Genomic DNA, 72,089 nt, shown 5'->3' with positions numbered 1-72,089 from the left:
AGATGGTAAAGGAGATCTGCACTTAAGTGGTAAAGAAAATTATAATATGTTGAATTTTACAGAGAAATAATTAAGAAGGTGGATTAAAAATATTTGCTCGCCACATTGAGTAAAATATTCTAAAGAAATATGAGGGTGTAAAATTAATACTTTGGTTTGAATATAATCACATGGGATCTTAGCCAAGCAGGATGTTGTTCTCATAAATTCTTTTTTCTCATTTCTACTTGCTCTGGAAATAAAATCTAAATATAATGTAATATTCGTTTATTCCTATTTCTTCTTTTGTGTTAAACAGTCCTTTCCTATTCCTTATTCCATCCTAGCATTTATCTTCCCTTTACCTTCATACCCATTATGGATACACTGTGAAGAAACTGGCTAAAAATGCAGTGTGTGGGGGTTTGGTCAGATAATATGAATAATTTCTTTCCAGGTAAATCTGTCCAGCATTCAGAGAATTAGGTGGAAATCCTGAAAACTCATCTCTAAGCATCTCTTTTTTCAGAGATGATCTAAAATGTTGTCCTTTCAATGGCAAAACTTCCTGTTGTCTCTGTAACAAATGAACCCTCTATCCTTCAAAACTTTTTTTTTCATTGACTAAAGAGTGAGCTGAGTAGAGGCCCTGCTTTATCTACTGCTGCATCCTTGCAATTTAAAACAGTACAAACAGCAAGCAAATTCAATAAACATTTGTTGAATGAGTCAACAAATTTTTAGGATGATGTTGCTAAGTTAAGTCTACCTTAAATGTCTCAGACCCAATGGGATGCTCATCCTCCACTGTCCTTGACCCTGACATGTTGACAGCCGCCCCCAACACACATACACATACATAGTTTACATATGTAAACTAAATATACCAATTCTACTGATTCCCCAGCAACTCTTTTTGCTAATATATTTGTTTTAGTTATCTGTCTAAATTTGGGTTTTGGATGACCAATTCTCTTTCTCATAAGTTTCCCCCTTGTAAATATGTATACATTTTAGATATTTTATCCATTCAACAAGGCATTCTTGAGTCCTGGCCATGCACCAGAAATTGTGCTTGTTCAGTAGACACAAATTTAAATAAATCACAATGGTTTTCCAACAGATAGATGTTCTTAGAGATGATGTGATGAGAGACATTTAAAGAAATAATGACAATTCAGTGTGTCACATTCTATAATAAAGGGATGTCAAAATGTGTATTTAATGAACATTGGTTATTAAAAATTGATAGTTTTAATTATGATGCTCACCACTGCTAGTGTTTAATAAACATTTATCAGTCAAACAAATATTAATAGAGCATTTATTTTAAAATTTATGGAGCAAAGTATAATAAAACAACTCAAATTCCAAAATGAATCATTCACTTAGAAATATGTTCTTAGGTGGCATTTAATTTATATTCTAAGTGAAAAAATATAACATTTAAAAATTTGAACAAAAAATTTCAAAACTATCAAGTTTTGGAGTTTTTATATGTACATTATTTTATTTCTTTCTAGTTCTTAATTATAAAAGAGATTTATTTTGATAACCATCTATAAAACAAAAAACAAAATAAGGCAAAGTTTAACAAGTAAGTTAATAATGAGTTTATGATGAGATCTGAATTAATTAAAATCGATTTCTTTAGTTTTCTAGATTGGTAGGAACAATCATTATTGCTACATATTTAATGGAGATGACAGATTAAAAGTTTTCCTTCTCTACATATCGGTATCATTGACTACATTAAAATCGCAAAGTTAGAGGGCAATAATCACCAAATGGAAAGTTATAGAAAATTATGAGGAAAGAAAATTTTGACTGTTAAAAACAAGTTTTGTTACTTATATTATAAAAATGTCTAATACTGTTAGTCACTGTCATTATGACTGAATACTAGTCATTGGGAAAATTTGTACAAACTGCTCAACAAGCACTACGATTAAGTCACAGAAAATGTACAATACCAAATTGTATTTCAAATGTGTCTGGTACCTTTCAAGTGAATAGATTATATACCACGCCTTGGGGCTAAATAAACTAAATACCAGAGGTCTTCAATATATTCTCAGATGCTTTGACATGTGGCTGTTACATCATCTGCCTTCAAGGTGGAAGTGAGAGGCTTAGGAAGAGCTTTGAATCATGTAATTATAGGAGTCATGTGCCACTTTGCAGGTCAGAAAAGCAATGTGAAGTGTCTCCTGCTGTCCTGTAGATCAGAGGTTATTTGATGCTTTCATAATTTTAGCTTTAAAAAAGTGCCTGCCATTAGAATCCAGAGTTTATACTTTTCAATCCACTGACAACCAATGGGCTAAAATATGGGAGGACATTTATCAAATTTAGCATGATCCCAGAGTGACCCCTTTTAAGGAAGCTTTCTTCAAGGCATTTATAACAAAGGTCATTATCAAATTACCTATGACTCAGGGTATTATATCAATATTGAACTTCTGGAAAATTCTGAAGACTTGGGGGCAGAGGTTGTGTCCTCCATGTGCTCATTAAACAAAGGTACAGTAACCCCTCTCCAACTACCCCTTTATCTGGCACTCAACTGCACCATTTTCTCTCGCCTCTCCTTCAGTGAGCTGCAACAAATGCCATTGTGCTGGCAGGACCAGTGAGCCAAAAATGAACTCTCTGACCATGGAAAAATAGAAAAACAAAAAGGTCCATTGGCTTGCCTATATCCAAATATTTTTCTCCAGTGGTTAAATTCTAAAATTGCATGGGTGTCTGCATCTCACCTGAGGTTTTTCCCCTGTAGGGTTGCAAAGCAGAAGTCATCAACTTCCTCCTCCTCCAAACTAAACACACACACACACACACACACACACACACACACACACAACTCCTGTCACTTCTCTCTTCTTAAGTGATCTTTCCCTTTCTCCCATTCAGTTTTATTCCATTGGCTCTTCCTATGGAGAGGAGAAATTCTCTGATAAACTAACTCAGAAAAAAGAGATCTTAACAATGCTTAAAGCTATTCATATTTGCATTTTAAAAGAGTATCTAAAAATATTTAAACATTTTTTTCACAAAGGTTAGCAAAGAATATGAATGACTATCTCATGCATTGAGAATTTATTCAAAAAATTTTATTGAATGCACATTCTGTCCAAATATTGAAAGACACTGAGAATACAGCAGTGAGCTAAAAAGACACACTCTTTGCCCCCACAAAGCTTATAGTCTAAAATGGGTTATAGGGGCGCCTGTGTGGCTCATTCGGCTGAGCGTCCGACTTCGGCTCAGGTCATGATCTCACAATCTGTGAGTTCAAGCCCCGCGTCCGGCTCTGTGCTGACAGCTCAGAGCCTGCAGCCTGCTTCAGATTCTGTGTCTCCCCCTCTCTCTGCCCCTCCCCTGCTCATGCTCTGTCTCTCTCTGTCTCAAAAATGAATAAAAACATTTTAAAAAATGGGTTATAGAAATTTATCACAAAACCACCCACTACAAATGAAACAAGAGCTACAATAGACAGTGTTTATAGTGCTATGGGGCTGAATCAGGTAGAATGTGAAAGCCTACCCTAAAATGGGAAGTCTGAGATGAAATCTGAAAAAATAATAGGAGATAAGTGAATAAAAATGCTTGTAACCCAAGGACTTGAAGAAAGGCATTTATGGTGAATTTCAGAGTAAGAGAGAGCTTTGTATATGATATCAGACACCAAATCAGGCAGGATCTCCCTAGGTAGGATGGCCATGTAGGTTAATCATCCAAACCAAGGCCCTTTTGAAAGTGAAATGAGTGCCTATGAATAACAACAGGCATAATCCGGTTGTTGGGGTAACCGTCGTCCTATTTGTAGGCCGTCTTAAAGTATTTGGCTTTATCCTAAAGAAAATGAAGAGTCCCTGAATTTTTTTTAGCTGAAAGAAAACAAGTCTGAACTTACATGACACTCTGCCTGCATTGTGGAGAATGGGCGGAAGGCGGACTATTTTGGTTGCCACATAAGATACAATGACAGTTTGGGGGTATTACAGGCGGTAAGAAGTGGTATCAATGGAGAAAAAAGTAACCAGGATAACTCCTAGTCTTTTATCTTATAAGTGGATAGATGGCAATAACATTTATTCAATAGGAGACAGAAAAATAGCTTTAGGCTGGAGTCATGGATGGGAAAAGGATGCCTAGTTCTGCTTACAGTCCTACAGAATTTAGAATGTGTTTGAGAGAAAAAAAAATCATGTAAAATGAGCTAAAAATAAATGTTTCACAGATGAGAAATCAGAATAGGAGATATAAATCTCTGAGTCACTTGCATATCAATGGTAATTGAAGCTTGCACATGGATATTGCCTAGCGAGAGTTTGTAAGATAGGAAAGAGGAGGCTTAAGGTACTTACTCCAGCTTGAAAATGGGTGGTTACAGGACAATGAAAACTGCAGAGGCTATAAACAAGTTCCCTGAATCATACAGTAAAAGTAAGAGAGGAAACAACAGTAATGAAAAATGGCATAGGTCAAATAAGGTGAGGGCCGTAAAGTGTTACTGCATATCAAAACAGAGGATTAAAGCATGGATTGGTAGCAGGTTATCCCAGTTAGAATCCCCTCCCCTTCATTTACTGCTTGGTCCTAGAGTAAGCTACATAAACTCTCTTTGCCTCAATTTTTTCATTTGTAAAATGGAAGTAAATATAACCTTGATACTCAAAGGGATGTTTTGAGTTGCTTATCAAAGTGTGTTCTGTGGACATGAGGGGATTCTACAGACCCTTTCAGGAGACTTGTGAGATTAAAACCACTTTCGTGTGCTGATTTTTTCACTGTATTGGCTTGTACAAACCAAGGTAGTAGCACTAAAATGTATTATGATTCTATTCTCCACAACCCATTTGCAGTTAAAAAAAAAAAAAGCCAATTTCTTTTAATAATGTTATTGACAAACCACTAAAAAATATTAATTTTATTTCATTTTGATCTTTCATATTATATAACTAAATGTGTAAACACTGCCAAGATCTAGGTATATCTGTGAGCCAACATTTGCCAAATGACTAATGCATGATGTTCCAAAATTCTACATGGGTAAAAATATCCATTCGATGTGAAAATACTCCAGTGGATTCAAACATAACAGACTATCAAAAACTTACTGACATGATTTTAAAACTCAACATTGAAATAACCTTTAGGTTATTAAAATAGTACCACATTTTCCAACTAGATATTTAAATAAGGCTAGAATTTCTTCATATGCTTCCTATAAAACACATCAAACAGACTGAATGCAAGAGAAGATATGAGAATCTACCTATCTTTTATTAAACTAGGCATTAAAAAGATTAGAAAAATATAAGAATGCTACTCTTTTCGCTACATTGTTTTTGTATTGGAAAATATTTTTATTCTTTATAAAAATGTTATTTATGTTAGCTTGCAATGGCTTTATCACTGTTGTTAAATTAATACATAAATATTGATGTTTTCTCAATATTACTTTCAAATATGAAAAACATCAATAGAGAAAGCCTACACAAACAAAAAACCTGGAAATCTTTAATAATTTTAAGAGTATAAATTGTGTCTGATGAAAAAATTTGAGAATCACAGGTTTTGAGGATAAAATAAGGTAATTCTTATAAAGTATGAATTAATTCTCATAAAGCACTGAAAACAATGTCTCAAAATTCTATGTAAGGATTAATAGACAGAGATAGGCAAATAGATGATAGAAAAGGAAATGATAGAAATATTTAAAAGGTGGATGATCATCAGATAGATGATAGGGAGACAGACAGATAAATACATGCATGCATACACACATACACAATCATTGGTTAAACTAACTGGAGGGTTTGGGGTGAATACTGAGGATATAAACTGGATTGAAATATATAGAAGAGAGAAGGAGATATTTTGGAAACAGAAATATCACCTATAGGCAAAGAAATTTTGTCTCCTCCAGAGTTTCATTCTGTATGAAAATACTAATCTGTAACTTTATTTACTATTATGTATATGTGACCTTATGCCTTTTGCAAGAACAGGAGAAAAAAATCAATGAAAGAAAAAACAAAGGCTTGATAGAGCAGTGTAATTGAGACAGAAACTTCAATGAGAATTCTGTAAGATCAGTTAGTACTTCAGAAAAAGAAAAACACAGTAAGAAAACAGAATATACACACTTTATTTTAAAATAAAGTCTCCTAATCTGATTTTGTCTGTGAGAGAAATCTGCTTCTTCTCTTTATCCTAACAGAGTCTTTGAATATTTCTGCTATCTATAGCTAAAAAGAAAGTCACATAGACAAAAAGCCTTTCTCATATCTATAAGTCAAAAGTTGATCTGAAAATCCATCAGTAGATCCTAAAGAAATGTGAAAACCTGTGAAAAGTAGATGACTCACAGTACATGATAAATACATTTATGGGGGCAGTAGGTGACACATAAATTACGTACTTGGCAGCCTGGAACTTTAACATGCCCATCTCTTCAAAGGAGTAGGGGTGAGGAAAGGAAGTCATTAGTCCTTTGAGAATCTGGCCAAAAGTGGACACTTACTTCAGAAAAACATGCATAGACACCATTTTTTAACCTACAGTTTCAAGGGACTATCCACCCTACCTAACGACTATCTATGGACCTTCTAAAAGTTGACAGATCCCAAGTTTGGAAATACTAGAATCAGGGAAAATAAATTAGGAGCAAAACAGCACTTCCTAGCGTCATTCTCCATTAAGTTCCTCTAGCTTTTTAATAGACTATCAGCAGTCTTCTGAGTGCCTAGCATACAGATGAGGCTTAATAAAGGACTAAAACTGTAGTCATGGAAAAAAGCACTTGTTTGACGCAGCTCTCTCACTTCACATAAGTGGAAATTAAAATCTAGAGACATTAAAAGTCTTACACAAGAGTTAGAAAATCAATCAGAGAACTAGCTCACCCTTCTCACACTCTAATCACTTTTCCCAAACTCTCCTGAAAACAAAGAGTTAACATCTGCTCAACCTGTATAGGAGATTAGTGTCCCTACACTGTCAGATTCCAAATCTAGGAATGTACATTATCAAAACTGGAAGATTATATAGTAAGGGAAGGGAGATACTTTATCTCAGGAAACTAAGAACACAAAAGTAGAAAAAAGTTGATGAGGTATAATTAAACAGCATTAACAGCATCCACAAGGTGTAGAAAACAACATTTTAAGAATGCACCATACACAGTGGTCATGCATAATTGGTTGGATCAATTATTCACAATTGCAACCATTTGATTATAAAATGCCTTTGTATTAGCCAAAGCTGTGGAAGGAGAGAGGTGTATCAAAAGGGGTTATGGAGGAGAATTTACCTAAGGGACTATTTACAGATGTGTGGGTAGTTTTAAGGTAAACCAAGAAGGAATGGTTCAGAATACCAGGACTTGGGACACGGAGAGCTATTGCACCCTTTAGGACTGAAGGAGCATCCACCACTATTTAAAAATTAAATGGAGTAGGGTGGGAGCCATGAGATGAAATGTCCCTACCTCACTTTCCTTTCACCTTCCATTCTCCTGCCAGTGCCTTACTTGGCCAAACCAGAAGCCAGGGGGCAAGTGTACCTACTGATGCAATTCAAAATGATAACTTCTTGAAGCATAGGACAAGGTGGAGAATGATGGGTATGGTGGAATAAATGGAGAATACCTGGAAAATCTCTGGAACACACTGTTGGCTCTCCACAAGCTGAAGGGAACTCAGAGCCATTCTTTGAGCACCCACCAAGTTTTAGGCACAAGACTACTTGTTTCTAGATCTCTTATCTCTAAGGGGAACCACTAGCAGAAGGAGCATTTGGTTCTAATATTCAACATACACTAATGCAGTGTTGAAACTAATGGGTTGTGGAAGGAAGAGTGTCTTTAGTGTGCCAAGAGATGCTCTACATAATAGAACTGATGAATAAAGTAACTGATTGTGGGGGGAGGGGAAGGGTCTACCCTCCGAATTATTGCTACAAATTATTGCTCTTTACTTCTCAAAGGGGCTGTATGGTTATTGACCAGTAGCTCCTTAAAGCAGCTTTCTACATAGGATGCTGGGAGTGCAAGACTAATAAGGGAAAGCCTATAGAAGCAGCTGGCAGAAATATAACCCCCAGCTCTGCCAGCGAGAAGAAGTTTGCCGTAGAAGGACCCAATAACCTATGGTAGCCTATCACAGCTAAGATAAAAGATGTAATGCAAGCAGCCATCTTACTCTGTGCTGAGCCTATTAAAGGCCTTAAGCCCACAGGACATTGAGCGTATCCCTATTCCTTCCACCTCCACCCCATTTTAGAGGGAACACAGTAAATTGGAAAAAGAATGTAACCTTTACTGTGTGAATATCTCAGGCCAGATGACAAAAGCTATCTAAATGTCTCTTTGGACAAAGAGGATAAATATTAGCTTGTTAATGATTTGGAAATCCATATGGATACTAAAGTCAACCTTCAGATTTCCAGTAGTAAGAGGTGCCTGAGAGAGGTTTATATTTCATTTCACTTTATAGTCCTGACCTTAGTCAAAATAAATTTTGATATTCAAACTGAAGCATAATCCCTCATTGCTATTCTTACTTTAAACTTGAATAACCTCGGTAAATTGTGCAGACAGGTGCTTAATGAAGCCTATATTTATAAAACAATATTTTTCTTCACAGGACTATGGACTCTAATACATCTTTTCTAACTGGAATCAAGTTTCCTGATCAGAGCTACTCTGGCCTTCTCCAAGCCATATGTTCAGAGTATGTGGAATCAATCCACTGTGCCAGCTGTGTTCTCATTATGTAAAATACACTACAGTTTGGACAGCATGGTTGACACAGATTATTCCAGTTTGGCAGAAGTATGACAACAAATGTGTATGTGTAAACACGTAAGGTGAAATTGAAGACTGGACGAGCCAGCCTAAGGTGAAGTCATTCAAACTTTGTTCATTTTCAGAACAAAGACTATATTACTCACTGTAAATACACTTACTTCAAAAAAATGTAGTAGCAGATGTTGCTTTTACCTCGTGTGACCATCAATGGAAAGCATGATAATCTTGGGAAGTTATGTAAGTGTATATATAGCACAATATAGTCTTGCCTAGCTATACTGAAGATATGGCAAAAATCAAGGGAAAAATTCTCACATTGTTCTGAGATAGAAACAATTTGTTTCAAAAGCCAGTGCGTTAAATTTTAAAAGATCTGCTAAGTAGATCTTATTAATGTTTAAAATTATTCTTCAACTTCCTTACAAATTATTATGCGCTCCGTCCCCATTGCCATCAAGTGCAGCATGTGGTTCTGTCCTTGCTCTACTGAATTCAGGCATGAACATGGGATTTGTTTAAGCTGATGAAGTGCCACTTCTGAGTAAAAGTTGTAAGAACCAGCATGTGAGTTGTTAGGTTTCTTTTGTCTTTCAGGAACAACCAGAGGTAATTTTCTAGATAGAGGCTGACCCATCAGCCTGAGTCTTGGAATGAACAGGATAGAGCAGAACAGTAACTGACCAGAGATGGATGGAAAAAAGAGATGTTTTGTTGTAAACCACTTAGATTTTCAGGTTGTTACCTCAGCATCATCTAACCTATCCTGTCTAATGTAATAATGTATTGAAAAAGTCATTTAAAAGAATGTTTTAATCCTTCCCTCCCCCTTGCTGATGAGATTTTAAATACTCTGTGTTCTATTTGGTGTTTCCAAACTAGGGGATGAATCCAATAAAAACTTCTAAAAGAAATTACCCTCACTCTAAAAACATTTAAAATAATTCATCCAGGGAAAATTACATTAAATGAGCTATGGTTTTGTTGTTTATGCTCCTTATCCTTGCAAGCAATTTCTTATGAAGCAGCTATGAAACATTTACAAAATAGCTAAGTATAAGAATAAGATGCCAGTCATCCTTAGTGTCACTTAGCACCAGAAGCCTAAGGATTATATAAAGGTCAGAGTCAAATAAATGCTAAGGAGCCAACAGATTTAAATTCAGCTTTAAATTCTGGTCAGTGATTAGACTCTAGTTTTGAGAAGAACTGAGCAATCTAAAGTCAGGGATTATTTACTTGACTATAGAGGAAGTGAAATAGCCAAAGCAAACTCAGATAGAAAAAAAGCAAGTTTCTAATCAACTAGAAACTAATATGATTACATATATATTACTTAAGGCCTTCTTTCAGACATATCAAAGGTAAAGAAAGTCTTGTAGGAAGCATAAAGAATATGTACACTGGAGTCAGATACAAATGGGCCTAAAGTTCATCTTGCCCTCTTACAAACCACATGACCTCAAACAAGTTATTCAATTTCTCTGTTTCCTCTTCAGTGAAATGGGACTACCAACTACTCATAGGTTTGGTATAAATATTAAATCATGTGTGAAATGCAGCTATGAAAAAAATGAATATAATAATATACGAGCTCACTTTATATTTATTTATATTTATGGATCTACATGTATATTTTATTAATAATATTTACTGAACCCTTTTACACAATATAACAGTTATGTCACTCCTTTTGTTCCAGGCTCTGTTCTAGGTCATTGGTATATGTAAGTGAACAGACAAAACTACCTAAACATGTGCAGCAAGGGGTAGTTTTCTAGATAGAGGCTGACCCATCAGCCTGAGTCTTGGAATGAATAGGATAGAGCAGAACACTAACTGACCAGAGATGGGTGGAAAAAAGAAATGTTTTGTTGTAAACCACTTAGATTTCCAGGTTGTTACCTCAGCATAATCTAACCTATCCTGTCTAATGTAATAATGTATTGAAATTTTACTGAAATGTCCCTGGGGAAAAGACAGAACTAATAGGAAAAAAGAATATGATAGGTACTAAGAAATCCCGTGAGGAAAAAAAAAAAAAATAGAGCGAGGTGGAGAGTAAAGAGTGGGGTGTGGTACGTGTTACAAATTTAAATAGGATGGTTATGTAGGCCTCACTGAGAAGATGACCTTAAAGCAAAAATTTGAAAAGATAACAGGCAAATGTAGTAATAAAGTGTGTTCTAGAAATACATTCTAGAATACATTCAATACAGTACATTATTTAGCATTTGTAGAAGGCTAAGTATTTGTTCATAGATGGGATGAAGAACCTGTGATTCATCTAGCCTTAAAAATGTTCTTTCACAGGGGTAAGCTCCCAAAATACTGAGCAGCAGTCTGTAGACGTACCTCATGGCAGCCTAGAGAGAGGAAATGATATGCTCAGTTAATCTTTAATATATAATTTCCTTATTGCAGGGAGATGGCAGAATGTAGTAAATAGTTCCAGAGAAGTACACTCTGGAGCTTAAAGCCTTTTCAGGAGGATGCATGGTGTCAGTTTATTTGAGGCAATATATAAAGAGGCAATTGTGTGACTGTGTAAGGGAAAATCCTACATGTCCAACATTATGAAAGTCTAAAAATCCAGAAAACAACACACATCTGAGAGAAAAAGTGAAAGTAAACATGGCCTCTGAACTTCATTAGGCAGTTTTCCTTTATCCTTCAGTAGTCACATTAAACCATAGTGGGTCCCAGACTGAATTTCAAATTTACTATATCCCAAGAGCTGATCTAGTCCCAAGGGAAAGAAAAAAAAAAAAAAAAGACTGAACATTTCCCAAAGCAGGTTCCCCAACCCACCATAGCCCACCTTAAACCTCACACTTCTCTTAGTGCTGAAATAGCCAACTACTTTGTTCCACCGGTTCCATTCCTCTCACCACTTGAAAAAATAAAATGGCTCAAGGATTTGGTGACCCCTTGCTAAGGGAGAAATTCACAGGCTGTATATTTGCATTCTTTCATCTGAAATATCTGGCTCAACATAACCAGGGGGAAGTCAGTTAAGGTGGTACTTCACAGGCTAGAAGGAACAGGCAGTGTAACACTCAAAATTGATTTGCCCCCAGGGGATCTAACTCTTCTGCAATGCTCATTAAAACTTAACTTAAAATTTTAAAGGGTTTATAAAACCCTTTTAAAAACATTTTCCAGTCTGACCTCACTCCAACTGACTGTCCTGCTTAGTTAAGCTTACTGTGGAAGGAATGGAATATTTTTGCTGGGTTGCAAATGATTGTGTAGACAAAGGGAATAGTTAAAATGCTTTTACTTGTGATAAAATCGATTGAACAAGCATAGAGGTTCCAAATCTCCCTAATTAAGCTCTGAAATGGCTTCTGCATTCTTTTTTGAAACCATGGGGAATTCCCTTGAAATGAACAAATATTTTATGTGGTTAAGTATTCATTAAAATGAGCAATAGGGAATGAGCACAGTATCCAATATCAAGAGGAAAACTGTAAAATGGAAAAAGATAGATAAATAAATTAATAATCTAGGATTTTGGCAGCCTGACCAAATTGTCACCTGTTGTTCTTGTTTTTCCAATTATTCTTCCTGTAATTTACTCAGCTGTGCCTATAATTCTCAAATGCGTACCAAGTTAACACAGGAGTTAAAGTTATTAAGGTCAGGCTGTTTATTTTACTTACAACAACCTGAATAAAAAAGAATACACATTTCTTCTTTTATAAAAATTTCAAAAAACAAGAGACTTAGCACTTTCTAAAAACAGAAAAGTAAATACCCACGCAACTGATTTGTACATTATGAAAGGTACTGTTCAGTATTTTGTTGTCCTTTTTTTCTGGTTCAAAAGCATTAAAGTTAGTAATTCAATTCAAATGGTGGGAATTTATTTGCTGATATTAATTCATGGTTTTTTTTTTGTTTTTTGTTTTTTTTTATTTATTTTTTTTTTATAATATATGGTTTTAAAAAGGATGCTTAATGTAAATGAAAACACAGGTTTGGCTAAAAGGATGTTTTATAGACAAGATGCTCTAAAGGGGAATTTACGTGTTATTCTTCACCTAATTTTTATTCAAACATAAAATTATTTTACAGTGTATGATTTAGCTATAGGAACGGAAGCCTGGGAAGATGGCAGAATAGAAGAGTCCTAAGCTCACCTCATTCCATGGATATTATCATCTATATAACAGCTGTATCAGTACAACTAAACCAGAAAACTTCCCAAAGACTGGCAGAACAGACTCTTCACAGTTAGCCACCAAGAGGAGGCCACATCTAAAAGGGTAGGAGGGGGAGATGTGGTCAAAACCCAAAATCCCAGGGAGACTAAGCACAAATGGGAGGAATACCACAAACATGGAAAAGGGAGAGGAAAAGACCCCACAGCAGGCATCCCAGACATGGGGAACCTGAACTGGGAGACAAGTTCCTCTCGTATTTGGCTTTGAAAACCCGTAGAGCTTAACTTTGCCAGGTTTTACAATCAATGGGGCTTAACTCATGTACTTCAAAGATCAGTTGGCTCAGGTCTGGGAAGTCAGAGGGCAATAGGAAATTGAGTCACCACCCTTAAAAAGATCACATAACAAACAACTCCACATAGAAGAAGCAGTTTGAAAAGTGCCTGTGCTTTATGGGAACATTTATTTACTAATCTCAGAATGTGCAGTGGAGGGGTAGGGATCTTTAGGAGAATTCTCCAAAAACAAAAGAGTTGATAGGCATCATTTCTCTCCCTCCATCCCCAGCCTAGATAGTCTGACATCTTTGGAAACCAGAACAAATACTCTCCACCAGGTTTGTTAACAGCCACACTCTGCCAAGGCAGACCTACCCCACCTAACCTGCCCCACTCAGCAAGAGTCCCTCCAAAGTGGTTCCTGACACTTCTCTTTCTGCAAGAAGCCCTGATAGTGACCAGCACCACTCCGAAGTGACCTCTGCCCTGGGGAGAGTGGCAGATAACCAAAGACACCAGTACCACTGCAGCTGGAACAGTGGGCTGGGGACAGACATTTGATCTGACTGTTGGTCCCATTCACCATCAAAAACCACACAAGGGGCAGCACAAAGAAATAAATTCTTAGAAAGATATAAATTGAATATGTTTGGTATGAATCAATACCAAAATTGAAGCATGAAGAAATACAAAATTTGAACAGACTGATTATCAGCAATGAAATTAAATCAGTAATAATAAATAAATAAATAAATAAACCTCCCAACAAACCAAAGTCCAGGACCAGCTGTTTTCATAGATGAACGCTACCACACATTTAAAGAATAAATACCTATTCTTCTCAAACTATTCCAAAAAATATGAAAGATTCAAAATTCAGTCTATGAGGCCAGCATCACCTTGATAAAGACATAATACAACATAAATACATAATACAACAACAACAACAATGATAACAAACCACTACAGGCCTATTTCTCTAGTGAGAAAGGCAGTCTCCTCAATGGGAGAAGATATTTGTAAAATATTATTTGTAAATCTAATAAGGGGTTAATATCCAAAATATATAAAGAACTTAATATATAACTCAACACCAAATAAACAAAAAAAATCCAATTCAAAAATGGGCAGAGGACATGAGTAAACATTTTTCCAAATAAGACATACAGATGCCAAACAGACACATGAAAACATGCTCAACATAACTCATCATCAGGGAAATGAAAATCAAAACCACAATGAGATACTACCTCGCATCTGTCAGAATGGCTAAAATCATAAAGACAAGAAATAACAAGTGTTGGTGAAGATGTGGAGAAAAAGGAATCCTCTTAAACTGTTGGTAAGAATGCCAATTCATGTAGTCACTGTGGAAAACATGGACATTCCTCAAAAAATTAAAAATAGGGGTGCCTGGGTGGCTTAGTGAGTTAAGCATTTGATTCTCGGTTTTGGCTTGGGTCATGATCTCATGGTTGGGGGGTTTGAGCCCCATGTTTTGGGCTCTGTGCTGACAGTGCTGAGCCTACTTGGGATTCTCTCTCTTTCCCTCTCTCTCTGCCCCTTCCCAGCTTGCACAGTACTCTCTCTCTCTCAAAATAAATAGTCTTAAAAAAATTAAAAACAGGATTATCAAATGATCCATTAATTCTACTACTGGTTATCTAACCAAACAAAATGAAAACACTAATTCAAAAAAGATATATGCACCTCTGTGTTTACTGCAGCATTATTTACAACAGACAAGATATGAAAGCAACCCAAGTGTCCACTGATAGATGAATCAATAAATAAGAGTGTTATATAAAATGAAATATTCCTCAGCCATAAAAAGAATAAATCTTGCCATTGGCAATAGCATGAACGAATTCAGAGAGTATAATGCTAAGTGAAATAAGTCAGAGAAAGAAAAATTCCATGATTTCATTCAAATGTACAATTTAAGAAACAAAATAAGCAAATAAAAAAGAGACCAAAACAAACAAATGAACAAGCAAAACACTCGAACATAGAGAAGAAACTGGTGGCTACCAGAGAGGATGTGGGTGGGAGGGATAAGTGAAATAGGTGAAGGGGTTAAGAGTACACTTATTGTGACCAGCACTAAATAACATATAGAACTGTTAAATCATTATGGTGTACGCCTAAAACTAATATAACACTGTATGTTGATTATACTTGAATAAAAATATTTTAAAAAAGATAATAAAAAGATTTTTCAAAAAATAAAATAAAAATGAATACAATTAAGATATATATAGCCATTAAATACTAAAAGAAGAATTATACACACATTCCCAATAGCGTATCAATTGAAGTATCCTGTAAACAACATTTCCTCACCAAATATAATACACACACACACACACACACACACACACACACACACACACAAAACACACATTCACACCTACATACTTTGTATAGATGTGACTATTAAAGTAATAAATCTTGGCATTGTAGTATTGCATAAGGAACAAGCCAATTCAAATTTCACTGCCTGCCATATATAGCATGCAGAGCACTATTTCTACCTGAGTACTATTTGTTTAACTCAGATGCTTACACTTTATCTTCTCTTTGGAATGTGTAGTGATAAAAGGCAGAAGTTGTCTGTAGTGATGCCCTCTTGATTAAGCTAGCACCTGGAAGGTATTCACATTCCTACTGGAGGACAAATAAATATTTCAGTGGACTAAAACTTATTCTAAAAAGGAAAAATGTGTTACATTTTTGCTGTCTCTGAAGTGAGGAAGCTAAACATACAAGTTCGTACAAAAGAAAGATCATGTTTAATAAGCATTATTTACTCTCATTGAAAATAGAGGCATCGTATGTACATCTGATCAAGTTTTCCATTACCAAAACCATCTAAACAAAAAACTAAAGCAATCTATTTGGGATGAAAGTTCTTATTTGCTATACACCATGTTCCTAGCCCTCCTTTTATTCTATTTTTTCACAATGTTCTATATTCTATTTCATCAAGCTTCTTCCTAGGAATCTTGGTAATGTCTGATAGCAGTCTTTAACTAAATACCGATAATTTAAGTCAGGAGGCTGAAAGAAAGTTTTTCTTTTGAGGGTACAGTTTTCAACAAAAAGAGTAGACAGAAAGACTGAAATTTTGAAAGCTGTGTCCCACAAAAAATACATCAATTTTGAAAATTTCTGTCATAACACCTGTTGGAAGCAAAACTACATCTACTCCCTGTCCTGGAGCACAGTATACAGAAGATGCAAACCTATGCCAGACAGAGTGGCTTGGCCAGCAGGAACTGTCTGAACTGTGGCAAAAGTATATTCTTAGCATTTTTTGTTACAGATTTTAAAAGCACACAATCACCCGCAGGAAGAAAAGTTCACAGTTCAACTCCTCATATAAATTAAGCAGAAATACCTGTATAAACTGGCTTCAAAAGCATGATAATTGTTTCTCTAGCTTTTGTCCCTCAAGAAGTACATAGAATACAGAGTGATTTAATTCAATATACGTTAACTTCTTGAAAATATAGAATATTTGAACATGAGCAGTGTTTGTTTAGTTCAGATACATGATTCTGAAATGTGTGAATCAGAAGACGAATATGGAAATCAGCAATAATCAAGATTTCATTTGACCAAGAGACCATCCTGTAACATACAAATGTGCATTTAGTGTTGCCTTCTGCCCCATGAGCTATTCGCCTTGAGCTAGGACACTAATTTTATATGTGGTATATGTGGCAGAGATTGTTTTTGCCTGGGGACTAAGCACCAACGATACTTGCCGGTCAGTGAGAGGAACTTTAGCACTAATGGTGCTTCTTCCAGAGAAGAGTAGTATATGGAAATGACAGAAGTTGGTTTGAATGCTGGGTTAAAATGCAATGGATAGAAAAATGGATGACCTTCAACACAGAAGAGGTAGTTTTAGACAAGGCAAGCAAGGCAGTGGGGACAGGAAGATAATTATTTATGATTATTTGCTATTCGCAAAAGGAAAGTACTCATAAAGTAACTATCTACAGATGGAAACAGAAACATCTACTTCCAATTTTATTTTCTCATTTGTTTCTCATCATATAGTTTGACAAACCCATAGTTAAATATATCTAAAAATATTACTAAAATATCTTTGGACCCTATATTCCATTCCAGTATTATTCATTACATTTATTTACTTATTTATTTATTTATTTATTTATTTATTTATACTATATATTATTTGTTATATATATATACTATATATATAGTATCATTAATTTTTATAGGAGTTTAGAACTTAATGCAGAATGGATATCATCATGTATAAAGATCTAAACTCCTTCTATAAAAATTAATGATATTCTATTAGTGATTACCCTTTCTTCCATTTTTTTCAAATAAACTACAAATAAAATGTAAATATAATTCATAACAGAGAAATGTTAAAGGCACAACACAATTATAGTAACACAGTCTATCAGAGAAATGTAAATGCTGCACAAGTAATTCACTTTCTGCCATGTGTTGTGTGTTGTGTGGTATTCATCCACAGTACAGAAAACATCTGCCTCCAGGTGTATATGACAGAAGACATGTAAAATAATAAACAAGTCCCTACACAAAAGAGTTGAAGTGCATCATGACAATGGGTTGGTTCAATATAAGGCCACGTATACTTGGGTGGTAATGTGCATGTTAAAATGAAATATGTGTATGCAATTCTCTCTAGTGCTCTTAATCAAACTAAAGCATTGATTGTTCTTCTTTCTTTCTTTTATAATGTTTGTTTATTTATTTATTTATTTATTTATTTAGAGAGACAGAGAATAAGTGGGGGAGGGGCAGAGAGAGAGAGGGAGAGAGAAAATCCCAAGCAGGCTCCGTGCTGTCAGCACAGAGCCCAACATGGGGCTCGATCTCACAAAACATGAGATCATGACCTGAGCTGAAATCAAGAGTCAGCGGCTTAACCAACTGAGACACCCAGGCACCCTAAGCATTGATTGTTCTAATAAATCTACTTTGGAAAGAGTGTCCAGTAGTGACACTCTTTGTCAATGGCTTGTCTCATCCTGCATTTCAAACAGATCTAAAGATAATAACCAGAAAATAATGTTAATAAGTTAAAATTTGCCACTGCTAGCTGTATTCCTATCCATTGCTTCAGAATGAAGTGATTGTGGAAGGAATGGATAGTTTAAAATGAGACCTGAGGATATTGTTAGTAGTGTTGTATGGTGCCAGATGGTAGCTACACTTGTGGTGAGCATAGTATAAAATGTAAACTTATCGAATCACTATGTTGTACACCTGAAACTCATGTAACATATGTGTCAACTATACTTCAATTAAAAAAAAAAATTAGACCCGAAAAAGGAAAACAAGGGCACTCTAGGTTACCATAGAACCTCTGATTCTCAAGCTTGATGTTATTCATGCTTGGAAAATACATGTCACATTACTGAATATATATTCCTCTGCTAACATTTGTGACTATTCTTTCCATCCAATTCAGAGCTATCATTACCAGGCACAATCCCCTCTTGGTGCCAAGGCAGTCTGCTTACTTGGAATTCTTCAATTAAGCATCTTAATTGGACCTACAAGGGCACTGGAATTTAAAACATGAAAGCAATAAACCATTTGGGAATTAAAATCTCAAAATAACATTTTACCTAATTATGATCCATATTTCATTCTGAAAGTTACATTCAGGATGCTATTGCATCAATCTGCATGGTTTACAAAAACACACTTCAGAGGTGCCTAAAAGGCTCTTTATCCTTTAAAGTGTCAGTTCAGGGTTTTCCATTTCCCCAGATAATTGATGCTAGTCCAATGTCCTTAAAAAGTGCACAGGAAACAACTCCTCTTTTACATGAGGTCATAGGTGAATCTAAATGTCATAAGCTGATTTCCCCATTGATCAATTAAGGCGCTGTACTTGACCCATTAAAAACATATATATGCATAATATTAACTTTCCAATATAATTTACATAATAAATACATTGTAATACTTTAAATTCTATCCACTTTTTAGTATTTTACATAGATGACATTGCTGAACAGACTGCTTCAGAGCAAATATTTGTCGAAGTATTTGTCAGGCTAATAATGTACTTTCATTTTTGAGAAACTCCTGTCCATACACTTATGTATCAACATACTATTGCCCACATGTATTTTTTACAACATATTATATTCTACTTTTCTCCAAAATTAATTAAGTCTGAATGCTTAATGTAAGAATTTCTGATTCATATTTTCTAATATGATTTTTAAAAGCCATACTTAATTTAAAGCCCTTCAAATTTGCAGCATTTCTTATTGTATCCTGACATTCAAAGAAATGGCAACACAAATGTAGGGGAGGAAGAAGTTTTCCTCAACCTTCTTAGAGTCCCTTGCTGGGGCTGAAAGTAAAACTGACAAAGAAGCTGACAAAATAAAAGGACACAAATGTATTTAAAATAAGTTTTATGGGACATGGGAGCCTTCATAAGGAAATGAAGACCCCAAGAAACAAACATGAGTATTTTTATGCCAGGTTTGATGAAGAGTAGACAGTCGTGGAGAAATATGACAGATCAAGGAATATAAAGTAGAGAAACTTATTAGCAAGGAAAGTTTATTGGTATTCTCCTCAGCATCCTTTGTCTTCATAAGGATGCTCCTTTCCTTCTGGAATAGGGAAGGCATATCACATGAGGGTTTTCTAACCTATTTCAGAGAAGGTGGGAGAAAGGTCCTAGGGTGAACACACTGTTTCTGCTTGTTTTCTCCAGCTCCTTCAGCTTAAAATATTCAGTGTGCTAAATTGACATATTTGCGGGGAGAATATCCTGAATCCCATCAAAATTACAACTCAGATTGTAACTGCAGACAATTCATTTCATACACAGCGTATTGCTAAAGTCAACTAGAATTTTTGAAGTAGTTATATACACAGGTGTGGACTAGATTGACCATATGATTTATTTTCTAATCCAGACTATTTTAGAGTAAAAATAGGTGCTAATAATAGTTACACAGCTAGAAAAGTTGTAAACCAGGAAGGAAATAATAGTCACTCTGGGAAGAGCAAATGGTTGATTGTGAAGCAAAATATTTGTTTGGTATGTGCAGAAACATTTCAAGTGGAATCGGCTTTTCAAGGGGAAATTATGAATTAAGAAAACTAAAAAGAGGCAAATCACTGCTTTTTCCAGCCTTTAGTATTTATGAAAGGGACATAAAATCAGAACTTTGTGTAAAATGATGAAGGCAATGACAGCATCTCTCATCACTCAGTTCATAATACATTTGCATTTTGAAACTATTTAAGGTAGGAAAAAATCTTCATCCAATTGTTTCATCCTTTTATTTTTTGCAATTTTACAGGTGACACTGAGGGATACATCAAAACATCACAAACATGTTGACTGCATAATGTAACCACTAACTGTTCATTTCTCAGGTATATATAGATATTAGAAGATGACTTTGTTTAGAACCATAATTTTTGTAATATAAATAAATTAATAATTATTTCAAACTCGAAACCATTATTTTCTTGAGAAAAAAAATGGGTCACAATTAGTAGAAAAGTATCTTTGTGTCCAAAGCAAATAACTAAAGTTCACAATACCTTATCTTTCTAGGATAAATAGAACACATAAAACAGTGCCCAGAACATCGTAAATAAAAAACTGCTTTAAAAATCATACTAAAAAAAATGCTTTACACACCAAATACAACCAGTAAACATTGAATTTCCTAGAAATCAAGTATCTTTGGCAAAAGACTCCTGTTTCTATCTATCCATGAACACCTAAAGGAAAATAAAGTGGAATATTTAACTTAAAATATTTTAGATCATCAGGGGGTCTTAGCATTTTCCCGGAAAAGAATTTCACTAAAATCTTGGCATGTTATCTAGAAAACCAGCATACCATGTATTAATGCACAAAACCTATTGAAATGACTGGCATGAACTGATGTGGTATAACATAGCTACTCACGCCCCCATGCTTGGCAGCAGTCAGGCTGTGCCATGCAGTGCAACAGACATTTTGTCCGGCACATGCTTTAGCCACAATCTGATTCCTCTCCCGGCAGACTGTTGAATGAAAGTGTAAACTCATCATTTATATTACAGAGAACAAAGATAAACAGGGGGATCAGGAGCTTCACACCTCTCAAATTATCTATTATGTTGCAAATGCTGGTAATTTATGGTGGAGAAATGAAACTACAGTAAAATGACGTTTTGAAGGATGCTGCTTAACTATACTCGAATGCAATAAATGTAACCTTAATCTAGCAGATGAAGTAGTTCTCATAAGCATAGTATACTGCAGATGTTATATATATTTATGGCTCTGGCCCCATAAATTCATAATGTTTTCCTTCTGGGTATTAAAGGCCAAAATATGATTTTTGACAGATTATATATTTTGAAACCCTTACTTTGATAGTTAATTTTAAGTGCAGTTATTTCTGCCATTCCTGAAGGAAAATACATGTAATAACCAGTAGGGCATGGTTTTCCCAAAGCATATAGTTACGCTTGCTTGAAGGAAGTCAGCCAGGCATTACCAACAAAAGTTAGCACTTCTGTTGTGGCTAAAGTTATTCCCATATGTGGCATTTTCTAACTTTCATGATTATACTACCTTTTTTTCTTTTAAATCGGGGATCACCATTTTTAGGATATTTATCTTCTAATATCTACAGAAGAAATTAGCAGTGCACATAAAGTCTTTTCTTTAACAAAGTTTGATCAGTTTTTCTTAAGAAAAATATGATCTTTCTTTGCAACAAGTTTCATATTCTAAGCACCAATGAAATATGCACTGAAAACACAGGTAGTATATTCTACTATCTTGAAAACATAAGAGTAGTTTGTGAAAGATAAAACACAGAGGTACTGCAATATTCTATATTTCCTAAATATATTCCTGTCTGTCTACTGAAGTGGGTACTTCGGGTACATCCTGACTATAATTTAATCACTTTGGGAAATGAGTGCCACTTACAGTAAATCTGATCATATTCTGTTCTGAAGTAAATCTGATCTTTTTATTTGCTGTCAGCTCCTTTTGAAAACAAATTTTCCCACTCTAGTTCCTTAAAGTCACAATAATGCTTTACTGGGTTCTTCATGAGAGAAAACAAGCTAATTCAAATATGAGAATGACAGCTCATAACATAAAACCACAAGCATTTAAAACCTTTTGACTCACTTTTATGTAGTAACTAATTTTACGCGAATCAGTTTTTTTTCAAATGACTGAAGAGACTGTCATCAATTATTCTTTTTCTGTCTTTTTTTACTTTTAATTTTTAAAAGTTTCAAGGGGCACCTGGGTGGCTCAGTTGGTTAAGCGTCCGACTTCGGCTCAGGTCATGATCTCGCAGTTCATGAGTTCATGCCCCATGTCGGGCTCTGTGCTGACAGCTCAGAGCCTTGAGCCTGCTTCAGGTTCTGTGTTTCCCTCTCTCTCTGCCCACTCCCCCACTTGTACACTCTCTCTCTTTGTGTCTCAAAAACAAATAAACATTTAAAAAATGTAATAAGAATAAAAATTTACAATAATTTGGTAATGTTACCAAATCTCCAGTGATCAAGTTTCTTATTGTCTCATCAATGTCTTAATTAAAATTTTTTTCTTGCATAAGAATCCAAGTAAAAATCCCTACATAGTTACTAGTTGGTATATGTTTAAGTCTTTTTCTTTTTAAAATGTATTCAGTGCTATTGTTACTGGTGGCTTAAATTTACTAAACCTACTACTTTATTTTAAAACCACTTTATTGAGGTATGACTGACATACAAAAATATATACATATTCAAAGGATACAACTTTATGAGTTTGGAGATAAGTATACACCTGTGAAACAATCACCGCATCAATGTCATGAACATTTTTATCACTTCCAAAAGTTTCCTCCTGCCCTATTTATCAATATTTTGTGATAAAAACATTTAACATAACATCTACTCTCTTAAAAGATTTTTAAGTATACACAACAGCACTGTTAACTATGGGCTCTATGCCATATAGATCTTTACCACTTATTCATTGTGTATAATTGAAACTTTGTACCCTTTGATTAATACTGTCTTGTTTCTCCTCCTCCCCAGCCCCAGAAACCAACAATCTCCTCTCTACTTCCAAATATGACTACTTTAGATTCCTCATATAAGTAGTGCTATGTAGTATTTGTCCTTCTGTGCATGGCGTATTTCACTTAGCATAATGTTCTCCACATTCACCTATACTGTTACACATGGCAGCATTTCCTGCCATCTTTTGTAAAGCTGAATAATATTCCGTTATGTTACATATACCACATTTTCTTTATCCACTCATCTAATGATGAACATTTAGGTAGTTTCCACCTCTTGGCTATTGTGAACAATGTTGCAATGAACATGGGAGTACAGATTCTTAAGTCTTTTTCAACCTTTAGATTTCGACTCCTTTAACATGCATATGCTCTCTCCTTGCAGTTTTATTTGTTGATGAAAGTAGATTCCTTGAACTACCCTATTTCCCATAGTGTGAATTTCGCCGACAGCATCTCTGTGGGTTCCTTAACACTTTTCTCTGTCATATTTCCTGTTAAATTGGAAATCGGATCTAAAAGCTTAATAAAACTCAGATTTAATCCTTTTGGCAAGAATACTCCATAAATGCTACTGTTAAGTATTCTTTAATAGTAGACATATTCACATAGCATTTTGACCATCATAGAAATGTGGTTAAAAGCATAGGCTCTGGAGACTAAATACATGGAAACTAATCCTGGTTTTCCCTTGGTGTAGTGGTGAAAACATTGGCAAATGAATTAATCAGTATCTCACTTCCTTCACCTATGAAATGGGGCTAACAAATATACCTAACAAGATTTCTGACAAGACTACATAAATAAATTAAGACAAAGCACCTCAAATAACACCTGGTACATAGTAAGTATTCAATATATTGTAGCTATTGTTACCAAGTAGCTGAAATTAATTATAAAGAGCAACATTCAGAAAACATTTGCAACAGTTTTTATCCATACAGCAGCCAAATTGATAAGTCTAGTAAAGATGGATTTTCAATACCTAATATAAAAGCAGAAATGTGAGTGGACTAAAAGGTCCAAAGATATCAGTGAACGGGTAATGAAAGATGCAGCCTTTTGATGGTAGGTCAATGATTAAACACCCCACAGGTTACTAGTGATTGAAAGAAATTGCTGCTCTCCAGTTCTGTTAAATGTATTATGTCCTTCCATATATACCATTCTTGGCTCAACCTCAGAAAATAACCACAAACACGATCAATTCACGTTTTATTCGTTCTTAAATATACTTTGGTAGCATCAAACCAAGCAAAACAATTCTCTTAGCAAGGCAGAAGAAATAGGTTCATCTCTCACTATCCAGAGTAGTAGTTTGTGAATCGTTTTACTCTTTTAGAAATAGGGCATAAATGTTTTGCACATTCAATCAGTAGTTTATAGAATTTTTAAGGGAGCAAAATCACTTAATATACATTTTTTAAATCACAATCTTGAGAATGGCTATTAACTAAGGATTTAGCAAACATCAAATTATAAAATCCATAAGATTGGAAAATGGTGAAGATTTGAAGTCAGATGAGCAATGGAAAATTTAGGCTGGGTATTTAAGGAAACTGCCTATTAGCAAGAACTATTAGATAATGGAATGGTACTTTTCTTAAGCTCCATAAATTTCAAAAGTAAATTGGAAAACATATTGGAAGAAAATGTTCCACCCCACCAGGGGAATAAATGAAATGGGCTTTTCATCTCCTGTTTCTATAAGCTGGTCTGCAAATTAGATGTATAAAATTTACCTACCCAAACTATGAACACGATAAGTTCAATATTAGGTTTAGTCCAAGTTTCACTGGGAAAAGTTCCATTTCCAGATCCTCAGCCAAAAGCTGAATAATACCAATATGGAAATTTGGAGCAAAATCAATTGTTAAAGTCAGATTATGAGATTTTAACTGCCATTCTAAAACTACTTATACAGCCTTTCTATGTTATTTCCACTTGCCAAATCAACACCCAAGAGTCATTTTGACATTTAAAAAAAAAAACCCCAATTACACATCCAACTGCTGATTTACAAAGCAAAAGGCAACCTGTGATTTTGGCTTTAAAACCCAGTTTGCCTTAGGGATAGATGGATGAAAGAAATTCTAGCCTACTGTTTAAGGGCTAATATTCCCACATTTTCATATCCCATTTAGGGCAGGCAGATTTTAGCACTTCAGCTTAGGCAGTATCACTTTATAGAAGGTGCTTGAGTGGAGTAGGCAGCACGCGGGAATGGGATAATAAATGGCAGAGAAGCAGAGGCTGCTGCAGGTAAACTCCTATGCCAAGCGCCAAAGGAAAATGGCTGTGAAAGCGAACACATTTTTTTTCTGTGAGCGAGGGATGAGAATTTAATAGTAAAACAGTAAATTGAGTTTCTGTCCTTTTACCTCTTACTAGAATTTCTTTGTTGTCCTTTGCATGGGGAAGGTTAACAGCTCAACCTAATTCTTCACTCCGAGGAACTTTACGGGCTGTCATTTGGTTGAGGTCTAATGGGCCTCCTGGGATTTGATAGCTGAATGCACGCTCACCGGAGCAAGCTGCTCCACAGAGGGCCTGGAAAAGAATGTTTGAGTTGGAGAGAAGGTGCTGCTGCTCCAACTGCTTTTCCACCTGCAAAAACAGAACCTTTGGGGACGGTAGCACCGCAGTTAACAGGGGATCTCAGGAATGAGAAAGGTGTTAAAGTAGCCAGTTCTTCTGTTTTGCCAAGGATTTTCCGGTCTTGCTGTTTTTGGCAAAATTTTGAAATATCCCACTTCTCTCACCCTGAGCTTTTCCCTTCCCATTTCTCAGGGATGGTTTTGAGGATTGGGATGACTAGTCCAAACAGAAAGACAGAATTTTAAGAGGATGTGGGAGTCACACTCCTGGGCTCCCCCACATGCCTCTAAGCAGCACTCAGCTGCAGGGCAGAACTGGGGACTCTTGCAGGGGAGGGAGAGAATGGCCAACAGCAATAAAAGGATCAAGTTGCCCACCATCTCAACCTCCATATTGGAGAGGAACACCCTAAAACCTCTTGCTGATGAAATCAGATGGAAAATTTCAAAGCTATCAGTGAAAATGTCACAGGGTCACTCCAGAGGATTCCGAAAGTCAAGTTCATATGTAACCATGTTGAACTGGGTAAAATGCTCCCGATGAGAGCACATTCCAAACCATTCCTTTTCTAAAATTTCAAATGGAAATCTGAATCTTCTACACCAGCCCGTTATGATATAGTGACAGTCTTTTGTCCCACACCTAATGTTTCCAAATGTTACTTTTGAGTGCATAACACACAGAATTTAATTTTTTTCATGGGTGTTTAAAAGTTGTATTATATTAAAAAATATATGGTATCAAATATGCCATTTTAACCCTAGGTAAAGGCCCAAATCCTTGGCATTAGTTACATTCACAATGTGTTGCAACCATCACTACTATTTACAAACTATTTTCATCCCACCAAACAGAAATTCAGTAAAATAAAATGTTTTTAGAGAATAGTTTTTGCTATCATGGCTACCATAAGTAATGGTCAATGCAGTCTCAGGGTAATATGATTAGTAGTCATGTATGTATTTTCTAAAAGGAAATGAATTAGCTTAAAATAATTACTTTAAGTGTAAAACCACTGCCAACTCATCGCAATACATACAGTAGTTGTGATTAATGTCATCTAATTGATCAGACATTTTTGTATAATATAAAATTTCAATGATTAATTAGGATTGATGGCCTAAAAAAATCATACTAATCATTGAAAACATAGCTCAGACAATAAAAACAAAAACAAAAAGTTATGTCAAAGGCTATAAAAATGTAGAACTACAAAGATGAATTTATAAGGTCAGAAGAATCAAGGCATGATTAAAATCTAGAACTAGAGGGGCACCTGGGTGGCTAAGTTGGTTAAGTATCTAACTTCAGCTCAGGTCATGATCTTGCCAATTGTGGGTTTGAGCCCCGCACTGGGCTCTGTGCTGAAAGCTTAGAGCCTAGAGCCTGCTTTGGATTATGTCTCTCTCTCTCTCTCTCTCTCTCTCTCTCTCTCTCTCTGTGTGTGTGTGTGTGTCCCTCCCCAGATTGTGCTCTCTCTCTTTCTCAAAAGCAAATAAACATTAAATAATTTTTTAAAATAATAAAATAAAATCTAGAACTATAAAATATTATTTTAGAAAAACATTTCCAGATGAATAGATTTCAAAAAAAAAAACAAAACATTTGCCATGTGCTTTTGAAGCAGCTTTAGGGAAAGATCCAGGATATCAATTTTGGAGGTTCATATGCAATGTTATCTCAGTCACTGATCAAAATTGCCCTGTCTTTCAAAAGGCAAAAGTAAAATATGAAATATAGATTTACCAGTTTTAGGCACAGCTTCTCATTTCAGTCAATTCTTGCTCATTGATTAGTAAATCCAATCAATGGCAATGACAATTTGAGAAGTAAATCCCTCCATCAAATCTTAAATCTTGCACATTGCAACTGTGAAGTTCACCCTTTCCTTTATCATCACGAATTTCAATGCTATGTAAGGTAAGTGCATCATTTATTTTAATCCTGCTGAAATGAATGGATGGACTTAAATAACAATGCAAGCCTTTTTCCATGAAGTGCTGTAATTCTCTTTGAAGTGATAGCACTTTTAGGATTAAGATATATACATTTTGGTTCTTTGACTAGTTGTCCTTTCTTTTTGTACTATATTAACAAGAATTGAAAGCAAGACTAAGTCACTTCTCTCTTCTAATTCAAGTGTTAGAGTCTTAAACAAAATTCTACTAGTGTAGCCAACCAAGATGAATAACTATTTTGAAGGGAATCAAACTATAATTTAGTAACTACAGACTATGGTTTTCTACTTAATCACTTGTGTTAGAGTGGCTATCGATAGAATCAGTCTTGAAAATATTTTCATTTATTATCACATTGCCACTATTAAAATTAAAGAAGTTTGAGATACTATTGCAGAGGAAATGAATAACTATTTAATTCTTAATTCATGTTAACTTTATGCTTACTGCATCCTGCAATGAATTCATCCAATACTTCAAAAAAATTTATGAGATGTTCAAAATAGATATTATCAAAAAGATATGCATAATAGGAAATAAGCTAGTTATTTATTTAGAACATGTCGTAAGTAACAATGTAATATAGCTTTCTGAAAAGATGGCTGCTCTTCTAGAAATAGTTATACACAAAAATAATTATATACAATATTTAGAATGTTTACTTATTTTAGATAAAATTAAAATGCTAACAGTTTCCATTATAGAAACTGTTCAAAAGAAAATGTCAAAAGAAGGAAATCTTTCTGTATAGTACCACTTAAGGATAATCACTGTTAAAATTTCAGAATATTTCTTCCCGTATTTTCCTTTCATAATGTTATTCATTTTCCTAATTCAAAAATAATATAAACCAAGATATGAAAACTTGGACAAGTCAACTGACACAAAGTAAAATAATAATAATGTAATGTTTTTAAAACCCATATATTTCAACCATCTAAAGATAATCATTGTAAATAAATTAGTATATGTTCTTTGGGTCCATCTTTTGTGTTTAATTTTATGTTTTTTCCAAACATTTTTTAACAGTAATACTTTTGTTTTCTCCTAATTAAAAAAATAACAAAATGCTTAATGCAGAACAATTGGCAGAGGGAGTGAAAAAGTGATGCAATAAATTATCTATAACCTTAACCAAAAGAAATTTACAGATAATTTTATTCATGTACTATCAATATGCTTTGAGTCCTAAATACTTCCATTATCCATAAACAGATACGAGCCTTTTTTATTATGACTTATAAGACCTCAAAGCATATTAGGGGTTCACTTAAGGAAGAATATCAAAAATATTCTCTGATGCTGTCAGGGCAAGTTAGGATAAATGGTAATTCTCATTCTTAGCTACCAAGGCCCTCCCATGTCCTAGTGTCCTCTCTGACAAACCATCTCTTACCCTTCCACCCCCTTCTACTCATCTCTTAGCAAGTCAGCTCCCTTCTTTCCTTCATTTCTACCTTGCAGATTCCACTCAAGCTACTCTACATTCTTGCAATACTGCCTTTTGTTGCCATTGTTGTTGTTTTGTTGTTGCTGTGTATGTTAAAGTAATCCAATGTCCAGTATTTGTAGAGACTTGAGTCAAAGCTTTCCCTAAGTAGTATGTCATTTGCTATAGCTCTGAGATTATATTCCCTAACAAATATCCCAGGTAGGGTCCCAGGGAAACAAGAAAGTGACTTAGTCATTAGAATAGGCCAGGCAATGACAGCAAACAGGAGAAAGGTACCAGATTCCCGGAACCTGACTAAAAGATCAGAAAAGGATCCAAACATCGCTGACCTTTGCAGACAGACCGACTTACTGCTCTCAAGCTTTGGCTGGAAACAGGACTGATTTCTAACCAGGCTTGATGTTTATCTGAAAGACGCCTAAATATCCCCAGCAATAAAAATGGAATATGCTGGAATATGCTGGAATTCCACTCTGACTTAAGCAGTGGAATAATGTGATATTTAGGGATGGATCCAGATTTTTGTGAGGCCTGAAGTTTGTATAATTTGTGGGGCTCTCTAAGAAGAAGAATATAAAATTACAACAGCAAAATCAGGTTTGAAATAATGCTTTAGAATAAGAAAAGAATGCCAACAAAATATTGACAGCCATGCATGTTTATATTTTTAGATCTCTTTAGAAAATTAACAGATGTGATTACATATACATGCTTCCTCATAGCATCCTGCCTCCATTCTCCACGAGAACATTCCTCAACTTCCAGCACTCACAGGGGCCTGTTCAGGTGAGAGGCACTGAAGCTGAAACTTTGTTAGCTTCATGGCAAATCCGCTTCTGATTTTAATTGTAAAACTTCAGGCAATAGGAGCCAGATGGTGAGATCACTTTAGCAGGCAAGCAGTCCTTCCTAATTTCCTTGAAAGTGCACCAAACAGAATTCTCACTGAGTGCTATAAAGGTATAAACAAAGTACAATACTATGGAAGTGCAATGGTTCAGCAGAGGAGGGAGCCTAAAAGAAGTCTAAGGGACAGGTGTGAGGGGTTTGAGAGGGTTCCCAGAGCTGAGCCCTGAACAGTGCCTTGGATTTGACAGGGAGGCAGAGAGCATTCAAGATGGGAACAAAAACAAGTATAAGAGAACAGGGCAGCACAAGGACAAAACGAGAATTTCAGGTGGAGTTTGACTTATGATATATTGGGATTTGGAGTGAGAAAAATGAGTGTAACCACAGACTGCCTTAGAATTTCGGACAATCTGGAGCACTGGGTTGAGGAACGCAAGGTGGATTCAGATGGCAATGAGAACCACACAGAAAAAAAAACAAGGTTGGTTTTATTTGTTGTAAAGAAACCAAGAAATCTTCAGTGAAATGCTTAGGTCACCAAGCTAATTATTAACTGAAAAGTCAGAAAACTGCAAGAAGAGTTTTATTATTATAACACCTGAGATCACAATAAAGAACAATTTATATGTGTGGGGGTGGAGATGGGGGTATAAGCTAAAGAAGAGAAAACTCAACAGGTTTCTCCCCATCGAGAGAAGTCCTCTAGTCACAGTGCATGTAAGCCGAAGACACTTGCCAATGCTGAATCAAATGTGTTAATAGGAAAGGTCTATTCGGAGTAATTAAGAAGGCAAGTCCTACTGCTACCCTTTCTGCTTTGGAATCTTTCTCCATCACTTAGTACGATTTTAGGCATACTGCTCAGTTGTGTGCCTCAGTTTTGGCACCAATTAAATGGGATTGGTAATACCTGCCCCTGCTGCTGTGTTGAACACCCACAATCGGTAGGTTATGAAAGCACTCGGCAGTGCCTGGCTTGGGTCGTGTGGGCCATACTGTTAGCTGTAGTTCTCGGTATTCCTGTGTCTGGTTCTAGTGTCACTTAGAATACTGAGACAATCCCTTTTTCAATCAGCTGCACTTCCTAAAGTTCCTAGGGAACGTTCATCGTATCTCAACCACAGCCCCCGGCACACAGTACTGAAATTTCCTGCTTATAGATCTAGAGTCTCCACAGTTAATTTCCTTGGAGGCAGGGACCATGCTGTTCAATTCTAGCAGGCAGCACAGCAGTTAACACAATAAAGGCCCACTGAACACATAATTAAGAGTAAGAGTGGTGGTTAGCTCTGCGGAGATGAGCACTGACCGTAAAGGGGCAGGAAGAAAGCATCCGACACGACAGAAATCCGTATCTTGACCTGAATGATGGTTACACGAGTATATAATATGTGTAAACATTTGTTAAGCTAAACTCTTAAAATTCTTGTACTTTCTTTGTTTCAATGGGAATATTTTATTCCTCAATTTAAGAGTGAAAAAATGCAAAAATACAGCATGTAAAACTCATCTATGTTATTAGAAGTCAGGATACTACTTACCATCATGATGAGCTTGTGACTAGAAGAGAACAAGAGTAGGCATTGGCGAAGTTGGAAATTTTCTTTACTTGACAAGTGAAAAGAGGGAGAATAAGTGAATAAGAAATGCACACACAAACACAAGACCTCCCTATTTTGATGAAAAGAAGTCAGTTTCTTCAAACCATGCTCCCTAGTCTCACATCAGAACCAGCTAAAATGAGAATGCAGATCTCACTTTCTCTCTCTAATATATGACCCATCTGTGTAGATGAGTGTGTATAAAGACACTTTGGTATTATGTATACATGGTAGGAGCACATTTATTAGTAATTTTAGCACAATGGCGAATTGTAAATCTTCTCTGAACTCAACTCTTTCAGATACTGCTTTTAACACATGGGTTTTAAGAATAATTAGCTAGAAATACTTTTGCTATAAAGTGTTTTTTCAATTATTTTCTTTTACAGATCGTCTTAGAGTCACAAAAATCTTTACGTATTCTTCTTGCCTCAGATGAACTATTGTTTAAAACAAGACTTAAATAGAAATGTAATTCAGTCGCTTCTACTAAAGATGTTCTTAAAACATTCCTAGGGCTTAAAAAAAGTAGTTTCACACATTTTTGCCCAATTTCCCTGTAGAGCATTTATGCATGATTTGGACTCTATTTGGTGCACCTATGCTAACAGCAGGAATTCTTAATATAGGTATACGTTTAGCAGCCACATTGTGAACAGCATGAATAGAGGAATAAACATGACCTCAAATCAAAAGATCAGCACAATACCCCTAGCACCAAAAGGCAGGGAGGAAGCCTTTGGCTCTGGTTTCCATGAACAGAATTCGGCAAGATTTCAGTTAATTAATTGCAGCCAAGTCTGTGCTAAGAGCAAACCCATGGGATAAAAAGGTACCAGACTACAAGGAGAAGCAAAATCTTAGGACTCAATCCACCCTACAGTACTCCATATCATTTGAATGAACAGCCTAAGCTCAGTGCTTTTAAATAAAATAATATTTCTCACAAAACTTTTTATATTATTAAAGACTTCAAAGTGCCAAAAATATATTTTAACTAAAAACCTTATTATTTTCTTCTAATTCTCTTTTCCATGTATGATTTATTTTCCAAACACAGATTTCAACAACTTAGAAAGTACTATGTTTGGAGGAAGATTCAAAGGTAGCTTTTCTCTTTCCTAAAAGGGAAAATCTAGAAATACATCAGTCACTGGTGTCAATCCATGACAGTTCAAATCGCCAAAGGTATTTGATAAACTTTAATCACTGTCACAACTGTAAAGGTTACCGAGCAGCTCCAACACAAATCAATTACAATTGCGTTACACAAATGTGAAAATGGTGTGTGTTTGTGTGTGTGTGTGTGTTTGCGTGCGCCCTTGACAGTTAAATCTTCGGGTATATCAGTATTAAGTTCACCTACGCATAAAAATAACAACAGTAAAAACAATAACACTAACAAAAAAGGACAAACAAGATTAACATTTATTCTCATTCAGTAATAGATTTAGGCAGCCCAGAGCTGTTTTGCAGCTTCCGGCTACTCTGCCATCTTTAGTGTGCTGCCTCATTTCACAATATGGCTGCTTCTGCTCTGGTCATCATGTCCACATCCCAGGAATAAAAAAGAGACCAAGAATGGAAACCTCACTCCATTTGAGGATATTTCCTGAAAATTGCAAACAACACTTAATTCTCAGTGTTCAAAATTTATTCATAAGGCCACAACTATTTCAAGGGGAAATCCAGTTTTTGAGGGGGCAGCAAGGTAGTCAGCTAAAATTGGGGTTCTTATTAATAAGAAGAACAGAAGAATTGACATCTGGAATGGACAGAATTTTTTCTCACTTTAAAAACATTAAAAACAGATTACTGGCCTCCTAGGGGAAAAAAAAACCTACTAGATGATTCAGTCTAATTAAAATGAAAACAGGTCTATTATTCACCATAATGTAAACAAAAGCTAACTAAACTTTCAATTTTAAACTGAATATTTCACTGACATTCATAAATGTAAGTAAAAAAAATTTCTATATATCAGAGAACATCCAAAACTTAAAAAAAAAACTGTATAATTATATTTTATTGACTGGGAGAAGGAGAGGGGGCTGATTAATTTCTTTTAAAAGAGAAAAAAATAACCTAGAAATAATTTCATCCCACTCCTAAATCAGAATTAATGCTCTCAGTTGGGAGTTACACTGTCATATTTGAGAACCACTGATTTGAACGTACTATTTCTGGAAATGATTTCTTTTAGTAATTACTAACAGTTTATGAAAAGATCTGCAATTCTATTTTTCCAAGTGTTCAAGTAATCTTAACTCATCAAAATGCTAAAATCTTTTATATCAAAGTTGTCTAAGACTTATTCATATAAATGGCCTGCCTGTTCCCTGACAGCTGGAAACTCTTAGTGCAGACCTGTAGCCTCAGCCCCACCCCAAGTGCTGGGACTCATCTGGTCTCTGAGCAGGAATCCATAGCTCATGGTCCATCTTGCAGATCCACTCTAACCTAGCAACCAGGTTTTCAAAGCAGAGCCTCTGCACTCTGCCTGATGCCAGGCTTTCCTTGTACCAGACTCTTAAAAACCCATTTCACAGCACACTGGACAGTCCCTGTCAAAGACTGTGAATGAATCCACCATTAATAGGAATCCATACCTCATCATTTAGCTCTTCATGCTGTTTTTGAACACCTATTAATGGAATTAGTAAGCCAACACTGAAGTCGACTGCAAGTCGGGCATGTTGCCAGGCATTGGCAATAAAAAAGATCAAAAGCACAGTCGCCTGCCCTCTGGTGGGAGGGACAGCTAAAATTGTGAAAATGATATTCCTTATACACAGATTTGGTCTCCTAGAATGTTCTTCCATTGTTCTTAAGTCTGAACTCTGTAGTCACATGGAATAGATTCCCATTCAGAGTTCCACAAATCCACCCTTCAATGTGGAATATTTCAAATAGGATTCCATTCCTGTTAGTCTCCCGAAACTTCACTGCAACTTGCACATCCTACAAATAACCTTCCTTCAAAATCATACACACACTTGTTTCTTTCTCTTCTCCAAGCTCTTAAAACCGTGTTACTGTAATTCTTAAGTCAAATGAGTTTGTTTCTTCACTTTCTGTGAGACAAATCCCAGTTTGAAAATATCCTTCTTAGAATATAGCATTTAGAGGGGTGCCTGGGTGGCTCAGTCAATTAAGCGTCCGTATTCAACCCAGGTCATGATCTCACAGTTCTTGAGTTTGAGCCCACGTGGGGCTTTGTGCTGACAGCTCAGAGCCTAGATCCTGCTTCAGATTCTGTGTCTCCCTAACTCTCTGCCCCTCCCCTGGCCACACTCTCCCCCCACCTCAAAAATAAATAAACATTTAAAAAATTTAAAAAACAAGAGTATAGCATTTAGAAATGAATACAAGTTGGGGCGCCTGGGTGGCACAGTAGGTTAGGCGTCCGACTTCAGCCAGGTCACGATCTCACGGTCCATGAGTTCGAGCCCCGCATCAGGCTCTGGGCTGATGGCTCAGAGCCTGGAGCCTGTTTCCGATTCTGTGTCTCCCTCTCTCTCTGCCCCTCCCCCATTCATGCTCTGTCTCTCTCTGTCCCAAAAAATAAATTAAAAAAGTTGAAAAAAAAAATTTAGAAATGAATACAAGAAAATGCCCCAGTATGTCTTAACTCTACTTAACAGAACTTAGTTATTTCATTTAGAATACCATGTCACAATTCTTGCCCCCCCCAAAAAAAAAGCTGAAAATGAGTTTAAGGAACTTCTCAGATCACTTTCGAACTGAACTAATAGGTGATCTTAAGTTCTGGAAGCTCTGGTTTTCTTATTGCTGGTGCATCCCTTTAGTTGGTGCCATTTGTGAGGCAGTCTGGCATAATAGTTACAGTTGCGTCAGAACCGGGTCCACGTACCATTCCCCACTTGCTCACTACATGAACTTGGGAAAATTACTTTAAGATATTGAACCTCAGTTATTGTAAAACCATGAAAATAAGGGTCCTTACTCCTTAAGGTTTTTGAAGGTGATATCTGCCAATATGTATAAAGCACACTGTTACAGAGTAAGAACTTGACATATGTGAAAGACCAGAATTAACAGTTATTTTTTTAGTTATGAATGATTCACATATAACTTAGGAATCATTAATCAAACACAGACTTTAAGTAACCTAGGATAGTCCTGTCATTCAAGAACCCTTCACTAATCACTCCATATATGTTATGTTTTATATCAGGTGCTGGTGATCTAGAAATGAATTAAGCTATCTTAAACCTCAAGAAGCCCAATGTTGAATGAAAAACCAGAGATGTATAGAAACAGTTATTCCACAATTGCACAGATAGAGCTTGCTAGGACAGCACTCCTGCCATCTCACTGCATCTCATTCCATTCTAGAATATAATGCTTTCCCAGCATGCAATGAAAATTCAATAAATGTTGGTTGATGTTCCGTACTCAAGATTTCAGAAAAGTAATAATGCTGGCCTTGTTCACACAATACTTTGGTCTGGGGCTTTATAAATTAAGTCCTTTCATCTTGGAGTAGATTTACATACACTGCCATTTCCTAATTCATGGGACTTAAGGGATGGTGAAAAGGCACCACTACCATCTCCAAGAAGAAACTTCTGGAAAGTTGATGACATGAGGTTCAATACATATTTACAAAATATTATACAAACTTTTAAAAGTGTCTAGGGTAAAAAAATGATTTGGAAGACATACCCCAAAACATTAAAAATATCTATGTAATAGTGAGATCATGAGAGATTTTATTGATATCCTTATACTTCTAAATTTTTAAATACTTCTCAATGAGTGTGCATATTAAAAGAAATACATGAAAAACTGTAGTAGGAGAAAGGAAACAGGTGAGTGATGGGAGTGCAGGAATACAGATGATGGGAGATTAAGAAGCAGAATGGGGATCTTAGGTATATAAAGGTTGTAAGCTAAAGAATAAAGGCAACAGCAGAAAGGATTAGAATGACAATAAAAATATAGATTTACTGCTCTGATAGTATCTAGTTCTTTTTACATTTTGGGCAGGCCATATCTCCAGTTTTCTTACTGAGTAGGTCCATTGGCCATTGAAATGACTGAAACATAATGATTTTGCCTATCTGCCCAAAACTTAGGTAAAAATATGAAATTGAATCTTGTTGCAACTTAAAAAAAAATGTGTGAATTGTTCTTAAACACACTAGTCTTAGTAAATGTGTCACAGCAGGATAAAAACAAAATCAATGAACTGTAAATGCACAGCCTTGACTTATTAACAAAGTAATGCATTTTCTAAATGTAAGACTTTTGCTTTTAAATATCAGGTTCAAGATAGGGGTGCCTGGTTGGCTCATTTGTTTAAGCAACTGATTCTTTTTTGGCTAAGGTAATGATCTCACTGTTCCTGAGTTTCAGCCCCGCATTGACTTCTTTCTCTCTCTTCCCTGCTTGTGGTCTCTCTCTCTCAAAATAAATAATAAATAAACTTTAAAAAATCAGGATAAATATTTGTGAAATTAATGAACCAAAATAATCTCTTTATATTTTTGTTGTTGCCTTAAATATTTCTCTCAAACAATTCACTGGTTAGGTAGGTAGGTACATAGGTAGGTAGGTAGACAGGTAGATAGATATTGGCAAAACTATAACACTTTAATTAAAAATATTATTTGATTTCCCCTGATGGATGCAATATCTCTTCCTCTGAATTCCCTAACTATGAAATCAATATCTTAATCATGTAACTTCCACATTCTCTTTTGTAGTATAGATATTTACTTAGACATTTTATTATACTTCCTCAACTATTAGTTCTGTAAGTTTATTGTTTGTGTCCTATTCATTTTATATCCCTTAAGAGCAATCTTAAATTATTTTTAAGACTGGCATTATATAAATATAATAAACAAAAGTGTTCCCCAAAGTTCTGAGAATATTTTGTGGACTGAATCAACATTTATTACCTTAATCAATAAAAGTATTTTTGCATTTTTAAAAATGATTGTGGACACCGCCCAACTGGATTTCAAAACTACTTCTCATATGAGTGACTGTCAATCTATTATCTGTTCTCAATCTTTGCTTATGAATTCTATGCTTAGTTTTCCCATGCAATTGGTTTCTGTCATCATCCCTTTGTACGTTCAGAATGGAGTGGGGAGCCTTCCTGGACAGAGTCTCCCCATTTCGAACATTCACCACCATGCTGGTAAATTCTATAGTGAAGACTATCTCTTCTTAGATTTTGTTCAGTTTTAGTTTTCTTTTTTAATAATGATATAGTCAATCCATCAAAATAATGTTATACCAAATCTGATCTCATCTATATTTTTTCTTCCTAAAGTAGAAAACTCTCAAGTTGCTTAGTGAAGTGCTAAATGCTTTATATTGACAGACTACCGCTGTTCAGCAATCTATATTTACAGCCTGCCAAAACGAAAGCCATAGTTGGATCTTCTTTGTTGTTCACAGTATTTTAAATTACAAATGATGTTGATTTTAATCATCTTTGCTCTATTCACTCACAAAGCTCGATGCTGCACAAATCAGCTCTCAGATTCAGTATAAAATACTTTTTATTGGGTTTAGCACTTGCATAGCACTTTACACCTTCAAAATACTTTGTAAACATTAACTAGTCAATCCTCACCAAGAAAGAAAAAAAGAAAAATATCTTGATGTACTAAGAGGTGTATGTAAAACAGGTCTTAAAAAAAGATGTCCTATAGATTAAATTTGAAGGCAAGATATTTAGTTAGCTGTTTCTTTTCAGCCAATAGAGTATATTTCAGGAAGTAATTGTCAGTTCTTCACTTTCCATTGTGAAAGAATGCGTACTTTGTGAACAGAATGCGAATAGAGCACATAATTTCAATTTTAGTGATCACATGAATTAATAAGTATTAATATTATTAATGACCATTAGAATTTTCCACCACATGAGGAAGTCTTAACATACTGAATGGTGCTTTGCACACTATATAAAGCAAATGTTTTGTGCTAAGTCGATAAGACTCAACTAGTCTCGGAGTACTGACATGTATAAGTTACTGCTTTTCCTGCCTGTCCTGTAAGTTGCAGCAGCTTCACTTGGTACAGATGCGGGTAAGATTAACTTGGTCCAAATATAAATGAGTCCCCAAGTTCACATTAAATATATGAAATTATATAGCACAGCAGGAGCCAAACTAACATATTATTTAAAGAGTACACTATAAATTTTGTTCCTGGTTTTCTAAGTAAAATATGGCTTCTGCCTTCATTGGCTCTACTTTTCTCCCATTATTCTCTTAAGGTTCTCTCATTTTAACCTGTGCTTTTAAAGGGAAACATTTGTATATTCCTCTTGGAAAAAGATACACTTACTGTAATCATGAAGAAAACTCAGTGAAGAGCCTAAGATATTAATGTTATATGTTGTATTGGATATTATTTTTTTATCCATGCCATAATTCAAAGGAAAACATTTGCCACCTATGTTTTTTTATAGATGCAGAAACTGAAAAAAGAAAGAAAAGGAACATATCAGAAAGAAACTACAAGGCCAGGAGTGATAGATAATTTGATATCCAATTAAGACATGGCCATAGCTCAGAAACTGAAACTTGTACTTGAAGAAATATGTGTTACGAAAGGTCTGCACTATATTTTCAACAAGTAAATAATCAAATGCAACATGCTAGAGTTACAATTAAAAGCTGTATGCTTAAAAGTTTAGATTTCAACCAGGAAATGGACTGATTTATGAAATCATATTTCCAAATTCTTTGAGGGTTCTTCATCAAGGACACACAAGTTAGGAACTAAAACTTGAAATAAACTACTAAGTATTCCAATTTAAAAGCTGTAGATAAAACCAAAATGATCTCACCATCTTCATGCTCCTTTCTTTTGCGTAAGAATCATAAGATATACTTCAGATAAATTGATGGAAATATTATGCACATCCATCAGAGTTTATTGACATATCTAGGACAATCTTTAAAAATGCAAAACAAACCTCTTAACCATACAATAAGCAACAGAATTTTTACATTGGATTTTATATTGAATTAAAACTTTCAATATTATTAGCAACATTTTAATCTTGCTCAGATATCGCTGCAAAACACCGATTTCAAAGGTAGGGTCTTTGATCATTCACACATTCAGGAGACTGATGTTTCAACTATTAAAAAGTTGATCCCATAAACATTAATATTGAACTTCAAGAGAACAACATTGGATTTCTGGAAACTAATGTGTTTCTATGAATTCATTATATGACCTCTAAAGGCAAATATTTTAAAACCCCTTTAAACAATATTTCAATATTTCATGTCCACAGCAATTCCTTTTCCCCAGAAGGTCATTCCTTATCAGATGTCAGCTCCTTACCATGTATTCAAGAAAGAGGTTAAATGGACCAGGTAATAAATCTGGAAATAAGAAGAAAATAAGTGACCACATGGGATGTGGTTCCTGTGTCCCTAAAAAGTAAACGGGTAAGATTTTCTTCCCCTGTTCTCGAGGGCCTGAAATTTGACAATTTGTGATTTCTGGATTGATATTTAATTAAGTAAATATTCTTGGAAAGAACAATACTTTAAACTGTAAAATCCTAAAGCCACCAGAAAACATTATTTTTACTTGACAAATTCTTCTAGAGTCAGCCCAGTAGCTATTTAGGCTACAGATAAAAAGCGACCACTAACAAAGGCTGTTTACTCAAAGCCTGGCCATGTTTCATATAACTGGAGGTAGTTATGGCAATTTCTATTTTATAGCTTCCACATCTACTTTGATGAGAGATTGACATTGACATAATAAAATGTGAAACAGCAGGAAAATATTATAAGCCAAAGAGGTAGCCTATTTTAACAACTCACTGTCAGGAAAATTTTCCTCATATCAAACCTAAATCTCTCCATCAAGAGCTAAGTACATTTAAGGACATTCTCAGTTGTTCTACGGTTTGACTGATTTCCTCTTTTTCTTTTGGTTAGGACTTTATATTTTCACAGTGCTTTTCCACCACATTTACTAGTTTTTCCTCACAAATATGCCTGAAGTTTAATACTTTTTTCCACTCTTTTACAGATCCTGATAATGAAGCACAGAGAGATTCAGAGGCATGTTCAAGGTTACCCAGCAAATTAAAAACCCAGCAGGGGATGGGCTACAGAGCACCTGAGTTTCCAGACTGCTGCTTAACCAACTGATCCATGGAGACTCTCACCGCACAATGAGTTAAGAAAGAGGAAGAAACTTAAACTGGAAAATAAAATGATGAAAAAAATTGCAGCTTCTTTTTCCAAAGATAGATATAAATACCACATGATGTAATGCTTGCCATCAAGCTTTTAGGTAAATTTACAGACTGAGAAATCTACTCCTATCTGTCTTCACACTTTCTCACCCATTTCCATCAGGACATAAAACATTAGGAAGTAGGCTCTTTATCTGATGGCTGAGATGAGCACATTCCATTGCCTCATCTCAAAGGGCCATAAACATGGAAATTTCCAGAGGAATGTCTGAGCTCCTCTGCTCAACTTCTCCTTCCCAACATTGTCCTTCCCAATTGGCCCTTATGATGGAACTGGGAGGAAGAGGGAAAATATTAAAGACTTGGAATTTGAGTGTTGATGATTGGGACAATGAATTTGGAGATCAAGAGCTCTTGAACTTACATCTAAACACTAATTTGGAATGGAAGCTTACAGTCACTGGGGTGTGAAGTATGACGAGGTAGTAAAACAGCAAAATTCTCAGTTACTCCCACAAAAAGATGTACTGATACTTAAGAAATATAGTCTGACATACTTCAGAAATCCAAAGCTCCCTCAGTCAATAAGCATTCTTTGAATGCCGTTAATGTGTCAAGATATGAGCTAAGTGATGGAAAAAGCCATGAGAAAGTACTATTCAGGAACAATTACCTAATTCTGTCTGGGGTGATAGAATGACACTCCAGGGTCCAGAGTGACAGAAGAAATTATATTTCAAGATGAGACTTGAAAGATAAGAGTTAGCCAGATTGAAGAGTTCAAGAAGAACTTCAAGGTATGGGAAGCAACACATATAAAGAAACTAAGGCAGGAAAGGGCATGAGATGCTGGAGGAACTGAAAAAAGTCAAGAAAGTTACAGAAGGAGACAAAGAGGTATTAGGTAAAGTTTGAGCTGTAGGCAGAGACCAGATCATACTAGGCTTTGTAGTTAAAAGTGAGTATTTCTCCCCACTATATTCCTGATGCCACAAGAAGACACAATATGTTTTAAGAGGTGAATAATATATTATGATTCCATTTGCATTTTTAGGTAAGTCAGCCTTCTGCGTGAATTTACCTGTTATCCATGTTCTTTCCATGTCAACTTGCACGTATTTTAGCTCTTATTGTACACAAATCCTCTCTCATGAAGAAGATGCGGCTGTTGGAAGAGTCAAGTAATTGAATGATGTCAATTTCCTTGAGTTTCTATAAGTTACCATAAATTTAGCCTCCAACTAAAATAAGCTAACTGGTATTCTCATGAAACTCAAAGTTATGCAATCATCAGCTAAGCTGAATGAAAATAAATTAGACGTGGAAGTAAGACAGTCCATTTTAAAATGGCTATCCTCATAATAGGAGATTAAAATCTACATAATAAACCAGAGAGAAAATTCAGAAATATGAAGCATAATTAGTATGCAATTGATAGTCAAACCCATTAAAATGCTAAGACTAAGAAGATGCTACTGTAAATAATTTGTCATCAAAATTATACATTATTTTATCCATTTCTCCTTAGCCATATCATAGTAATCACATATAAGTAGCATTAAATATTTAATTACAAGTAACTAATAACTTCTTCAGGCCAGCATAAGCAAGAGGTTTTTGTTACTTTGTCTTGTTTTTAATTTTAGTTTCACTTAATTTTTCTACCTTTTAAATTAATACCAAATATGTCAAGCCCAACAACCATGTTGCTAAGGAATCTACTTTAGTCCCAAGGAAAGAAGGCCTTGTCCCTTAACAGGTAAGCCTTCATCTGCTAAATCTAATTTAACAAAAACAACAAAATCTATTTAATAATCTCTATTCCACTCAGTGACAGAAGCATAGTTCCAATCAATCTAGACTTCGTCCTAACTATACTCAGGGTTTTGTTAGGTTTAAGGGGCTTACATTCTGCCAGGGTTGGCATAGAACCATCTATGCAAGGACTTCACTGTACATAGCACAGGTATACAAATATCAAAATGTATAGGGAAAATTAAACCATCCCTTTTCCCAACTACACAGTCTCTTCGGATACCCCTCTTCACTAATATGTTAATATAAGTTGGCCAGAGGCAAATGAGTTCATTCTGTTATTTGGGAACTTCACGGGAGTGCATGAAACTACTTTGCTCCATCTGTAGTTCTCTGACTAGACATACCTCCTAGCCACTGCCTCTCTATGTTCTGATGCTATCTGAGCTTTGTACAGAAAGGGAAGGGGAGGTCATCTATGCCCTCAAATTTTCCTGAAACATCAGTGCTCTACTCAGGCCCATTCCTGGCAAGTACTGGCCCCGAATGCTTCTTCTTTATGGATCCGTCATCTATGTATCTACCTATTCACTCAATCTTTTGTGAAACACATTATTTCTCTTCCAATTATGCTTTCTTCTTGGAGTGTAGGATGTAAAAATGAACAATTATTCTTGGCTATTAATCTGAATTGGCAATTTGAATATCAGAACTCAAGAGTTAATGGGTTTTATTTGCTCTGCTTTCTATGGTCTCATCACTTCTTGAATCAAAGACACTAAATGCTTAGCTATCTGAATGCAAAAAAATTCATTAGGACAAAGAAATAAAAAAAATAGACAGCCATTCAAAAAGCATATACCATCACATCATTATTCTCCTCATCATCCCATATGGGTTTTATGCTTCCCCCATTAAGAAACATATAATTTATTAACTATTCAATTTGATTAGTCCTTTTATTGTCTTTATGGTTTCTAGCTTTGGAGTTTTTCATGAGATCAAAACTTTGGTTTACAGAAAACAGTATGAAGTGGATTGGGGAATACTAAACTACATTAGATAATCAGTCTTTATCTTAATCCTTAAACATTAAGGAATAAAATGCAACACACCCAATAAAGGCCATACTAAGTGGATAGAGAATGTGCAGGTTTTTCTAAATTGCAATCTCTTATATATTATATCATAATCTGAGTTTCTGGAAGGAAGACATCCTCAATCTTAATCATCTAAGAGGCAATATCATCTGAGAAGGGATAGGAAACATTTAATAGTTTGGAGAAAATGAAAAAAAAAAGATATATTAAAACACCACCTTTTTGTTCCCATCAACAATGACTTCAAAATCATTCTAAATATCTACTCCTGCAATTTAATGTAAATGTCCTATTTTTCTCAGTATTCAGTACGTAATAAAAGTTATATGTTATTTTTCCTTAGCCAGTGTTGCTCTCCCAACTCTCATAAAATATGTCAGAGTTTATCCTTTGTATTGACATTGTTGTCCTGTACACCAGTCATGTGGAGTGTCATTCCAGTTGTACTTTTCTAACATTTGGGAAAGTAGAGGGCAGTGACAGGAGAGCTGGATCCCAGAGCCCTGAACAAGCAGGGGTTTTCACCTACATCTGCAACACTATCTGAACTGAGGACCTGACTCATCACTTGCTACTTCAGGATGGAGCCTTTCTTTATTATACTGATAAACATGCAAAGCATGAGAACAGACAGAGCAGACCTTGGATGACAAGCCTATCCCTGCAAATAACAGCAGCAACAACAACAACACAATAGGTTTATAAGTTCAAGGTGTACTTGGCTTTCCAATGGATATCATTTATCTACTAATCAGTCACTAATCCTTAATAAATGCAGGGAAATTGGGATGGCCTTAGCATACATTTTCTTTCACAAGACATGATTAGCAAAACCCATCAGGCAACTGTGGTTTTGACGTGGAAGCAGTCAAATTACATTGAAGTATATGGAAATGGCAATCTATTTTTGATGAGATATGTATCTTCATCAGATTGATAAAAAAGATTAATATTTTTTTAATCTAAGCCATATAAAAATCTATCTATATTATGTAAGAATACATTTAAATTTCATCCCAAATCTTTGTTCTGTTCATTTTATAGGTTACCACATTTTTCATAAGTTTTATTTAAAAGAACCGAAAAATCAACTTTCTCTTCCCTCTCTCTCTCTCTCTCTCTCGCTCGCTCTTTTTTTTCCTTTTTAGGATCTAAGACATCAAAACCTTACCCAAAGGTGTTATTCTTATCGAAGACCAGTAAACAAACCCATCCTTACAGCTGCAAGAAGGGATCTGGCTGGCCCTCAAAGATTGCTTTAAAGCACCTTAGTGAGTAGAGGGTATTCTGTAAGTGTCAAGTATAAGGGAAGATTATTTTGAAAGGTTGCAAGGTAAAAATAACTTTTTCAGAAACACTAGAATTATGTTGGGACAACTTTTAGCTTTGGAAAAAATCATTGCAATACATTGTTGTGATACAACTTAAACCAGTATTTCTCAATGTATTTAATATTTAATTTCATTTTTCATCATTAGAAATCAACAGTTCTTTCTAAAGCAAAAATATACTATCTGACACTACCTTTTTTTTCCTCACCTTATGGCATACACCCACATGTGTAAGGTAATTTAAACAAATGCTTACACCAAAATGTGCAGAGTTAGCCTGTAATGAAAACAGTGAAAATATATTTTCAAGAGATTTTAAAATTCCAGGCTAGCCTCAATTTATTCAGTAAAATGTCAAAAAGAGAAAAACTTCAAATCCTTCCATGTGCCCATTCTTTTTCACACATACAGAAAAAGGAAATAAAGGTACTCTAAACCTAATACATATGCAATGCTTGTTTCCTGATGCTGATGGTCAGCCATAACCAGGGACCCGGTTATGTTACTTAATGTGCTACATATCTGGTAATGCCGCCGCGTCGTCAATGAGCTTTAGGACTGACAGTAATTTTCTTTTCAGGTTCAGTCTTATGATGCTTTCCTATAGGAATAGGTTCTATCACAGGAGCAAATTATTCAAATCTAATTTAACAGACTCAATAATTCTCCTCAGTTTTATCTTGGGCATTCTGTATTCCTTTCCCTATACCTAGTGGCTATGTAACAATTCAATTACCAAGGTTCTTCATCCAGAAAGTGCAGTTGATTTCCAGTAATTCTTATTCTGTTTGATTTCTTTTTTTCTCCTAGTTTAACACATGCCAGTTGGTGTTGACTGAGTTAAAAATCTTGAAATAAGCCTGGCACTGTGTCAGTATGTAGGTTAAGAAATGAAAAAAGATTTAATAAAATACACACTAGAAATGGAAAATAAGATTAGTGGTGACATTTCTTGTCATGAGGGCATTTTTCGTCTGTGCACACAAAATAAAACAAGCTCAATGTAACTGAAGAAAAGAGGGGAGAGAGAGATGATATAAACTAAGAGATGAAAAGGTAGAGGGTGAGTGTAAAGAAGCATGTTGAGAGCACAAAGAGTCAGCTGGCAAGAAACAGCAGCTCCAAGAACCTCAGAAGGTAAAACTCCAATTAGCAGATCAAGTGCATAAAAAGCAAGTTTCCTAATGAAAGAGCAAGAGCATAAGCAACTTCAAGGACGATTAAAAGTACAGTAAGGTGATGAAAGTATGGAAGCCCTTAGGGATTATTAGGAGTTTTAGGGAATTACAATGATGAGAAAATTGTAAGGGAAAAGTCCTTATATATTCTTTCATGAAAGAAAACCATCAGTCAGAATCTTGTCTGCATGGATATTAAAATCAGATTCTTGTTCTTCAAGAACAGGGTGTCTTCTGGTCAGATTTAGGGTCAATTTGCCGCATTTCTCTAAATAATCCTCTCTGATAAAATATGCAAGTCTATATATTTACACCTATACATACATGTAAAAAGTTTAACTCAAAACTCACAGAGTCCTTGAAAATAGACTTAATTCTGGAACTTCATGAAACTTAGTAGTAATCTGAAATAGTCTAAGAAATTTGTTAATAAATTCCCATAAAGTGTATAGGTATATTAGTTATGTCTGCAAATAATTCAGTAGTTATCAGCAATTATCTGATTAATATATCCAATACAAGAAGTAAGTTTAGATGAATCAGAGAGAGATATATTTGGAGAGGAGACCTGAGCAAACTCAATTTATCAGTATTGATTAAATGAATTAGACAATGAGTTTCTACTTAATATTTGACAAGTGCCTACAGGCCTTTGAAAAGATTCCCTTTAGGAATCTGAAATTTAGGTAAGAGAAATATGTATAATTAACATTTTTGGAACTTGTCTACCCTATTTTGTGTTCTTGTACTCCATAAGGAGTCTTGATAGACTTCTTGAGAAAGAGCACTGTACACTTAGATATATACTCATAAAAAAATAAAACTAACAGCTATTTAGCCCTTACTATGAGAAAGGGGTCTTTAACGTCCATATTTTGCAGATGATAGAACACAGGGCTGGGAACCCACCTCACTCTTCTATCTTCTTTATGTTTAGATTTCCACTAGATTTATGTCAAGTACTTCTACATGTCAATAAGAAAAAAAAACTCATTAGAAAAATAGTCAAAACATAAGGATCGACAATACCCAGGAAAAATATAAAGTTGAAAAGCTGATCAGCACTATCAATAATCAAGGAAGTGGAAATTAAGATAACAATGTAATAATTAGTAGAAAATACTTTTAATAGATTGTATCTGGTTTGGCACTGGCAGAGACAAATGATCACTTATATGTTGTTGATAGAGAAAGGCACTGTGGCAAGATGTATCAAACTCAAAAGTGAGAATGATGGTGAACCATTTATTCTTTTTCTAGGAGCATATGTTAGAAACAGGTACTTGTGTACACAGACAGATGAAAGAAAATTCACCAGAGTACAGTTTATTAATAGCAAAAATATGGACAAATTGCTCAGTGATGAGGGAATTATAAATAAAATTATATCATATTGCTACTATGGAAAACTCTGAGGTAATTAAAAAGAACAAGATAAATCATATGAAAAGAACTCCAAGACATATTTTAAATAAAGGGGGAAAAATCAAGTATTAATATATAGATAAGGAAATTGCATTGTTACGTTGCAGAAGGAAATAGAATTTGCTGCTGTGAGCTTAAAAGTAGGCTTGCTGGTTTTAATTCTATATAGTTCTGGGTTTCAGAATAACTTATAAAGTGTTTCTGTATTACTCATGTAATTAAAAAGTAATACAAATATAAAATTCTTCATGGGTCCTATATTTCTCTCAAGGAGTTATGGGACTCAATTATACATCAAAAATTGTGCGAATTTTTATACCTATTTTGTATTTATGTTTTAAAAAGTTTTAATAAAATTAAAAATTCTCCAAAAATATAATAAACCCCTCTATATAGGTAAGAACAGCACATTTGGAATCAAAAAATTTTGCACTTACTTTTTATATAAACTTCTATAAAAATACCTTAAAATCTGAACTTCAGGTTTCCCTATGCAAAATCCTATCTTTCCTGTTCACTTCTCATCTCCATAATCATATCTACCCTAACTCAATTTTTGGAGCTACTGAAAAATACAAAGGAATTCTATAATATATAACAACCAACATTTTTTTGTTGTTGCTTTTAATGTAACTCACTATGCAGCTATACTAGAGTTCATAAACAAAACTCAAGATTCAGCTACTTATACTTAATCTTTTACCTCTAAAAATATTATCATCAAAAAATAGTTATAAACTGAAAAGAAAGCCATCAGAATTATTTCAGAAGTCAATACTGAAGTTTCAATGCATGCCTATAATCGAAAAAGGCTTTGTAAGACTAAAAGAAGACCATTCAAATGTTTTTACTCTCAAAACACACAAGGTTGATTAGTAGCTTGTTGTAATTATTGTACGAATGTTCAGAGACAGGGTAATTAGAAGAAATAGAAACTGTATTTCTGTGTCATTTTAGAAAAATTCAATTAAAATCATTCCCAAAACTGAACAAATGTTTAAATTTAAAACTGCTTAGGTTAAAAAAATTTATGTCAAATAATTAAGATAGAGGACAGAGATATGATAGATACATACATGCAACCAAAGAAATGCACTATAAAGATGGATGCTCATAATTACATTAAATTAAACAAAAAAACAAATTTGTTTCCCAACATTTACCCAGAATTTTTTTTACAGAAAATAACTTCACTAATAAGCAACTTAGTGGCTTGAAAGTTAACATGCACAAATACTTCTGATGGTAGAACATGAAATGTTTACTTTAGAAAGTGACAGTTAGCTCATGAAAGAGAAAGAGAAAAGGAAGACACAGTAAGAAAATGATTTAGATTGAAGGTTATAGCAGCTGTGCAAATAAAGAAAATGGTGCAATCAACAGTTCACATCCTTCTGATGGATCATTGAAAAAGCTCTATGTAAATAATTTTGACGTTCAAGCTCCTGTAGAAAATAATACAGTAAAAAAATGCAAGCAAGAAGCTATAAAGTATGAAGAATCTTGCAGTCACTTTTCCTCCAGCAGACACAGGCCACTGATCAGCTGATTTATGTATTGAAAAAAATAACTCTAAGGATTAATGATTTTTTTAAAATGACAAAGAACTACGACCTTTGGTGGAAAACTTAGTAAAGGTGGTATAGACAATATGTTCTGTTGGATCATGGGTAGTATGCAAATGACAACATGATGGCCCAGACTTTAGTCTGGATGCTAACTCAAGTCTCCAAATGGAGAAATTTCTCTCACCTCAAGATTTTTTAATAAAATAAAGTAACAAAAGTTAATGGCCTGCCAGATGTTCACCACAGGGAGTTTGCTTCACGGAAATTGAAGAAGGAACTTAATTTTGAATTTATGGGAACATTGCCCCGTTTTTCCTTGTTTGTCCCACATTGCTTTTCAGCTTTGTTGACCAATGCCAGAAGCGCCACAATGGGACTCTTTCAGTGCTATTCATCTGCATTAGAACAAGATGTGTTTGTCTTTCCCTTTAGTTTTTTTTTTTTTTTTCCTTGCCAAGGTACAGCTAGAAGTAGTAATAACATTATCCTGAACCTGACAATTGCTCTGACATTTTGTGATCAGCTCAACAGAAAGTGAATCAAATGAATCAATGAAAGTATCTTAAAGCACAGTCAGTTACTCAAGCTATAGCATTCTGTGACACAAGGCACTTTATTTTTCAGCTTCTAGATTTAGAGCATTGTATGTGTATTGTTCACTTCTCAAGCATTTTTGAAAAGGAAATGAAATTGAAACGTTGTACTTGGGTGGTCTCCAAGAGTATGTAAAGATAATATTGGAGGAATCAACCTAAGTAGTCTTAGGTTGGGGCCCTATGTGTGCTTGCCATTGGAGAGAGTTGAAGTAAGAACAAGGAGGGGAAGGAAAGGAGGGGAGTTGAGAATGAAGGAATAAAAGTAATCGGCTATTCCTTCAATTATAGAACCATATTTATTAATTATTTAATGTGTGTTTTTGACATCTATCTATATGTAGAATTCTGCACAAAAGCTAGATTCAGTCTCTACTCTTTTCTTCAACGGCTCCCAATCTTTGAAGTACAAATAGATGCCTTAAGAACTTGTTAGAATTGTGGACTCCCTGACCCCACCTATAGAGAACTTACATTTTAGAAGGTACTTAAGAAGTCAGAAGACTTCTTAAGATGGTGCATGAACTAATACTTGCAAAATGCTCCTTTAGAGTCTTATGAGAAAAATAATAAAATCTATAATTTTACCTAAAAAACCACTGTGGGTGGCTCTTTTACCTGATATCAACAAAAAATAAACTAAATTTTTAAATTGAATATTATAATAAGTATATTATGACTAGCTCAAAGAGAAAATAGAAAATAAATACTTGTTGAATGTACAAGTGAAAGCATAAATGTGCAAACAGATTTACCCAACATGTGTTCTCTGGATACTCAAATTTTCTAACCTGGAATAAGAACCTGACTTAAAACTGATTAGCCTTTGGGGCCCTGGGGTGGCTCAGTCAGTTGAACGCCCGGCTGTTGGTTTCAGCTGACAGTCCAGAGCCTGCTTGGGATTCACTCTCATTCCCTCTCTCTCTGCCTCTTCTCCACTCGCACTCTCTCTCTCTCTTTCTCTCTCAAAATGAATAAATAAACTTTAAAAAAAACTAATTAGCCTTCCTCACAATGTACAATTTAAATCCAGTTGTTGTGTTACCTTAAAGCACAGTAAGCAAAAGAAATGCATCAGTGGATAGTATATACAAAGTGGCTTATGTGTCTCCATTGGAAGATATTAGTCTAACGCATTCACCCTTGTTCACTGGTGGTGAAAGCAACAAAACGCTCAGTATCCATCACTGAAATAATACAAAGAGAATGAAAAATATATAATTTACCTAATTTTTACTTCTTAAGGGCAGTTTTTCCCAAACTTCAATCATTTGTAAAATATCTTCATAATTCTGCCATATCCTTGTAAGACGCGTCAATGTATCATGAAAAGGAACGTAGGGGCAACTGGGGGGCTCAGTCAGTTAAGCATCTGACTTAGGCTCAGTTCAATATCTCATGGTTTGTGAGTTCAAGCCCCACATCAGGCTCTGAATTGACAGCTCAGAGCATGGAGCCTGCTTTGGATTCTATGTCTCCCTCTCTGCCCCTCCCTGGCTTGAGTTCTCTCTCTCTCTCTCTCTCTCTCTCTCTCTCTCTCTCCCTCTCCCTCTCCCTCTCTCTCTCTCTCCCAAAAATAAAATAAACATTAAAAAAAAGAAACAGAATGGAGATATTTGCTATAGACGCTACCTATTTTATTTCACACTTATTCCAGTTATCTCATGAAATCTCTGGTTTATCTTGCTAGCTGTTATTTCCCTACCCCAAATTTAAATTTAAAATCTCAGGTATTAAAGTTAAAAAGTGTTTGGTTTACCTAAAATTAGCTTATGTTCTGGTAGTGGTTGATTCACTGCATTTTGAGATTCCATGCTCAGACAGTCCCAATCTAAGAAGTACGCATTTCCTCAAATAATCTCACGCTCACCTATGAATGAAGGACCAAGTCTTTCCACGTACAGGAAATTCTCAAAATGTTTAAAATACTTAAAGTTTAAAGAACCAACTACTTACTATCTCTTCCCAATGGTCTCTGACAAGGAGAATATGTTAAGTGGTGACTTTAAATGACTTTGTTTCCAACAGGCCCTTCTTCTCCCCTACCCCGAAACACTTCCAAAATTAAGCCTGTGTTGAAGGAGAAAAACCCAGGCAAACCCTAGCATCACTCTCTATGTCATAGAGGGGAAAAAAATTAAAAAGATATGATTCAATTTACCAAGGTAACTCAGACTACAATGAGATGGCCATTATTCCTAAATTATCAACATAATCATCTCCATCTATATGTTTGCCTAAGGAGAACTGTCCTTAGCGTGATGGGTCATATTTTCTAATTTGGTTAAGTCTACTTTGTATGTAATTTCTTTTATTGTGTTAAGTTTTACATAAGTTATTTTTATTTTATGCCTGATTTGGGGGCTTAGAAGAAAATAGATAATTGCTAAAGTGCCATTAACTATAAAAGAAGGTTATGTATGTTGCTATTTCTTATCACAGGGGAGAAACTCAGGGGTCAGAAAGAAAGGATTGCCCTCAACCTTCAAAACTTTCTGAAATTTATCTTTATACTGAAAATATACTTGCATCTATAGGCATTTGAGCATTTGAGAAAAGTTTAAAACAGCAGCATTTTTGCTCCAAATTCATTTATATTTAATTTCAAAATAATAAATTAAGTTCATTGAGAAAACTAAATAATATATTATCAGCACTTTGCCCATACGGTGAATTAGGAAATGAATGCCTAACTGACCATGATCTCTTTGAAACTTTTGCTATTTTTTATATTCACTCACAATGGGAATTTAATCTCATAAGTGATCTACCCCTTCTACTTGTCTTTCCAGAGGTAACAACTGTTCTGCTTTGTCCACAGTATACCATGAAATAGAGGGATAAAACTTACACATTACTTGTGTGATTAAAACTCAATATAAATCACTTTATCAAGTTAACAAAGTATTTGGTTTTCAGCCAAGATGGAAATATACTAATAAAGTTTGTGATGAAGAGTATTTTAATTTTAGGTTTAGAATGATTTTACATTTAACCTCTCTACTTAATGTATACTAACATCCATATCCACTCCCAGAACAAGTAGTCCAGAAGGCCACAGTTTCCTTGGAGGAACAAAAGCAAAAAAATTATTAAATCAAAAATATAATGTAGAGATGCATGGCGTAATGAAAGAAAGGGCACAAAGTAGACATGGCAGTGAAGAGAAAAATAACTGTCCAACATATGAGATGCCCTAGGAAGGTCACTATATTGCATACGTATCTTTTCTTATGATTACCATATAATGCTAATAGCAAGTATAAATTCATACAAGCAACCATATGACAGGCTATACTAAGTATTTTACACACAATATTTTAGTTCATCTTTGTAAATGCACAATATAGTAATACTCTCATATTGTAAAAGCTAACATTTACAGAAATTAAGTAAATACCAGAGCCTCCCAGCTAGTTAGTAATGCAATCAGAACTTAAACTAGATTTGTCTGATTGTAACACTTGGAACTCTTGGCCACTAAGCTCACATCACTTTGTGAGCAAGTCCTCCAGAAACTGTGAGCAGATTATAAAGCTGACTGTTCCAAACCTTATATCCCTTTGAAATTTTGAGCTTTATCACTTAAATTCCTGTGAATGCTGCCTGTACACAAAAACAACAATAGTAAATGTTTATTTTAATGCTAAAGCTTTGGAACCCGTCCCCAAAAATTAGAGTAATATTTTCATACTTTCCATAGAGATAATGACATTTATCCTCTGGCTTTATGTACCACTATGATACCACTACAGTTTGAGACTATCAGCTAAATGATGTATGAATATTACAAAAATACATATTATTAAAGAAAATAAAAATTTAAAGACAAGAAACTTTAAAAAGAGGAAAACTTAAAAGAAATATATTTGAAATCATGAATGAAGTTAGTAAAGTGCCTTACCAATTATGGCATTACCAATCATGTTTTTGTTTTTCTATAGAATAGTAATACATGAATAAAATTTTTAAATAGTACACATGCATTTCCACACAGATTAGTCCCAATCCCCTTAAGCAAAAGAGTCTACTGGAATTATTACTCCCCCAGTTTTCTGAACCACTTCAATGAGTCTAGGGGATGCTGCAGGTATAATAAATCTATTTAACCCCATCCTTTTAAGATGTGGATAGAAGAGGAGAAATACATGTCCTTCAGGATCTTGGTAATTTTTGAACATGTGAAGCAGTTACACAAGCACCTGGCTGAAACTTGCTAAATATGCAAAGGAGAATGTAAGCGTGAGATACATCAACTTTCAAGTCAGTAAGGGGTGGTTTGAAAACTTTACAATGTAATGCACATTGCATAATATAAAAATTCTAAGAGAATCTGCCCTAGCACATTACACCACTTTAGCGGTAATTCTTGAACAACCAACAGCGATCTCAGAGAAAAGTCACCTATGTGTGTATATGTGTGTTTACACGTGTATGTGTGTTTGCTTAACTAGTGTTCTGGTTTTGGTGAGATAGGTTTTTTTTTTTTTTTTTGTTAATTTATTTTGAGAGAGAGAGGGAGAGAGAAAGTATGAGCAGGGGAGGAGCAGAGAGAGCGGGAGAGGGAGAGAGAATCTCAAGCAAGCTCTGCACTGTCAGCATGGAGCCTGAGGCGGAGCTCAAACCCACAAACTGAGTCGAAACCAAGAGTCGGACACCTAACCAACTGAGCCACCCAGGCACCCCAATAGATAAATTTAAAACAGATTTCTAACTCAATGATCTAGTTTATTTTGGAAGTTGAATTTTCCAGAATTTTTATTAAGTTTAATTTTTAAAACCACATTAAATGAAATTTTTCTGTATTCTCTTGGTCTAGTCAACTATAGTTTTGCCACACGCTATGCTTCTTAATAGTGTAATAACTATGGCTGGCAATGGATCACTGTACAAAAAATAAATGGCAGGATGACACAGCATGCTTAGTAGATGTGGGACACAGATTTGGACCCAAGATTTTTAGAATGTAATCAATTATATGATTCACAGCATCCAGGAGATAATAATAAACCACGGACAGTCAGGACATTCTTTCCCTTCCATACTTGATTTCTCATCCAGTCTCAAAGTGTCTGGAGTCATCATTGACGTCTCCCTACTTCAGGTCACTTATTTAATAATCAAGTCCTGTAGTTCCACTGTCATGGATCTCTCAGATCAATTTCTTCCTTTCTACTCTCATTGCCACCACCATATTTCAGACCTGCATTACCACAATCTGTTCTGTCACAATACAGGCTTCACGCTAATCAATCCTGAAAATGCCATCAGGTTAATCTTCATAAAACGTAATTCTGGACATGTCACTCACCTGTTCAGATAGTCACAACAGCTCCCCGATGCCTAGAGAGTAAAATCCATACTTCTTAGCTCAGAATTCAAAGGGCCTCCTGTATTAAGATTATTGGTGTATGTTTAGTCCCTTCTTAGGTGATAGGACCATTTTTTCCTTTTGCGCGTATAAAGTAACAGGCACAGAAAATTTACACATAGAAGCCTGTATTCATGCTTATAGGGTCTATCATGGCTCATATATCTACCATTCTTAACTCTAACATTTCATTATCATAGGATTAAGTTTTCTTATTTTTTAATTTCCTCTGGACTATAATATTCATTACATCAGAAAGTTTCCAACCATAGCTTTTCAGAATTAAGTATCAGAGACAGTTTCTCAAAAGTAGCTATCACTATTTACTCTCTATCGCTGATAAGAGACATAGAAGAAAAGATATTCCTTTACTTACCTGTAGACCATAAAGCCTGTGGGATCAGAGATTGTCTCTAATCTTGAGTCTTCTTCAATCCACCTTTACTTCTTTCTCCAATTTCTCAGGAATCTTGTATAAATCTGACAAATGTGTTTGCTAATTTCTGAATGCCCTGTCACAGAACAATTAGGCAAAAGAAAAAAAAGGGTCAAATGATGTTTTTAAAGGCCATGTTTGTCTGAACTAATTGTGTTCTTTTGCTCGGAGTTAGACTATAGGGCTGCATTAACAGTCCACTTATCCGGGAGTTGTTTATCAATGCTGCCTCTCTCTGCACAGAGAATGATTACAGGTGAATCTCCACATGGGTAATTTAGATGGGAGCTCACTTATCAGACCACTTGTGTTCAATTCAGAGCTAAAAATACTTTTGGGGCCCCATAAATGTTAAATAGCACAAAGAATAGTAATAACTAACCTCTTCTTAGTACATATGTTCCTGAGTGCACATACTTAATTTTTTTCCAATTATCATTCAAGAACATTTCAGTTCCCTTTATTCAAGACTGTTATTCAGGCTCTTCTGGAAATGTTTTATTCAGGTTGCACATCTCTCCTCCTCAATTTTGATTTAGAATTCAGCTCTCTGATAATGAGCTGAAATTGGGGTCTGAAGGAGAAAAAACACCATTTTCTTAAATAATGCTACAGGCATACGTTGTCTTAATCTGGAAAAAAAAATGAAACCCTAAAATATTTTTCTGAACCGTTAAAATGCTTGAGTTTTGAAAACAGAGAAGAAAGGCAAATTACAATACAATTCAACTATGTTTTTTAAATATCCATGATCACATCTGCAACATTACAGCATAATGATATGAATAACATCAAACACTGGCCTGAGAGCATTTTAGTGGTGTTCTCCAGGCAAACGTGCAATCTGACTAGACATGCATTGTGGGTAAATAAAAAACAGAAAATACCTTCTTTTGTGGTGGTGACAGTTGCTGTTATTGTTGTTGCTGTTGATAATAAAGAAAAAGGCTTGCTCTCAGTAGGACAGCTGTGATCAACCCTTTCCCTGGGCTGTAGTATATTCTCTGGTTCATACCTGAGGACAGTTGGAGCAACCTCTTAAGCACTGTAAGGAGGTCTGAGCAAAGATGCTTTCACAATGAATCAACCCTGTTTATCCCCAGCTCAGAGAATTGGGGCAACTCATCGTGAGACCTCCCTGTTTTTCACTGTAGAACAGGCTGTTTTGCTTTGACTCTTTCATAAACCCAAGTCTAACACATATCTACTTGGCCATTCTTGAAATAAAAACAGCTAGTCCTGGAGCATCTGATTACTGTAAGTTCAGAGAGCTTTGAGGTTCCAGCTGAGGCAACAGGGAGCTCACAGCTGAATGACTGCTGGCTAATGGAGAAGTCAAAGACACGATGGGCACAGGAGCAAAGTCAAACGAGTGTCTCGGTGGGGAAATGTACCAACCCTACGATGACTTGCCCAGGAAATAAGGATACATCTGGAGCCACCTTCCTTTTAAATGACCACCATGACAAGAGCTGTTAAGTATTAAACAGGTGTGTGCTGTTCGTGATTGCATTTGGATCTCCCAACTTAGTGGTGTCAGTAGAACTAATGACTGAGACAGATAAAGTGGCATACTTCCTGCATGGATTAAGATTCTGTGTGAAAGCCAAAATAAAGTGTTGCACACCTGCCACATTTGAGGAAACATAGTCATAATTCCTAAGATGCTTATCTAAACTTTCTGGTCTTAAATTCTCAAATGGATCAGCTCAAAAGGATTTCAGATATTTGGAAGTTAGAGAAAATCACAAAAACTCTTCAGGCATATATCAGTTCCAAATCTCTCATGCAGAAGAGCTTCAAAATTACATTTGCTCTTACTCCTGCATTTGTGATCTGATAAGAGCACTGACATATATTAATTGCTGCAAAATGAAACAAAACAATGACCAAGAATGAATAAAACATTGGTTTAAAAATATCCCTCATTCCAATGCTCAGTACTTGAATTCGTTACGTTTGAGAATATATACATAAACTCTTATGTGGCTGGTGAAATAAAAACTTGCCAAATATTTTGAAATTTCCCTTTAGAATGTTAAGCTACCTTGTAAACATGATCTTTTCCACTTTTTCCTTCTGTAAGCATATGACTGTATTTCAGCTTTTTCTGACATCTTCTCAGTAATTCAAAAAAATCATCTATTCAAGATGTTTTGCTAGGCATTATACAGTATAAAATTATAAAAAAGACATTAGTCCATATCATCTAAAAATGTATTTTATGAATGAAAATTACATGTTTAGAAAACACAAATATAATATATAAAGTGCTAAATGCCATAAGAGAGATACAAAATGATTGGAGGAGTGGAAAAATATTTAAATTAAAATTTCTATTTTGTTGGATGCCTGGGTGGCTCAGTCGGTTAAGTGTCCAACTTTGGCTCAGGTCATAATTTCACCATTCGTGGGTGCGAGCCCCTCGTGGGACTCTGTGCTGACAGCTCAGAGCCTGGAGCCTGCTTTGAATTCTGTCTCCCTCTATCTCTTCCCCTCCCTCACTTACACTCTGTCTCTGTCTCTCTCTGTCTCTCAAAAATAAAAAAAAAAAAGTACATATATATATTTTTTAAAAATCGAAGATTTTATTAAGATACATCTTGGAGAAATAAAAGAATTTCAACAGAAATAAAAGTTAATGGCTTTTCAGAAAAAAGAGAATATTTTAAGCCACATTAAAATGGACATAATAGAATGAAGTCACCTTTGTGGATGGGTTAGGGGCTCAGATTGCCTAGAACAAAGGGTACATAAAGAGAAAGTAGTTGATTAAAATGCAAAGGACAATGGGAGTAAGATCACAGAAACCTTCAGCCATATTAATGAGTATGAAATGTGTTTCCATAAGCTGTGGAGAATTATTAACATGAACTTTTTACTAATTCATTTTATTATTTTATTTGGCAAGTAATACATAACAATGTGACATTAGAAAAAATAAATAATATTACATGATATCTCACCACCGTTAACCTTTTAGTGTACACTGTTTTCAAATATTTGCAAACATGAGACCATACTAAGCATCATGTTAAGTTACGTGCTTTTTAAATTATATATGTATATATATTTAATGCATAATGAAAGTCTTTGCAGAACACATTTCTTTTCATGTCTTCTTTTAAATAACTGCATAAAAGTGTATTTATTGAATGTATCCTAATTTATATAACCATTTCTATATTTTTATACATTTACATTGCTTTTTATCATCATTACAAACAAGTATAACAAAAATAAATATTTATTGAGTACCTACCATGTGCCAGACACTATTCTAGATAATTTTCATAAAACGGAATAAAATAGAGGCGTCTGGGTGGCTCAGTCAGTTAAGCGTCCGACTTGGGCTCAGGTCATGATCTCACAGCTCGTGAGTTCAAGCCCCACGTTGGGCTCTGTGCTGACAGCTCGAAGCCTGGAGCCTGCTTCAGATTCTGTGTCTCCCTCTTTCTCTGCCCCTTCCCCACTTCTTCTCTGTCTCTCTCTCTTTCTCTCTATCTCTGTCTCTCTCTCAAAAATAAACATCTAAAAGAACAAAAAACAGAATAAAAAAGACTAATGTGCTCCCATGTAACATAACATTTTGTATTTACAATAACATCTCTGTACATGCATCTTTAGCATTAATTCACTTATATTTTTATAAATTTTTTAATGTTTATTTATTTTTGAGAGAGAGAGAGAGAGAGAGAGACAAAGTGTGAGTGGGGGAAGGGCAGAGAGAGAGAGTGGGAGACAGAATCTGAAGCAGGTTCCAGGCTCTGAGCTACCAACACAGAGTCTGATGTGGGGCTTGAACTTGTCAACTGCGAGATCATGACCTGAGCTGAAGTCGGACACTCAATTGACTGAGCCGCCCAGGCACCCCAATTCACTTGTATTTTTACAATAATAAATGCTGGATGCAAACTTTCAATGCCAATAGAATTGAATATTTTTAAGAATATCTATGCATGCCACAAGCTTGTATTAGAGTATATTTCTGCCTATACCACTGATAAAGTACAGTATTACCAAGATTTTTGTTCTTTGTCCAAAAGGATGCAAATTATGTATCATTTTTATAAGGTATCTTCTTATGTTGCTAGTGATTTTCAATATTTTCAGTTTTGCTGTTACTGGTTATTCTTCTACATGTATGAAGCGTTTATTTAGCCCTTTAACATAAAAATTTTCATTTTTTCATTTTTATGTCTTCTTTGTGACATTTCATTATAAATTAAGAACTTTGCTAAGTATATATTTATAATATTTATTAATTACATATTTTTCAAATATTTCCTCAAATATATATATGTGACATATGAGAGAAAACTAAATATTTTTTTTAACTTTTTGTGATAAATTTTACTAGAGATATTTATGATGACTTTGGCTTTTGGTGTTATTTTTTCAAATGACTTACTAATGTCAATACTTATACAATTTATCTATATTTTGCTCTAGCACTGTAAAACACTTCTTACACATAAGTCATCAATGAATTTATGCTGTGTGATACAGGAGTCAAATTTGCTTTCTGAGAGGTGAGCCTCCTATCTCCATACCATTGATCAACCAATCCATCATCTACCTCAATGATTTGTCACAAATAATAAGTTCTCTATAAAAGCATTCTTTCTCTAAGATATAGGGTGTAAAAACTTTAAAAATAGCTCATTAAGACCATTTTCCCCTTATACATTCCCAATACTTCAGTAAATCCTGTCTAGGATTAAACCAGTAGCTACCAATTCCTTACTGATATAAGAGAATTTTGAAGCTTCTGAAGCCACCTACTAATCTATCCATAAAAGCTGATGATTCTCGGGAGCCTGGATGGCTAAGGTCATGATGTCACGGTTTGTGGGTTCAAGCCCTGTATCGGGCTCTGTGCCAACAGCTCAGAGCCTGGAGCCTGCTTTGGATGCTGTGTCTCCCTCTCTCTCTGCCCCTCCCCCACTCACACTCTGTCTCCGTCTATCAAAAATGAATAAACGTTAAAAAAATTTTTTTTAAAGGCTGATGATTCCAAAAGCCATTATGTGGTCTTTTTTTTTTTCTAAACATCTTCCTTTCTAATATCCATAAGTTATTTCATTTTCTAGTATGAATACATGGCCCAAATATTTTAATGAACTCTAACTAGAAAAAAGATACTGTAGCTGCTTATCAGTAAGATTTCTGGCTGTAGTTTAAAATTCATGCTATCTGGGTAAACACTAGAACCTAACAAGCACCTCCATTTAGCCCTTAAGAAGAGGGGTCTAGTACAGCTAAGTCATGTTCTTGAAGGAGCCATTAACAATAGTACCCTCAGATCTCACGTTAATGGAAAGTAAAAGAATTCCCAAATGAGGAATGAAACTATTAAAACCAGACTCCGGGAAAATGGAGGCACATTAATTGGTTAGCCATTTCCTTTTTTTGTAACATCCAAATGATTTCCCCTCCCCTCCCCAAAGTTTATGTATAAAGACTTTCAAGTTGTATTTAAAATGTAGCTGATATAGATAGGGGTGTCTGGGTGACTCAGTTAGTTGAGCATCCAACTTCAGCTTAGATCATGATTTCACAGTTCATGAGTTCAAGCCCCACATCCATCTTGCTGCTGTCAGAGCCCCTGCTTGGTATCCTCTGTCCTGTATCTCTGTCTCTCTCTCTTTCTCTCTCTCTCAAAAATAAATAAAATAAAAATAAATAAAATGTAGCTGACTTAGGAAAAGCTCAAATGTCTGTGCTTAAAAGACTGAATCTAGTTCAGAAGCTAAATTGCTGCAAAGGAACATATCAGAGTTACCTGGGAACTTTTCAAACTAAATACACCCCATACACATGCACCTCGTATAATGAAGAACTTCCTATGCCTCCCATTTGCCATTAAAACCAGTACAAAGTAAGCCATTGCTTCTAATGGAAGTGGATCAAATTTCTGGGGTGTGCTGAGAATCATTTCCATATTAACTAAGAGACTAGGAAACACCTTTACATTAACTAAGAGTGTATCATGCAATCATTCAATAAATATTTTTTTGAGCAACTACTGCCTGCTTAATACCTAGCAGGAATACAATAGTGTGAAAAAAAATAGGCATAGGATTAAATAAAACAGCAAGGTCAACATGGAGAGACCTATGATTGGTGTAAAACAGAGTATTATGGGACTATGCAGAAAGAATACCAATCCACTCTTGGCCAATCAGGGAAAGATGTCCAGTGGAATTGGTATCTATGTTGAAACCTAAATGATGAAATAAGTCAGGCAAAAAGCAGAAGAAAGTCTCTGAAGATGCAACAGCCTACGTTAATGTCCAGAAGTGAGAGATTACATCATGTTTGAAGACATAAAAAGATATCCAGAATGACCAGAGTGTAGAATTCAAGTCGAAGAAAGGGAGAGGAGATTGAGAGAGGTACAGAGAGAAATGAGGCTAGAGAAGTAATAGGGCGATCATGAAGCACCCACTAAGCCATGTAAATGTGTTTGAATTCTACCAAAAGAGCTCAGAAGAACAATGTGAATATTTTAAGCAGAAGAGCAGCCTAATCTTTTCCTTTGGGAAGAAAACACTGACTGCAAAGTGCAAAACATCTAAGAGGAGGGCAAGTCTAAGTCATGGAAACAAGTTAATATGCAAAGGTGTTTTCTGTTCACTTCTGAATAAAAGTTCAAATAAGTATTAAACCACCAGAACTCTCTGACTAACCATTGATTACTCTGTGAATTATCTAGTTAAAGCACAGTGTGTCTTAATTGTTATACTTAATAATGCACTGTTTATAATTTAAGTTGTTTACTATATGAGGTTTAACACTCAGAGAATTGATTAAATTGGGTAACTCCTCTCTTGGATGGAAGCAATAACCTTCAATGGAATGCTAACTACCTCTGAGAATTATGTTTAACTCAGACTTTCTTTGCCATAGGCAGAAGTAATTGATTTTAGGCTGGGTGAACTGGTTCTTAATACATATGCCCACAGGGAGAATGTCATTTTAATAAGATGCTTCTATAAGCCACATCCTACTTAAAACAGACGGTTTTCCCTTTGTCCTCATAAGCAGAAACTGAAGGAGTCCTGTTTGCCCTTAAGTTCATAGTGAACAACTATGAAGTAATGTAACACTGAGTCGGCAGTCTGCAAAGTCTCTCTTTGCCAACTCAGCTATCTATGTCTGGTTTGGTTTTTAGCTGAAGCTTTCCTAGGAAAATACATCTATGTGTAACATTCTTGAAAACCACTAATTAGTATACCTAAATCTGCTTGTATTGGCTCTGCCGCAGTTCTCTTGATTTCCCAATCTACTGTTTGGTCCTGCTCCCACCATGCCACAACTAAATAAACAATTGTATCTCAAGAGATCAAGGCGAAAAATGGAGAGGCTTCAAAAAATATGAAATCATTGATTCATAAAAGCAGTCAAATTTTGATGTTGATGCACAGATTTTACCTCCTGGAGTATAAGCACTAAGGGTTGTTCAGGGCTATTAACTGAGTTGTAGGGAAAACTGGTTGCATGTCTCCAATTCATGTTTACGTATCATCTGTTACATTTTTTAATTTCAATAAATGTTTGCCAGCTCACATAATAAATTATGTCATATATTATATATGACATTAAATTTATCTATACATACATCAATGTTCATATATTTAGACCTAAATTATCTATATAGCAATGTTAATACTATCAATCAAATTTACTGCCCATTGTTCTTACTATGTAGCATCTAGTTTACAAAATCTCACATGTAGCCTACTTTTAGGCATTTACAAAATAAAACATTTATTTTTTTAAAAAAAACAATGTCTTTAATCGTTTCAAATTATGGTTGGTATTATAGTTCTTTAACAATAATTTTCACAAACTATTAATCGCAAACTGCTGGTGGTAACCTGGCTTATTTTACATAATACAAGGATGGACTTTTAAAAATATTTTATTAGTTATGCATTTATTCTAACATCAGTTGGAATAATAGAGCTAGAACACAAACACTATGGACAGTAAGGTGCTGCACTATAAGGACTTGACTGCCAACTCCAAGGACAAAACCATCCTGGACCTGGAATAGCCTGTCCTCATCATAATCTACAAGCCCCACTGTCCCTATTACCTCCTGGAACACATGGAACTGCTCAGAAGCCAAGAGCTCACTGTCACCCATATCCACATCCCTCCACCATCCCCAGAGGTGTGGGTGGAGAGCCAGACCCCTAGAATCATCTCCCAGGCTTCAGCCACAAGAATCACTGTGATCTCCCTACCCCAGACAGGCTTGGCCCATTTCCATCATCATCCTACTCAGATTCCAACACGTACAAGCAGCCACCCACCCACAAGCAGAGAGAATCCACGAAGGCAGCCCTCAGAGCAAGCCTTTCATTGAGGACCTCATCATCGAGTCATCCAAGCTCCTTGCAGCCCTGCCCCCAACTCCAATGCCCACCAAGACTGAACTGATTATTAGTCATGCCCTCTATTGCTGGTCACTATGGAGAATTAAAGAAACAGAGGCATCACAGAAAGAGGCAGAGGAAGATGATAACTCCAGAGAAGAGATGAAGGCTCCCAGGGATGAACAGAGACAGGAACTCAATAAGGTGACTTTTAAAAAAAAAAATCAATGTTTATATTTAAGAAAGAGAGAGACAGACTGTGAGTGGGCGAAGGGCAGAGAGAAAGGGAGACACAGAATTCGAAGCAAGCTCCAGGCTCTGAGCTGTCAGCACAGACCCCAACACAGGGCTCGAACCCAAGAATCATGAGATCATGACCTGAGCTGAAGTCTCATGCTTAACCGACTGAGCCACCCAGTGCTCCAGTAAGGTGACTTTCTAACTTGAGAAGATAATCTTGAAGGAAGAGATGAAAAAGTCATCGCCTACATGAGGAAAACCCAGTCCCTACTCAACCAGACACCATTTGAATCCTCACTGCACCCTGGGACTTCTAAGTGTTTTCTCCCTAACATGGCAAGGCCAACGTGAGCCAACTATAGCCCACAAACTTCAGCCCATGGAGAGTGAGACTGGAAGGCCACGCCCACAAATCTGTCACTATGAAATGCTGATAGCAATTAATAAGAGGTGAATCAAGTTTCACCCTGTAGGTGTGGATCAGATGAAGTTTGAGAGGTGTCTGTCAAGAGAGGACTTATCAAAAAGTCCTCTCTCTTTTGATTGCCCCATCATGACTCACCATGGCTGACACTCACCAGTGCTGCCTCAAGTCTCTGGAGTTGGGGTCACTGACCCCAAGGCATCCTCATCCCATGGTGAGCAGGGGAATGATCATCTCTTAGGGGATCAGGGAGGTTGGGGCAAAGGAGGATTTGGCTCCACTGCCCAAGTGAAGGGGCAGCCAAGACCTCTGCAGCCCCTAGAGTTGTGAGACATCGACTTTCATCCCCATAACAACAAGTAGGGGTATTCTTTCTCATCCCTGGTATTCACTGCACAAGGTAAACCCAGTCTGAACTCCAGCAGACACAAAGTTGATGTTTGTGCCCTCTCTCTGCCCGCACCCCATAAGAAGATTCCCAGAAGAGACTGAGAAAAAATAAACATGGTGCTTCGTGGTCAGACCTCTCAGGTGTGTTGAGTAATGGGTGGATAGAACCCTCGGCCCTGGTAGGAGGAGGGTGAGTGTGGGAAGCAGCCAGGCAGACAAGTGCCCGAGTACTTCTCACCTCACCTTTTACAGCTTGCCCTGTGCCTGGGCCTCCTGCTTCTCTGACTCTAGCTGGAGCAGGCTCCAGCTCAGGGAGAGCTCTAGCAGGGAGGCAGCCCTGCCCTCTAGTTCACCCTGTCTTTTACCTGCCACCCCCAAGCATCAAAGCCCCTTGCTCCAGTACTATAACTTTCTCAGAAGCCTTGACTTATCTTGGATATGTCACTTATACAAAACCCCAGCCTCTAGGGCCTGTGCCTCTAGGCACAGTCAACTAGAACTCTACATTCTAACACCAGCCCAGGTCCTGGAAAGAACCCAGGATTTCAGACTCCTTTGGACAGGATCAAGAGAACAGCTACAAGCACATGTCTCAGTATCTTGGCTACCACGTCCCACTCATACCCATGCATCTCCAGCATACTCTCTAAAGAATACAATTTGGGGGAGCACTGACCCCTGCTCTCCTCCTCTAACTCTCTGCCCTACCTAAATCACACTATCATTTTTTCTTCTCCACAAATATATATGTGTATATAATTTTACATTATTCTACATATATATACATCCATATTCTACACGCACACACACACACACACACACACACACACACACACAGTAAAACCTTGGTTTGAGAGCATAATTCATTCTGGAAACATGCTTGTAATCCAAAGCACTCATATACCAAAGTGAATTTCAACAACCATTGGCTCAAATGTGATCATGTGACATTTGGCATTACATGCTCCTCACATTGCAAGACATCACTCATTTATCAAGTTAAAATTTATTAGAAATGTTTGCTTGTCTTGCGGAACACTGGCAGAGCAAATTACTTGCAGTCCAAGGTTTTACTGTTGTTGTTGTTGTTGTTGTTGTTGTTGTTGTTGTTGTTGTTTTCCTTAGATATAGGTATATCTGGGTCTGGGTTTTGTTCCTGCCTAGACCCTGACATCCTGTTTCACCATGTGTAAGATAATGCTGGGAAGGGGGACTGTGCTTGGAATTAAAGGTTGCAGTGGGTCCCACCCCACCCCAAAAATACATATATATATATATATATATACTATGTGAGCGTTTTATTATTGTCAAAAGTTAAGTAAAACAAAACTCAGTGTATAAAAAGTGGATTTGAAATGTGTGCATGCGTGTGTGTGTGTGTGTGTGTGTGTAGAGAGAGAGTGAGAGAGAGAGAGAATCCAATTACAAATGATACCCAGATAAGGAAAAATTATGAAGGTAGTTTTTTTTCCTGCCTTCAGACTTGAACTAAGGTTCAAGTTTTCCTAGGTCTTGACTCTGCTGGCCTTTCGACTAGAACTACACCACCAGCTATCCCAGGTTTCTAGCTTGCTGAATCACCCTAGGACTTGCCAGCCTCTTAGGACTTGCCGACCTCCATAATCATGTGGGCCCATTCCTCGCTTCCTTATAATAAATCATTTGATAGCTAGATAGTGATAGAGACATATAGATATAGATACAGATGAAGATATACAAACTAAATGTTGGGAAAATTTTTTATTGTACTGATGTCATTACATGCATACCCACACACACATTCTGTTTCTCTGCAGTACACTGAGTAATATACTGTTACATCAGAAGATTGAAGATAACATGTCCATCCTAACATGAGGACCAGGAGATCAGCTCATGTTTCATATGGTATCCCAGTAATGGAAACAACGCAAAAAGAACAGTTATCTCCCAGAATGACATGATGACTTTGATAACACCTGCACATATTTATAAAATGCATTCTTGAAAAAAATTATTATTTTGGGGTGGCCAAAAGTGAAGTCCATCTCATTAATTTGCAATTGTATTTTATATTTTCTCCTCACCAATGACTTACTTCCATGTGCTTCTAATCGTGGAAGTGCACTTTAATAGAGCTATAGAATATAGTGTTAAGGAGATGACACATTTACCATTGTGCAGTAACAGAAAATCAATGGCCACTAGTCATAGAGGCTTTTTCAATTTCTATCACACATGGTATGCAGCTCTTGCTTCGGTGGATAATCCAATTGTAAACAGTGACTCACTGTTAACAACTCTAGGAAATAGGATTAGCAATTTCTAATTTCAAAGTAAACCTATTTCATTTTTGTCCTGCAAATAAAAACAATGTTTTCAGAGATTAAGCTTTTCAGCTTTTAGAGCTCCCCAGAAACAAAAATGCTGGAAACGAAATTTTATTGTACTAATGCCATTAATGGAAACCAATGAGTACATGTTCCTAATAGCTTTTTAACAGTATGGTACTACTCCTCCTCCTCCTACTACTACTAGATTGAATTTCAATGAGAGGAAACTTAAAACTTGAATGGAAAGAAAACTTAATTGTACCTCTGGAAACTAAAAATTTTAGACGTATCCCCTATCATCGTAATCAGGAGAAGAACTGAAAGTCCATACATGATTACAAAAATTTGTTGCCACATCAAAAGTTTGGTTGGTTTTGAAACACAGTTAAGTTGAATCAATGATCTTGTAATTTCTGTGAAATATTTATGGTACCATTCTAAAGCCTATTTTTCCTACTTTATCTGTGAATTCCTTTAGTAAAACATTGCCTTTATAGAAAACTATACCTCCAGAGTTACAGACTCTTCTCAACTCTTAGTCCAAAGAACAGAAGATGTCTTTTGTCCTGCTTTTAGAACACAAAAGTGTCACTGTGTTAAGCCATTGGGTCTCTGTCCATAATACTCCTGTCTGGCTTTTTTAAAATTGCCTATGTTTGAACCCTATATACAGAGATTTCTCTAATTGGTCCAGACTAGAAACTGCTAATCTATGTTTTTTAAGCTCTCCAGATATTTATAGTATACAGCCATAGTGGGAAACATTGGCCTAGATTAAACAAGGAAGGTTTACTCAAAAAGAAGCCCGAGGCTATGTAACTGGGATTTAGAACCACAATATTTATTGTTCAAGTTTGTAGCAAGAAAACTGTACTGAATCCAAAGGGCAAATAAGATCAATCAAAAGACAGAATAAAGTTAGTGGACAGGAAAGTCAATATTGCAAACTGAAGGAGTTTTGTGGAACAGTTTTTATGACTAGTGACCATTGGCAGAAAGCAGATTCAGGAGTTAACTTGAATAAGCCATTCCAGGCTGAAAAAACTAAAAATAAATACCTCCCTAGCTCCTTCTGTGGGAAACTTGACTACGTGTCCAGACAAGAAATTATATTATCTGGACATGGGAAGTTACCTTTTTTTTCCCATTGAACTCATTAAGAGTCAACAAACTTGTTCACATCATTCTGATATGAGTACATACTATCTAACATGAAATTAGAGAAAGTTTGTGTCATTTATAAGTTTATGGCACAGAGCAGATAAGAATCAGAGCCCCAGGTCCATGACTGGCCAGTCCCACTCACCTTTAAAATCCCACTCACCTTACAAATTTGTAAAGTACTTTTATGAACTCATTGGATTTGGAAGCCACTAGAATTAATTCATGTATTAATCGTTTATTTTGTATTAGCTATATCTTATAGGCACTATGCAAGATGTTAGGCAGTCAGGAAAAGATATAGCACCTGTCCTCAAAGATCTTACATCCTCATAAACTAAATAGAAAGTTACCCAACTATCAAAACTACTGTATAATTAGTGATATGCTAGCAGGTAAGAACAAGGTGTGAGAAGGGCAGCACAAAATAATTCAATAGGTACGGTTGGGAGTGGACTGCTAAGGCCTATCAAAATGCTTTTGAGAGGAGATTATATTTCTAGTGATTCCTGAAGCAAAGAAAGGAAGCATTAAGTGACTATAGTGCAAAGCCACAGAAAATTCAAAGATCATGCATTAAGGAATGGTCCAAAAAGGGGCTGCATGTAAAGAGTGACATAGGAAAGATAGAATAAGACATGGGTTTTTTTTAATACCCAAGACTGTTTAAATTATATCTTAAGAGTAATAAAGAACATTTGAAGATTTCACACAAGAGTGTGAACAATCAGATATTTAAGAATTAAAAGAAGCTAAATGAGAGACAGAAACATTAGTTATAAGACTATTGAAATAATACAGTTGATATTTAGCTAAACAAAGCTACGATGGCTATGATAGAGTCTGAATATAGAGCGGACAAAGTTCATTGAAGAGGCAGTTAGAAATTGACGAGGTTTAGTGAAACAGTAGGAATGAGGAAAGCTGGAATAATATAAAATCACTCCCAACCAATTTTTAGCTTATGAAATCAAGTAAAACTGAAGTGCTATTTATTAAAGGGGATAAAATGAAACAATTGATTTAGGACAGAGAAATTATAAGTTCAGTCCTACACAGTTGAATTTGAGGTGCCACTGTGCAGTTAACGGGAGCAATCTTAGAACAGTAGGAGATATGCTATGATGCATAAGAGCAAGTTTGTGTTTGAGTCAGGTATTGTGAGTCATCAATTCATATCTCCTTGTTATAGCCCTGGGTCTTCTCAGGAACATGATTCCAAGCTTTGCCTTCCTGATGCAGAAGAGACCCCAGAAGCAGTTGATGGTAATAGTGAGGTGATGGAAAAGGTGGTAAAATCTACACCTTTGTCACCCAGTATATTTTTTGAGAAGGCAGTGGGCTTCAGATGAAGCCATGGAAAACAAAGAAATAGAGAGTACAGTAGAGGATACAGGTCCAAAAAGGAAGATAAGAAACAGAATTCAAAAACTAAAAAAAAAAAAAAAAGGCCAAGAGAGAAATGCAATTTAATGTGAAGAAAATGAAATAGTCAACTATACTATCAAATACTACTCAGAAATTAATTATATACGAACCATAGGGGTACCTCGGTTGCCCAGTCAGTTAAGAATTTGATTCGATTTCAGCTCAGGTCATGATCTCAAGGTTCAACAGTTCGAGCCTTGCATTGGGTTCTGCACTGACATTGTGGAGCCTGCTTGGGATTTCTCTCTTTCTCCTTCTCTTTCTGCCACTCCCCTGCTCTCTAAATACATAAATACATAAACTTAAAAAACAGAACCATAAATCACTCAATCTTACAATTAGAGGTTTGGGGCAATATTGGCAAAAGCAGTTCCAGTAATTTCCAGGGATGGGATTCTAAACACAGTGAGTTACATGTACATGGCATGAACAGGAGGTGAGAGATAGTCTTTGAATAAACTTGACTGTTAATGGACAGAATTGTATGGTGTGGTGCCTAGTAAAATATGTAAGATTGAAGTGAGTTATGGGTTTATTAACTGTTTTAGGTTGGAGAGATGGAAATTTGTTGAAAGGAGTGGCATAGAAGTCTTCCAGTTATGAGATTCAGCCATGATATTCGATGGACTGAAGTCCCTAAGGAAATGGGAATGATGGGATCCATAGCAAAGTATGAGGGAATTTTTTTTAACAGAAAGAATGACCGCTTCCTGTGAGAAGAGAAGGAAAAGGCAGAGTGGATACAGTTAGGTTGAGAAATGAGAAAAATCCTCCTAGTTTAGTCTGTTTTCTCTATGAATTCTAACGCACAGTCAACTTCTGTGAGTCAAAGGATAGGAGTAGGGAATCTGAGAAGAGTTATGGGAGTCTAGAATAATAATGCATACAAGAGAGACTGATGAAAAGCTTAAAGGATTTTGAGGAAGATTTAAGTACCTGCCTGAAGCTAGAAACTATAAATCTGTTCTCTCCCTTCCTCCCATAGTTATATGATTCCCTTTAGCAGTGGCCGTTTGCCTGAACGTAGTCAAAGAGATAATCCAGGTTGACGACTAGGCTTCAAAGTGCAGGTATTGAGAAAGACACGGAAACAAAGCTGTTGAGGTTATTGGAGAGAGGGAGATGAAAATGTGGTTCACAGTTTCAAGATTAAATGCAGAAGAAAACGAAGCTAAGATAGAGAACTAGAACATCGAAAAATCAAGGATCGAACAGTTTCTTTGAAGTTAATGTACAGGTAGAGTGAAAAAAAGGAGTTGAAATTTGGAAAAGAATAGTCAGTAAGTAGACAGTTGCAGCTTACTATCGCATAATACTGCAATTATTTTATTTTGTACCATTATCTTCCACAATCATCCCTGGCACACGATAAATGTGGAATTAAACTTATTCTGAGATTTATAGAAAAAATATTTCCTTAATTGAGAGATAAACCACATAGTACTCTACACTATAAAATACTTCTCTCACACAGGCAGAGCATAAAGGTCTTATATTCAGGCTAGTAAACCACTCAAAAGCAATACCGAGCACTAAGCTTCCAATTTCACCCTAAAATTCAGAGGATCTGATTCAAATACCATGTTTTGGCCAGTATGATTTAATTTTAAAACTAGATGAGTCATCCTGTCCATGAGGTATTTTAAGCATAGATTGCATTGCATGAAGAGACACCCTACCTAAAGCCTAAAACTAATACTGAGGAAACATAGCAAATTATACACAATCTTTGTGGTTGACTTTTTTCCCCACAGAAAAGTAGATTAGTTACCAGAATTTGACTTCACTCAGCTGAATAAATTGATCCTAGAGATGCATATGTTGACAATCACTTGTAATAATATCACTTTTCTCATTTTCAAGGAAAAAAAAGTCCTTAGAGATCACTTAATCCAAGTACTTCATTGTGCAGCATGAAGACCAAGTCCTAAAAAAGGTTAAACAATGTTTCCAAGGTCATACAGAAATTAGGGGGCTGCACTGTAACAGGACCAAAC

General features: G+C 35.6%; 1 long non-coding RNA gene and 1 pseudogene across 1 annotated transcript; one reads left to right on the top strand and one right to left on the bottom strand.

The window, feature by feature from the left end:
* Window positions 1-24,498: 24,498 nt before the first annotated feature.
* On the bottom strand, window positions 24,499-34,828 carry LOC123609330. The gene is made up of 4 exons (XR_006717759.1): window positions 34,389-34,828; window positions 31,720-31,781; window positions 25,702-25,870; window positions 24,499-25,616 (listed from the first exon to the last, which is right to left on the bottom strand). It is a non-coding gene; the product is annotated as an uncharacterized LOC123609330 (long non-coding RNA).
* Window positions 34,829-63,110: 28,282 nt separating this feature from the next.
* LOC123581059 lies at window positions 63,111-70,016 on the top strand (annotated as a pseudogene).
* Window positions 70,017-72,089: the final 2,073 nt, after the last annotated feature.

This window comes from Leopardus geoffroyi, chromosome A1 (genome assembly GCF_018350155.1).
Source record: "Leopardus geoffroyi isolate Oge1 chromosome A1, O.geoffroyi_Oge1_pat1.0, whole genome shotgun sequence".
Classification (NCBI taxonomy): domain Eukaryota; kingdom Metazoa; phylum Chordata; class Mammalia; order Carnivora; family Felidae; genus Leopardus; species Leopardus geoffroyi.
The sequence above is the reverse complement of the archived record's forward strand: the minus strand, read 5'-3'. Positions and strand labels throughout refer to the sequence as shown.